General features: G+C 40.6%; 5 protein-coding genes across 9 annotated transcripts in view; 3 read left to right on the forward strand and 2 right to left on the reverse strand.

Annotated features, from left to right (window-relative positions):
* Window positions 1-393: 393 nt before the first annotated feature.
* On the forward strand, window positions 394-8,547 carry ren (renin). The gene is made up of 9 exons (XM_062542201.1): window positions 394-613; window positions 853-1,003; window positions 1,154-1,277; window positions 1,423-1,541; window positions 1,899-2,095; window positions 2,200-2,322; window positions 3,341-3,485; window positions 7,090-7,188; window positions 7,862-8,547. Exons 1-9 carry the CDS (start codon window positions 534-536, stop codon window positions 8,021-8,023), a joined length of 1,200 nt encoding a protein of 399 aa, XP_062398185.1. The 5' UTR covers window positions 394-533; the 3' UTR covers window positions 8,024-8,547.
* Window positions 8,548-20,293: 11,746 nt separating this feature from the next.
* csf1b (colony stimulating factor 1b (macrophage)) lies at window positions 20,294-31,963 on the forward strand. Of its 2 annotated transcripts, none has more exons than XM_062542202.1 (9): window positions 20,294-20,563; window positions 23,502-23,615; window positions 24,031-24,093; window positions 24,686-24,856; window positions 30,482-30,671; window positions 30,914-31,062; window positions 31,335-31,381; window positions 31,484-31,527; window positions 31,706-31,963. In XM_062542202.1, the coding sequence occupies exons 1-9, from the start codon at window positions 20,522-20,524 to the stop codon at window positions 31,726-31,728; spliced, it is 843 nt and encodes a 280-aa protein (XP_062398186.1). In that variant the 5' UTR covers window positions 20,294-20,521; the 3' UTR covers window positions 31,729-31,963. The 2 variants fall into 2 exon arrangements, with proteins under 2 accessions (XP_062398186.1, XP_062398187.1); XM_062542203.1 differs by lacking the exon at window positions 20,294-20,563 and adding an exon at window positions 20,593-20,732.
* A 6,539-nt stretch (window positions 31,964-38,502) lies between these two features.
* Window positions 38,503-45,729, forward strand: neu4 (sialidase 4). Of its 2 annotated transcripts, XM_062540952.1 has the most exons (5): window positions 38,701-38,744; window positions 39,641-39,740; window positions 39,956-40,164; window positions 42,098-42,353; window positions 43,150-45,729. In XM_062540952.1, exons 3-5 carry the CDS (start codon window positions 39,958-39,960, stop codon window positions 44,049-44,051), a joined length of 1,365 nt encoding a protein of 454 aa, XP_062396936.1. In that variant the 5' UTR covers window positions 38,701-38,744; window positions 39,641-39,740; window positions 39,956-39,957; the 3' UTR covers window positions 44,052-45,729. The 2 variants fall into 2 exon arrangements, with proteins under 2 accessions (XP_062396935.1, XP_062396936.1); XM_062540951.1 differs by having other exon boundaries at window positions 38,503-39,740.
* Window positions 45,730-52,644: 6,915 nt separating this feature from the next.
* On the reverse strand, window positions 52,645-69,475 carry LOC134087448 (RNA-binding protein 39-like). Of its 3 annotated transcripts, XM_062540946.1 has the most exons (17): window positions 69,066-69,471; window positions 66,814-66,892; window positions 65,075-65,124; window positions 64,570-64,752; window positions 62,771-62,836; window positions 62,558-62,611; window positions 62,076-62,193; window positions 60,379-60,531; window positions 60,071-60,208; window positions 59,551-59,616; window positions 59,198-59,402; window positions 58,844-58,930; window positions 56,655-56,687; window positions 55,972-56,083; window positions 54,534-54,639; window positions 54,002-54,080; window positions 52,645-53,561 (listed from the first exon to the last, which is right to left on the reverse strand). In XM_062540946.1, the coding sequence occupies exons 2-17, from the start codon at window positions 66,862-66,864 to the stop codon at window positions 53,461-53,463; spliced, it is 1,602 nt and encodes a 533-aa protein (XP_062396930.1). In that variant the 5' UTR covers window positions 66,865-66,892; window positions 69,066-69,471; the 3' UTR covers window positions 52,645-53,460. The 3 variants fall into 3 exon arrangements, with proteins under 3 accessions (XP_062396930.1, XP_062396933.1, XP_062396932.1); XM_062540949.1 differs by lacking the exon at window positions 62,771-62,836 and having other exon boundaries at window positions 69,066-69,475; XM_062540948.1 differs by lacking the exon at window positions 56,655-56,687 and having other exon boundaries at window positions 69,066-69,465.
* Window positions 69,476-71,626: 2,151 nt separating this feature from the next.
* rh50 (Rh50-like protein) overlaps window positions 71,627-71,805 on the reverse strand; it is a 1,667-nt gene continuing 1,488 nt past the window's right edge. Inside the window, exon 1 of the mRNA XM_062540950.1 lies at window positions 71,627-71,805. This exon is cut by the window's right edge and continues 1,488 nt beyond it. The gene's annotated coding sequence lies outside the window, so the exon portion shown is untranslated.

Here is a 71,805-nt window from a genome sequence, read left to right on the forward strand (position 1 = left end):
GTGTGCGTGTCCTCGCTTCAGCTTTGAAAAGAATGATTAAATCAATAGCATTTATAGAGAGAGCTCTGTCCTGTGGCTACTGGAACTATCTTTACATATCTGACATCCATTAGCTTTCCTGTTGATGTTTCCCAGACATGCAGCCGAGGACATCGCAAGGCGACGCATAGGCTGTGAAGACTACTGAGTTGGAAGTCCACGGCCCGCCTGCCCCATCTCCTCATTTTCCCCCTGCAGGTCAAAGATCAACCCACCCAGGGACCAGTTTATCAACCAGGGAGTAAGAGACAGGGGCCTGTGGGGGTGGAGGGTTCTTTTCTTCTTGGGAAGCACGACAGAGTCAGAGAGATTTCCTGGGACACTCTGAGAAAGGAGACATGGTATAAAAAGAGGAAAGAACTTCAAAGCCATCAGAAAACCCTGGAGTAAAGGGATTGGAGAGAGAGAAAAATCAAGGCTCTCATCTTGATCTTTGAAGGATTGTGGATATATTTCCCATTGGTGATTTGGAGATTGGACATCTGTTCTGACAGATGGCCCTGGGAATGGGAGTGCATGGCTGGGCTCTGCTTCTTCTTTCTGTTACCGCGGCATCCAAGCAGGCTTTACACAGGTACTCTGATACATTTGTGTCATTACAGTGCTGATATATGTGATGAAAGAGAACTGTACGCGTAAATCTATGTATTTCCATTTCATTATTCAATGCAGAGGTGTTTGTCAAGTGTGCCTTAGTGTGCATTTGTGACATGGTTAGCATTTGGTTAAAGAAAACATTAAGGATGCACTGGCAAGTGTATTTAATTTAAAACCTATCTTCCATATTTTGTGGATATACTGTTCCCTTGTTAGGATCTCTCTGAAGAAAATGCCCTCCATCAGAGAGACTTTACAGGACATGGGGGTCACCCCAGAAGAGATCTTTGCACAGCTGATCCAGAAGAGGGGTGACCCCACACCTAGCAATGGCACAGTCCCTACCCCGCTAACCAACTATCTGGATGTGAGACACTTCAACACATTAACAGACTCATTTGAGATGAACTGAGAGCTTTGCAGCATTCATTTTAGATTTAGTTCTAGACATTTGCCTCATCCTGTTCTTAATATCTTCTCCCATTTGTCTCTTTCTGTTGCTCTTCATATCTTTCAGACTCAGTACTTTGGGGAGATAAGTATAGGGTCTCCTGCTCAGATGTTCAATGTGGTGTTTGACACAGGCTCGGCCAATCTGTGGATTCCGTCAAATAACTGCTCCCCACTTTACACAGCTTGTGGTGAGTCTCCCCCCCCCCACATACACCTTTCAATGCTGGTGCAAATGGCATCCGCACACAAGCAACAATTTTGCATTACAGAGGCCTATTTTCACTCGCTGTCCAAAAGCAGGCAATGTTAAGGCATGTTTTCTTTATCTCTCAGATATTCATAACAGGTATGATGGATCTAAATCTCACACACATATACAGAATGGCACAGGTTTCTCTATCCAGTATGCCTCTGGGAATGTGCGAGGTTTCCTGAGCGAGGATGTGGTCGTGGTAAGACACCTTAATAACCAGTATGTTAATATGCTAATGAGATAGATTTGTTTATCTTTATTCTTTTTTTTTTTTGGGGGGGGGGGGTTATGCCCTTATTGATAGTGACAGTGGTGAGTGACAGGAAGCGAATGGGAGAGAGCGGGGATGGGATCCGGAAAGGACCAAGGGGCGGGAATCAAACCCGGGTCACCGGCGTGCGGTGCAGGTGCTCCAGCCAGTTGCGCCACAGCTGGGGCCATGGGATAGATTCATGACTAAAACAATATGCATTGGATAAAAGATGATCAACATGTTCAAAGGGAGGATACAACATATATGTCTTCTGTCTATGACTGTCATTGGTCCCATTTGTAGGTGGGGGGAATCCCAGTGGTGCAGGTGTTTGCGGAGGCCACGGCACTTCCAGCTATCCCATTTGTTTTTGCCAAGTTTGATGGCGTGCTGGGAATGGGCTACCCTGATGTGGCCATTGATGGCATTACACCAGTGTTTGACCGCATCATGTCCCAGCACATACTCAAAGAGGAGGTCTTCTCTGTGTACTACAGCAGGTTAGTCAAGCACGTCTCGTACGGTCAAGTCAGATTACACTATGAATTGTTTCTATACAATAAGCACTCTATGCTAATGTTTTTCTGTATAAAAATCCTGTCAGAGATCCAAAGCGAATGCCTGGTGGAGAGCTTGTTCTCGGTGGGACAGATCCTAGCTATTACACAGGGTCCTTCAGCTACCTTGATACCAAGGAGGAGGGGAAGTGGGAGGTCAGCATGAAAGGGTGAGTGCTAATTTCCTTTTTTCAGAACTATCGCCGTCATTCATATTGAACTCTCCTCAACAATGACATCCTTTACATCTTGCTCCAATCAAGTTAAAGTGGCTCTGTTCAGGGCATACTGCACACCACTTTACACTGCTCACCTCTGGTTCACTTATAAAAAGGCCAGCATGCAAAAGTTACAAGTTGCATATAATGATGCTTTAAGAATACTACTCAGGGTTCCCAGAGGAGGGAGTGCTAGCCAGATGTTTGTATCTGTAGGAGTAAGCACACTTCATGCACTTTTAAGAAACCTAATGTATAAGTTTTCACTACGCCTGGATGAGTCGCCCAACAATATCATGGTGGCACTCTCAAATCCACTTATGAGTAGCACAAGGTACACATCCAGACTGAGAGCGCACTGGAGAAAATGCCTGTATACATTTTAATAATTGTTTGTCTATAATGTATTATCATAGTTTTGTGTAGCTTTTTGACTGTCTTAAATCTGTCTTAATATGTATTTGTAATGTCTGTCTTGTGTAAATTTGGACATGTGTCTGGCAAATAAACTGAATTGAATTGAATTGAATGAGCTTTTACATGCACTTTAGTATTTCGGTTATGAGGCTTATCCCGATTTTGATCATATTCAGGATATGGTGTTTACATGAACACAGAGAAACCCGGTCATTAATATCCCTGTTTACATGATGAATAATAGTATTCCGGTTACCAACGCTAAAGTTCTATTAGCACTCCGTATCCCGGTAACTAATGTAATACGTGTTTTGCCTGAGAAACCGGCATAAGGTGTATACATGGAACAGTATCCCGGTTTCTCTGGGAGTACACCACCTAGCATAACCGGAATACTCGTAACCTGGATAAGGGCTTATCCGTGGTTCCGAAATCGGGGTATGATGTTTACATGTGCAAATACAAAACCGGGATACTTCAAAACCCCGATTGTAACCGGGATACTAAAGTGCATGTAAACGCAGTCAATATCTATCTCTCTCTTCCATTCTAGAGTGTCTGTGGGCACAGATGTGTTGTTCTGTAAGGAGGGATGCACAGCTGTGATTGACACCGGCACCTCCTACATCACAGGCCCCGCCTCATCAATCTCTGTTTTGTTGAAGACAATTGGTGCCACTGAACTGGCAGAGGGTGGGGTATGTAACATTAGTAAATATTGTATGTAGTAAGGAGTACACAAAAAAATAGAGGCAAAGATCCTTAATTACTGATAAGATAGAGCAACATAATGCATCTCTATGGAAGAAAAATTTGAACAGTTCCTGTCTGCTTAAAGAGGCGTGTCGCAAAGACGTCATAGTGGGATATCGATCTCTGTCAGATTGGCAAGCAGTTCAGTTCGAATGTTAACCGGTCTGCTTAAAAGGGGATTTAGCCCCCTCCCCTTTGCGAAGACAGAACGTGGAAATGATCGAACATTTGCGCCTCTCGCTCCGCTTTAACCCTCTCTGATAGAGCATCACCTAGATATGCACCGATATGGAATTTTAGGGCCGATAACGATAACCGATATTTATCGGCTTGTTGTGGCCGATACCGATACGATAACCGATATTACTGTTGGATATTCAAATATTCAAAAATAAATTCAAAATTCAAAAATAAAAATTAACATTTAATGCATAATTTAATTGCAGTAATTGTATACCACCAGTGATGTACATAACTAATAATAGTCCTCAGTGCCAGTGGTACAGCAGTCAACAACAGCAATAGCCTGGGCCTATGCGTGGCTCCTTTAAGTGAACATGACGTCATTGAGGTGCGAGTGCTTGAGTGGCAAGGGACAGTGCATGAATCGTTCTCATATGGAGTAAACACTCAATGCAGATATATGGCTAGAAGCTGTGAACAATCTAGCGACCAAATCAGATTTTCGTGGGAAACTTATGTATAGTTTAACCAGCGGTTAATTAAATAAAGCTGCAACTCCTCGGACTGTATCTTGTTGTAGGCTAATTGATTCCCAATGTGCCACCTCCAGCCGAACCGCAAAAAAAGACGGCCAAATTAGCGGAGTGCTGTCCAGTGAAAGTACCTTCTGTTGCGCACCACATGCAGTGCTGCAGCGGTAATATTACAAAACCCAACCGAACGAAATGCAAATATAACACTTATAACTACTTATCTACGGATTTGTTCCACCAAAAACTTTGTTTATCTCCCCGACTAGCGCGGCAGCAGACATAACACACCAGCAAAACAATTCCTGAGTAGGCTGAGTTTCGCTCTCTGCTCACTGTAGGTTAAAATGAAGATCGTTCAGGAGAGGATTTTGGGCTGCATTATAGATAGATTAAACGCAGATCTTGTTAGAATGGTGAAATATATCCACACAGCTGGTATTATTTTCAGGAAGAAGTAGCCAACCAAGCTCAAGTAGCATGCAGCCAGACGGGCCTTATGTAGTTGGGAAATTAGGGCTTTAAAAAATATCGGCGCAAATTATCGGCCGAAATTCTGTTATCGGACCGATAATAATATTTAAAAAATGTCACTTATCGGCCAATAATATATCGGCCGCCGATATATCGTGCATCTCTAGCATCACCCCTAGTCCACACTATGGAGGTGAGGAGATGTCCATGACCCTGGTTGCCATTGCCACTCTGTAATAGCTCAAAGATGCTCAAAATATTGAGACTTAAAGGGGGTGATTCTGATCCTATATATATATTATTATATATTATTATATATATATTTTTTAATCAGCCTCACTGAATTGCTCCTCTAGCTGTCTGCTCTGAGTGTTCAGTCGAACTCTTATGTAAATACACGGTCCTGTCTCAGCCAAGCCATTAACTATCCCAGGCGATCAACATGTTGCTCCAGGAGCACAGAAAAGAGGGGTGGAAACTAACCTAAATACTGTAATTACTATACCTTTAAAGGTACAGTCAGCAATTGTGCAAGAACGTTTATGCTTATATTTAAAATCATTAGCAGACACTCTTGTCCAAAACAACATGCATTACATTTTAACTAAGGACCTAACAAAACACACAGAGAGATAGTTCACCCCTCCTGTCAGTATTGCGAGAGAAATTCCCCGCAGAAATATCATGGAGATTATTTATGAGTAGGTTATTGAAATCTCCTTGAGAGCCATGTTTATACACCAGACCTCCTCAAATGGTCACATTTGGTCTCGTTTAATGCCAAAAACATGGGCCTTGCACTTGCTCTTGAAGGCGCAGTCAGCGACAGTACATTTTTTTGTTACATTCAGCAATCATCTCCTCACAACTTCTAGCTGCCTATTCTGAGAGCATAGTGTAAAACTAGAAAAGCACTCAGAGAGCGCAGACCTCCGCCTGTATTGTTCTTCCTAGGTTCTCATACATTTGAACCTAAACTATTCAGATTGCCACCACGTGGCCATACCATGCCATTACACCACTAAGCGAAACACATAAACGGCTCCGGAATCCCGACGGAATTACGGATCACTCCCAAAATGTAATCGTTTCTTTGTTGGGTCATGCCTGAAAATTTCAGCGAAATTCATCCACTACTTTTTGAGTTATCTTGCTAACAAACAGATAGACAGACAAACAAACAAACGCCGGTCCCCGATGAAAACATAACCTCCTTGGCGGAGGGAATAAGCTTTCTGTAGGCAGCTCAGGCTTTTTGGGGGACAGGCTGCCTCCACTCTCTTTGCTTCCAGTTTTGGGAGCCTGAGCTGCCTACATAGACCTTATTATTACCTCCGCCAAGGAGATTATGTTTTCACCTGGGGTTGTTGGTTCGTCTGTCTGTCTGTTTGTTTGTTTGTTTGTTTGTTCGCAAGATAACTAAAAACGCTATGGATGGATTTCGATGACATTTTCAGGGAAGGTCTGAAAGGAAGAAACAATTACATTTTTTTAATCGTTTTTGCTTTCCCAGTGTCTGCTTTCTTTTCCTCTTTCTCCCTCTCTCCACTTTCCATCTTCCTCTCTCCCTCTCTCTCCCACCCACTCAAAAGGTCTGCGCTCTTGGAGTGCTTTTCTAGATTTACACTGTACTCTCAGAATAGGCAGCTAGAAGTTGTGAGGAGATGATTGCTGAATGTAACAAAAAAATTTACTATCGCTGACTGCGCCTTCAAGAGCAAGTGCAAGGCTCATGGTTTTAAACGAGACCACATGTGACCATTTGAGGAGGTCTGGTGTATAAACATGGCTCTCAAGGAGATTTCAATAAACTACTCATAAATAATCTCCCATAATATTTCTGCATTATACAACATTACATTTCTGACCCCATAAATTATTATTTTCGCTTAGGGCTGTCAGTAAGTAAAAACATGTGATATCTACCTGGCAAAAAAAATGACAGCAGAACTTTTCACCAGTCACCCACACATGCCACGTACATTGACAACCTCTCTTTTCACAGCTAAAGAAACTCACAATTTTTGTCAGTGTCCATTGTGATTCCTTTTCATCGCCTCTTGCACAATCCCACAAGCGTGACACCAAATGCACAACGATGAGTTGGCTGGTGATGAAGACAAGGATGATTTATCTGGGGTAGCAAGACTCTTATTGAAAGCATTAAGAGAGAGACCTTTCTAAGAGAATTCACATATTTGAAGCTATTGGTGTCATACTGGACTTCCCACATCTGTCTGTGACGTGAGGCAGAGGGTCAGAGAGGACGTTCACGTACATACTGTAGTGCAAGTCTTTATATGTCTGAAGCTTGTGTGGATAACAACATACTGTAGACTAATTCCTATCTTTTCCCTGTTAGTACACAGTGAACTGTGATCTGGTCAAATCCCTACCCAGCGTGACCTTCCATCTCGGAGGTCAGGAATATCCACTCACAGAAGAGGACTACATTCTCTGGGTATTTGTCTTGCCAACTTTTCTGCCATTCAAATTAGGGCGGTAGTTTCCAGACTGCCTTAGCTGCGTGAATGAAATCACCGTGCAAGGCAGGATGGGAACACCCAGGCAAGGTCCAGGTTACTTTGTATAGACATTCTCTCAGTGTGGAATAACCTAAGAAACTAAATTGATTATTATCTATGGAAGTAAATAAGTAAGGGATAATGGATGACACGCCATTCGATTATACAAAGTTAATATGCGTTCTAGATGGTGAAACGGCCCGACGCGAAGTATATACTGTAGTACATATAGCTAGCATACATTCAAACATTCACAAGTTACAAGTGTTTACAAGCATTTATTCAGCTTCAACATCTGTTTTCACTTGGATGTTAGATTTTTCCAAACCCAACAGCATAGCATATCCCATATCCTACATGCTGCAAGAGTAATGTCCAAATTGGTAGCGATTTTAATATTGTGGTAAGCTGGATCTTGAGGATCTTGTCCCAGCTTGAGGCCAGTTTTTCATTGTCTTTTACGGAGGAAAATTCCAGAATTACAATTAAGAGAGCACTTAGCAAGTTGCATCACCTCTTCATACATTTTCCACTATTTGTAAAACATATTTGACATCATTCTATTTAACCAAATAACTCATATGCCCAAACTTTCCTCTCACCCTGTAGCAATCGCAGTATGGAGTGGACACCTGCACTGTCACGTTCAAAAGCCTTGACGTTCCACCCCCAACTGGCCCCATGTGGATCCTGGGGGCTAACTTCATTGCCCGCTACTACACTGAGTTTGATCGACATAACAATCGAATAGGCTTTGCTACAGCTGTGTGACAGACATGCCTGATATTTTTGCGTGTGACTTTTTGTGTCATTTGTCTTGCAGTTCTATGTCTCTCTTCCTTGAGTCTTTGCTATACTTATTGTGCCTAATGAGGCTCCGAAAACACAAGTAATAGCTTTTAAATCATATATTACTCACAATGTTAACACTGGATTGAAAGACTTTAGTTTGTTGATGTTAGAGCAGACAGTGAGGCAAAGGTGTCTATCCATAATTTACTGTCTCTTAAGCTAAGTTTGTCAGGGAAAAAAATACCCAGAAATGCTATACACCTACTGCCAACAAATTTAATATTGCAGTGCAGTGCAGTGACGTGTCTTGTTAAAGAATAAAACTTTTTGTTAGTGTTCATAAGGCTGTGAGCTTTTCCGTCATTCAAACAGACTAAATTCCTCTATTGATTGCACTAAAATGTCTGAATGGATGCTAATGTTGTTGTACACTTTTAATTTCAATTAGGTAATTTTGCCAGATGCAATGGTGTAATGAAAGAATAAAGTTGCCCAACACTCTGTATTCGCTATATCAAACATTTATTTTTGTCCACTGGAAATAAAGCGGGAGCAATGAAAATCCTGGCTAATCTACAGTATGTATACCGTCTACAATCACCATGCATATTCTACTGTCATCTACATGTAGACACAATATGAATGTCATTATCAGACATTTGTATTGTACAGATCTCTGACATAGCCCTGTCAATTCAAGATTAAAGAGAACTTTATCTTCCGCAAACTTTATTTTATGGTTATGCACAGACATACACACATACAAGTACTATGCATCCTAATAAAGTTCCCTTGGCCTTTGGAATTGAAATCCAGGTGCGGGATTTGTAATTACAACTGCAACCGCAAGGGGACAACATAAAACTGCCATAATAACATGCGGATTCGTCTCATGGTGGAAAAACACTTCGACATCACGCTGGTGACCCGCGGAGTAAAGAGACATGACGCTCGGCATCTCAGATTTTTAGAGCGTTTTTACCTCACAGCTTTTCTAACGCAACGTAACTCAGTCAGTCCAGCAGAGATGCCAGGACAGAGTTTTGGTCAATGGAGAGGGAGATAAATGCTTATTACCTGCTTTCAAAGAAACAGCAGTGTCTACTCAACTTCAGTTATCACGGATATTCTTCATAAGTCACAAAAACGAACGCAATGTTTTGGACAGTTTGCCATTAGCTTAACGGCCCAAAAGTAGGCTAGTTATTTTGAACATCTGACGTTAACTTTCTAAAGCATGCAGTTATACGCAAACTGAGATCACTGTCTGTTGCCCCCCACCTCCTTCTGCTACTCTACGTAAGCATCATCCAACCCCTTCTACTCTACTGTTCCCCGTTTCTTCACTATACTAAATGTCATCAGCAAAAAACAAACTCAGTGAAGTCTCACACTTAGCATCTAAGATAATACAGCTTCCCACCCCCAGCCTCACTGATGCAGATGACACAGCCACCACACGCCTTGCCCGCACCATGGCAAGCAGCCCTGACCATCCCCTGAACCGGTTTTTCACCCTACTCCCATCTGGCCGTAGATACAGAGCCCTGGACTGGAAAAAAGCGCACTTTAAGAAAACCTTTGTACCCTCTTAATAGCTTAACTTAATGTGCAGGCCAGTCAAGTTAATCCACACCAAACTCTGTCATCCATGTCTTTATGGACCTTGCTTTGTGCCCTGGTAAACAGTCATGTTAGAACAGGAAGGGGCCACCCACGAGCTGAGCTTGGCTTCTTAGTTCCAGGGAAAAGGAACTCTGAATGCTTCAGCATTAACCAAGAGATTTTGGACAATTCCATGCTCCCAACTTTAAGGAACAGTTTGGGGATGGCCATAATCTTTTTTGAAATCTTTAGATTCTATCATTTCATCATTTATTTGGAATGGAAAAAAACCTACATAGGCTGCGTAAGGCTTTTCTCCAAAGGCCAAAGGACCAGGGTGGCATGGCCCTACCCAATTTCAAATACTACTACTGGGCAGCTAACATACGATGTATGTTACACTGGTGGCGTTTTCATTTTAAGTCTGACTGTCTATCCTGGGTCTCCATGGAAAAGAGTGCCTGTAAGCATACCTCTCTGTCAAGATTTTTGGGTGCTGGCCTTCCTGGGATTGGTAGTAAGCCTACCAATAACCCAGTGGTGAATCATTCTCTTAGGGTGTGGGTTCAGTTCAGGAGGACGTTTGGCTTTCAGAAATCTTCTCTTTTAAGCCCCATAGCATTTAGTCACTACTTTGCACCATCATTGCAAGATAAGACTTTTCAAAACTTGCATGAATTATGGCTACATTGTTTTCAGGACCTGTTTTTAGAGAACACATTTGCCTCTTTTGGTCAGCTGTCAAAGCAGTTTGGCCTGCCTACAACACATTTTTTTTTAGATTTCTCCAGGTGAGGCATTATGATCCAGTTTCAAAAGGGTCTGTTTCAAGGTTATATAACTTAATATCAGGCCTGAACTCCCCACCTTTAGTCACAATCCGGGCAGCCTGGGAGCAAGACTTTAGACTTCTCAGACCATGTCTGGGAGTCTATTCTGAAACAGGTTCATGGATCTTTTACTGTATGTGTGCACGTCACTCTCTAATTCATTTGAAGGTAGTGCACCGTGTCCATCTGTCTAAAGTAAAACTTCCTAAATTATATCCAGATATTTCCCCAATATGTGACAAATGTAAGAGCACACATGGTTCCCTTATTCATATGTACTGGTCCTGCCCCACTCTAAAATATATTTGGCGTTGAGTCTTTGACACTCTTTTTGAAATTCTAGAAATTAGGATTGCACCAGATCCTCTTGTCTTGTGGCATTGTTTGGTGATGCCCCAGAAGAGCTTCAGCTGCCTGTAGCAAAAATCAGGGGTCAAAATTAACTTTTTGAAATGTGAATACTGTATCTACCAGCCAGAGACAGATGAACTGGTGAAATCCACCAGCCATTCAATAGGAAATACCTATTTTCTGTCTGAAATCTACCAACCAACTTCAAACATTTACCAGCATTTGAGCCCTGAGCAAAATGTAGGGCACCTGCCTTCACCTCTCTTCTAGCACGCCGCTCAATCTTAATGCATTGGAAGAGGGCTGCTCCACCCAAACACACTCAATGGGTTAAAGATGTTCTGTCTTGTCTTTCATTAGAGAAAATTTAGGTTTAGTCTCAGGGGAACAAAGAATACATTTTATAAAATCTGGGGCCCTTTTCTTGATAGCATTGCAAACTCTGACAGTATAGTCAAGGAATAGTGGCTTGTGCTGGAAGGTTGTCCTCTCTTTTTGAATATTGTGGCTTCTCTGATATTGCACTGAATACAAAATATGATTGTTTTTGGTCAGTTTTTATTATTATTATTACTATTACTATCATTATTATTATTATTATTATTATTGTAGTATTATCATTTATCTTGTTTTGTTTTCTTTTCTCCCTTGTCTGTATGAGAATGTGGGAGGGGTGGGGTGGGGATTTGTGGGCTGTGGGCTCAAAGATTGTGTTGAACTCTTAATGAATTGTATGTTTTGCATTGTGATGAAAAAGTAAAAAAAACTTATGAAAGAAATATAGAATCCAAGAAAAGTAAATAATAATCTGAATGATTTGAGAGCCAAGGTACAGTATTTATAATGTATTGTTTTAGCACACGTGGGTGGGTGTTTACATCTAGTGAACGAGCACATTAAAATGCTGAAGGATTTATATGTGTGTTAAAGTTAACTACAGAGTTGCACACTGTTGGGCAAAACAAGATGCTTAGTGTCACAAAAAGTGAACACAAAAAGAGAAAATGCTGTGGCTGACGCTCCACTGGATATCAATGCGCTGGGTGAAACAGCCTTCAATGGCAAATATTGTAGTCCTGTAGTCCAGTGTATTTCTTGTTACCATGGAGTAAGGCTGCACAGTATTAAATTCATTTGAGTCAATGAACACCAGCCTGGCTCCATGATTTCTCCAGGTGCATGCGGATATAGTGCAGCAGTCAGAACAGTGTCATCAACCCCTAATCCTATTAGTAAATTGGAGTGGGTCCGGACACACTTCTTCTGACTGCAGTTAAGTGAGAATGAGTCTTTCAAAACTCTTCTGCACTGATGTAAATGTTACTAGGGGAAAAAGTAATGGATGCAGGTACTGTAGGCTTGCCGTTTTTGGACACTGGACAAATGATGGAAGACTTCCAGAGGGCAAGGGCAGGCTGCTATGCTAATGAGCAGTTGAAAAGCTTGCATAAAGCCCCTGAGAGTTGCCTGGTCCTGGAGCAGGTCATAAAGAGGCGGCCTGACATGTTATCAGGCCCAGATGCTTTACTGGCATCTACTCTTTGGATATCTTCTCAAGGATACACATATTAGTTCCACGTCTGCCGCGCCGCACGTCTCTCTAAAGTTGGCTGATCTATTCCATGCCTTATTTACAGTACATTTGCACACAGACCAGCCCCACGTCTTTTCCCACTATGGCGCCGCCTATATCCCGATGAAGTGGCACCCCAAAGTTTTCCAGGAAGAGTTCAGCGTCAGGTACAGTATGTTGTGATCAAGCAGGTCTCTGTGATACAGATCAAGCTGGCCTCTCTATGCCCACTAATTTGCAGTTTGCTTGTAACTCACTTACACTTACAAGTCACTTACGAGTTTATTGTGCAACAAGTGGACATTCGCCAGCGAGGAGAGGATATCTATGTCTCCATCAAAATATATCAATCATATTAAATGGCAACCAGGGACAGTGACAGTTTCAACACATCTTCTTTCAATGTCCCAGATTTTATGGCATAATCTTTTGTTGTTGAGGACAATGTCACTTCTATCTTCATTTTTCCACTCACATGTTGGTTTGCATGTGTTCCTGTCTTCATGAGTGTTTTAGGAATGACTTGTGAAACTGAAAGATTTATAATGCCTCACAGTTGGACACATGATGATGACGCCGCCTCCCAGCAAGACTCCCAGTCTGTGCTTTCTTTTCCTTTCTCCCTCTCTCCCTCTCTCTATCCTCTTTCCCTCTCCCTCTCACCCACTCATTCACTCAGGCATGCAAACTGGTCAGGGGTGAAAAAGGTGAGACTCTTCTCCGACCCCCAGACCCCCCCACCCCGCAGAAAAAAAACATGGAAAAAAATCTTCCAAAGTGTGAGACCCGCTTTCTTTTCTGATGATTTCATAGGCCTAATGGACACAGGGACACTTCACCGATTAGCATTAAGCTTTGTATCTTTAGAAAACTAGTCATGTTTTGAATGGTCATGCATTATTCCCTCAGTTTGCCTTGAGATGGGAGAAATACTGATTTCAATGTTGGACTTCCTGTAAAAATCATCATTTTACATCATTGAAAGCAGGAAGTCCTATTCATGGGTTTCACTGAAATCCGTATTTCTCCCATCTCAAGGCAAACTGAGGGAATGATGCATGACCATTCAAAAACATGACTGGTTTTCTAAAGATACAAAGCTTAATGCTAATCGGTGAAGTGTCCCTTTAAACTATAAGTCTGAATATTTGTTGGTCCAAACCAGGTAATCAATAAACTTGCTTGAGACACACTATTTCAAACTAGGCATAATATTATTATATAAAATAGGGTAGATAGGCTTTATTTTTTCCATTTTTTTTAAAATGTTTTAATATGCAGCCTAGGCTACTTGTGGTTTATATTGTGCTAGTGTTTAACCAACCAATAAAGTTATGTGAACTGTCTTCATATTACATGTTAAACTGTAGGCTAAATGCAAATTTACGTTACGCATGGCTTACGAACTCGTAATGATCCGGATGTAACTGAAACTTGTCGCAAGTCACACACACTCAAACGGTTACGTGCGTTACGTGTGGTCTGAGGCAGTCGCAACTTTTTTTGGCTACGTTACTATAGCGAATCATTTGAGTTGCATATCTTTTGCGTAGGCTTTGCGTAAGGTCTATGCGCAGTGTGCTTAAAGACAGCATTAGCATGTCAATCAACTACGTCTCCAGACAAAACAAACCAGACCAGTTTATGAGCATTTAATTCAACAGTCACATTAGCCTTTGATATACTGATAAAGTCTGCCTATTTGCTTCACCTTTTGCCGATCTAGATGGTTCAAACTGCATGTATTCTTCATCAAAAGAACTCGTTAAGTCTACATTTTTGTCTAATTTCGCTGACTTTCATAACATTAGAAGAAAACAACCTATGCCCGTTGCTTCACTCAGCGTCTTTTTCTAATAGAAGTTGAAAGTTTCAACTAGCCCACCTGTGAAATCCCTCGGCATCTCTCCTCCATCTGTCCAGAATCACTATTCCACCTGAGACGCATCTATCTGCGCTCACAACAGGGAGGCTATATGGCGTGCGCGTTCTGTTCGTTGCGTCTTTGTCAACAATTAGCTTCCACTAATGTTTATTAAACGCATAAGGGCTACATTCACGCATCCCTTGCTGATCAGACACGTTTTAAATGCGGCTCTGGAAACACCTCAAGATGCGTTAGCTCAGTTGTAAACTCAGTTGTAAATTCAATTCACCTTGACCCCCCCCCCCCCTAAATATTTTCTCATCGGATCTGCACGAATCATGTAAGTCACCTATTTTTGATTCAAAACGGCGAAAGGTGAGGAGTTTGCATGCCTGTTCACTCACTCCTGTAGGTCGGAGGAGGTCCTGTTCTAATGTTAACTACTTCCGACCATACAACCAGTCAATTCCCAAAACAAATCATCAAACAACTGCTGTCATGACTTAACCCAAGTATAACTTTCTCTTTGATTATAAGTCGTGGTACAATGACCTTTGGAATATTTGCTGAATTATTCTTTAACAGCAGTGCAGAAATCATATGGATAAAATAATACAGCTAAATGTGTAGTTTAACATTAATTAAATTGTGATTCTCTGCAAGTTCTCAGTAATGAGGAGTGTACTAATTCAAACTTTGTTGTACTTCGGCATATTTTTGTAGGCAAAGCAGAGCTTCCATTTCAATCCCATACACAGCTTGAACGGCTGCCACATTTAACAATCATAGGGCTGATGCAAACAGATAGCTGCTGCCACTTCAAACTGTGGCAGTGGAGCAAACACATGGGCAAATCTCAAAAAGTCTGCAAAACATTTTCAGAAGTATGAAGACACAAATCAAACACATCTCTGTTGACCTTCGTTAGCGCCATTGCTATTCAGAGCCGAATGCTAAATGGCAAAAAGGATAATTAAATTTGACTTTGCGTCATGTGGTTTAATGGGAGTGTTCCTTGTGCCAAAAGCAATAGGGAGGTCTAGTTTATGCAGGCTTCGCTGGAGTTCCCTCCTTTCTGTTCTCAGTCTTCTATATACTGTATTGACGAGCTGCAGATGACTTAAAGGGCCCTCACTGGATGGAAATGAGGCATTCTGTAGTATTTCCCCACATGTCCTCACATACCTAAACTAAATTTGATCTGCTACATCTGCAAGGGGTCAAGCATATCCAGCTGTTCAGTTTCAATGTTCAATACGTTTTCATCTACTCTTCCCTTAGAATAAGCAGACTCCCGCTAGCCTTTAATCTTTAAAAATACAGAAATAATGATGTTACAACATCAGATGGAACGCACAATATCTCCACGGTCTCACGCAAAGACAGGAAGAAGATGCTTTGTGCTGTCTCATGGATTCTTCAAAAATGTCATTAGGTCAAAGGTCAATCCCAATCGCAAACAATAACTCACCGAGAGACACAGCTGGAGATAACCTCATAGGGGGCACAGCCACTCCAAATAGCAACAGGCTTCTGCTGATGCACACATATTTGCATCTCAAACTCTTACTTTCGGTTAAGAGACACAGAACAAGATAGTAACACAATAAAGTCAGCACATTCATCACCAGTTTATGTCAGGTTATTCTAAGGGACAAACAATGTCACGAAGATCAGTTCCGATGTCTGTGAATATCACAATACATCAGCTTTTAGGATTGCCTGGATGAGACCTTCGTGGTACATCCTCCCATTGTTTTCCCTCCTTCTAACTATCATCGACTGGAATACATTGGGGGGAATGACCACATATTTTGCTGTCATGCAAAAACTGTCCGGTTCCCAGAATGTCGCCACACTGTTCCAGTTTGTTGTGATACATGGCGTGACTCCATACTCCCTACTACATACTTTACTTAAAGGAGCTGATATCAAATACTTAACGTCTGAAACAGGTGCAAATGCAAACCCCCTCATACTTCTGACTTATCAATGTCTTGTCATTGATGTTCGTTCTGTTCTGTACCACATGGGGGGTGTATTGCTGCTCTCCCTGCCTTGGGCTCTCCATGTTTGAACATGGAAGGGCAGGGTGCCCCCAGAACAGAGCATGCCGCCAAAATGAATATCATGCAATAGTATAATGCTATCTTGGAGACATTGTGGTCCTGTCTGAACTGCGATTTGTTTGGGTTGCGCCTGGACCACTGTTCAGTTTGGCGATGCATGACGTCAACCCCTGCAAAAAGTTTGGGAACCACTGACTTGATACAAAACAATATACTGTAGGTCTGCTGTGGACTGCCACTCACGTGTTTTATTCATACGTTTGACTTCAATCAACTATCAATGAAGTAGGACCAGCCTACAAATAGCATATTCTCAAAGCATTCCATATCATAACCTGACCTGTGAAATTATGTTGAGAAAGTCATAGTCACACCTGTAATTTTCTCTCAATATTTAGGCTAACAGTGCTGCTTGGAAGTCTTTAAACCCCTTAAGCAGTTTGGAGTTTTCTGCTGCTTTACCACGATCACCAGTTTTTAGATATGAACTGTCAGACGTGTATCAAATCCATGGACTTGTTAAAGAGGAATAATGCAGGATTGGCGATTTCATCTCTGGTTTCGGTTTCGTTTTTCGGTTTCGCTCGTTTTATGCTTGCATATTTCTCTGCAGAGCTTCCCCGACAGCTTTAGCGTGTATATTTATACATATATAGGCTCAGTGTTGTGCCTGAACGCGTTCATTGAACGAAAGTTCATCAACTCGTTCATAATTTTGGTGAACGTGAACTGAACGAACTGTATTTCTGCCTGACGAACGACACTGTGAACGCGTTCATTCTGGTGTCTGTGAACGTCACGTTCACTCTTTTTTAATTTCGTTAGGTTCAGGCAAAACAACACACCGTTAATAGCACTAAACTGTTGCCCAACCATTGCGTGCGCTTCTTTGTCTATGCCAGATTCTATGTCTGAATTCATATTTCCGTATACTACCAGAATTTTTCCTGCTGTCGACCTATGTTTTCGTAATGTTGCCGCCACAGCTGCTAGGCCTGCAATCGTAAATCGCACTTGATGATCAAGTGAAGTATTACGTTTAGCTTTATAAAGCGCCCTATGTCAGTGAACAGTTCCATCTCTCACGCTGCAGATGCAGCAAGGTATCCTCCTCCCGGTGTAAAAACTACACTATTCTGAGCGCGGCCGCATTTCTGCCCAGCGAACCAAAGCCCAATTGATGGAAATTCTACTTTAGATGTGAACAAACGGAGACCGTAGCCTATACATTTCGCATGCTTCATGTCTGAATTTCCGCTAGCGTCAGAAATGCGGCAAGCAATTATAGCAGAATGTGCGTAAAACCTGTCTAAAATGGCTATTTCATGTTAAACAAATGAAATATTTGCTGGCTGTGGCAGCAATTTTGAAAGAGTATAGGTCGCAACATATTGAAACAATGAACTGAACTAGTTCATTTTTTGGAGCTGTGAACGTCGTTCATAATTTGGAATTATGAACTATGAACTGAACTAGTTCATTTTAAAATTTGTGAACGATGAACTGAACTAGTTCATGTAGAAAGTGAACTTTCCCAACACTGTAAAGGCTATATATAAATATATAAATTGCAAGCGTGGTTTTTCTTGTTCCTTTCGTGTTTCTGACTTCCAGATGTAAACAGCAAACGATCGTTTATCAGAAAGTTGCAAGGTTGTAATAGCGGAGAGGGACACTAGGGGCGGGAGGAAATGTGACTGTTTTCAATAAAACTGGTCAGTCAAGCAAAACAACGATTTCTAAGCGATTTTATGACTATGAAAAAGTTGCATAGGGTCTCTTTAAGAGGGAATTGGATAAGAAGTAAAAAACACATGGACAATGGAATTAATGTATTTACAAAAGAGAGTCAACCCCCAACTGCATTGGGAAAGTCAAGTAGGCAATTGATTAATATAAAACATACCGTATTTGAGAGCTGCAATAACGAATTAAGCATACTAATGAAACAGCCTTCCTTTGGAAAGGGGTTGAGCAACCATGATTGAAAGAGAGCGGAAATACATCAAACCACTGTAGTGCCAAGGCATACCCACAGGGATCAACAATGCCAAGAGGAAAGGAAATACACAAGGACAAAAGGAAGACAGCAGTGACAGCTCAATAGTCTTGGGAAAGCTACAAGACCCTCTCAGATCACTGAAGACATCACAGCTAGACTGCATGGGTGAACCCAGCCTGATCTGCTGGCGATTGGATTTCAACCTGTAGCTCAAGCTGGAAACCTCCACATTTTTCTGTCCTGCTTCCGTTACAAATCTGCGGAGACCAATCACAAACTGGCTTATCCACTTGGCACATCTGGATCGTTGGTCTGATTGGTTGAAGGACTATCCAAATGCATGGAGTCATCTGAACTATGCCTGTTGATTACGCCTCTTGTGCAGTAGAAAATGGCAGACTCCCCAGACTAATGTTCAATCTTAAAAGATTGAGCTTGGTCTGGTGATAGCCAGGCTATCACTGCAACATCTAATGGAAGTGAATGCCCATCAAAGGTATGACCAGGATGCACAAACAAATATAATAAATTGGGTAAAAATCAACCTACACATCACCTCTAGAAAGCTACAGACCTCGATGGCAGCATCTGGAATAAATCTACATGTGTCTACAATCAGACAAAACTGGAATAGACAAAACGTTTATGTGAATGTTGCTAGAAGAAAGCCTCTGCTTTCAAGAAAGAACAAATCTGCCCACTTCAACTTTCAGAGGCCTCCTGGAGGTCCATTATCTGGACAGGTGAGTCCAAAATAGAATTATCTGGTCACATCGAAATTGTCATGTTTGAGGAAAGCCAACACTATATACCAAAAAAAAAGACCCCCTCTCAACAGTGAAGCATGGCGGTGGAAATGTGGAAGTGTGGGGCTGCTTTTCTACCTCTGGACCTGGACGACTCCATATCTTCCAGTAAACCATGAAATCTCAGGCCTATCAAGAAATTCTTGATCTGAACCTCATGTCAGTCAAGGAGATGAAGCTAGGGAGGAAATAGATTTAACAACAGGACAATGACCCTATAAGCATTCAAGCAAAATTATCAGGAGGATAAAGAGGATTCATACTCTGGATTGGCCTAGTCAAAGTCCAGACCTCAATTCAATAGATACAGTATGTTTTGGCTAAATCTGAAGCAGGCAGTATGCATGGCAGTTGTCCCTCCAACCTCTCTCAACTGGAATCTGGTAAGGAGTAGGGAAACATCCACCATGTGAGACACTAGTTAATGGGTTTAGAGGACGTTTAGTTAAAGTGGGTGGTGCAAAAGGAGGTGCTACAAGATATTAACTACATGAGTTCACATACTTTTGCAAATGTCATATTTTGAGTTTGTCAGAGCATGTCTGAGGGTTCAAAAACTTTCAAGCAACACTATTAATTGCATAAACAAATGTAATATTGTAATATAGATTAAATGTGTAGAATAAAATAAACAAAGGAAAATCTGAAGAGTGAGTCCTGTCCTTCGCTTGTTTCTTTCAATTAGAATGAATAAAAGCCAAAGTAGAATATACTCTATTCTACTCTATTCGTCTTTTTTTTTATAGAAGGAACATCTGAATAGTTCAAGCAAAAGCCTCTAAATGGCAACTCCATCAAAAATGACATAACAATTGTGTGTGAAGGCTCTCCACACATAATATACGTTAATAAAGTAGTTTAGCTTTAAAACACGCTAAATACCACCCTGTTCCCGGTCTGAAATATTAATTTGTAGGTAAAAACCTGATAAAAAAATGCTTATTTAAAAGAAATGTGGTCAGATGGATTTAGAGGGCTTTGCATCTGAACTCTTCATCTGGTATTTTCTGAAGTCTAACGTTGTAAAATACCTCGAACGGTGCGTAAATCCCAGAACGAAGATGTGTGAATGGGAGTGAGAGGGAAGAGGCAGAGGAAAAACAGCAGCAGAGAGAAAGACAAGGGGCACACACACACAGAGGAGGTGAGAGAGGGCAGGAGGGAAAAACACAAGAGAGGAAACCTCTATCCAATCTATTTTAAAACAGCCGCAATGGACACTAAACCATCAGTGACAGCCTGCAAGTTCAGTTGAGACAAACTAGGAAATCTTACCTCTATTGGATAAAAAAAACTGAAAGAAGAAAAACCTTTACTTGGTCCGATGCATCCAGCTACAGACTTCAACCTTTGCTGAGTCTAGCAAGGAGCCTGATGACCACCACCAAGCTTTACCAAATTTTACACAACGCCCAGGTACGACGCTCATATAACTCTCATTCAAGGGTCAGCAAGTCAAACTATCAAGGAAGGATTTCTTTTCACATTTTTTTTGTTCTCAACCAAGGAGGTTTTCAAGTCTTCCATATTCCATTTATGGCCAGGATTGTCATTGTGTAGGCTGACACATTTGCTATCAGAGCAGGTAAGATAGTGCTATTTACTTAAATCCAGAAAATAGTCAACTTTTTGGACAAACTATAAGGTCTACAGGTCATACGATCACGCAGCACTTCACTGATCGTGACTGCTGGTGAAGGATTGAGCAAGGATTTCATCAATGGTTTATGCTTGCCGATTCATGCTCATGTACACATGTCTGAAAGTTAGTTAAGCTGTAACATATTGGCAAGTGCACCAAAGGGGTTGTCTGGTCTTAGAATCTCTCCTGGCAATCGTCAATCTTCCACCACAGGGAGAAGACGAAATTGGAAACAGCTAATTCCCAGACTGGAATCTAAACAACCCTCCAATATCCACTCTCAAACAAGCAAAGAGAGAAAACACAGACCATTTTCCATGTGATTCCGTTCGAAGGCCAGGTTATGGAAATTAAGTTAAAGCAAAATTTCACTGGCTTTGTTCTCAACATTATCTTTTAACATTATTTATCCTAAATCAACAAGTCTCTTAATTTATTTCTAACTTAAAAAGCTGGGATTTAAACTTGTCAGTGTATAGTGGTGTTTTGCATTTTAATCAACCATTTCATATGATTTCATTGAAGCAAACCAAAAGTGAACGTGTGATAACAGGCAAGCCATTGTGAAGATTAACACTTCCCTAACTAGTTCAAAACACGTTGTTTTACTTGCTTCACTAATCCATCCATATATATATTTTGCAACAGATGGTAAAATAAAACAGATGCAGATATTTAATTCCTCTATTGGTACCAGTAGTCTTTCACAATGGTGAAAACACCATATCATAGGTATTGCACATTTTGGTAATACATTCTGATTTGACAGACTTGCTCTGATCATTAAAGGAGAAATCCAGTGTTAAATGTTTTTTTAGATATACTGTATGACCCTATTCAGGCCTGAAGCATTCTGAACATTCTGAGCATTCGGTCTCATACTGCAAATTGCTCCTTTTAACATCTACAAGGCTAACAAGAGCTCCACGAACTTCAAAACAGTGTAATTAGGTTCTTATTAACATTTAAAACAAGGCATTGGCAACATTGTAAGTGTGTTGAAAAATTATCTAGAAGACAGTTGAGACACACAGTACCTGGAGCAACTTTTCTGGACAATGCAAATTTGAATTTAAGACTAGATAAGTCTATAGACGAATGCAAATCTGAATTTAAGACTAGATAAGTCTATAGACGAATGCAAATCTGAATTTAAGACTAGATAAGTCTATAGACGAATGCAAGTCTCATGTTGGTGATGAAAGGAGGACTGTGCGCGTGACCATTCAAAGAGGGTTGTGTGTCGTGCATGGGGAAAGAAGCTGAAATGGGGGAGTTCGCATCTGGAGTCCTTCTGTCTACAACACGAAATTCATGTTCAGCGATAGACTTATTGAGTCTTAAATTCAAAATGGCGTCACTTGGAAAACTAGTGAAACGTTTCTCTAGGTACCACATAAACTCTTCTAAATACACTTTCAGCACATATATACAGTGCCTCATCTTTTTTATCATCAATTTTTATTGAGCATAAAAAATGTCAGACATCAAAAGAAAACTATATACAGCACAGCAGGGAAAGTGAGCTCATAAGATCCAATAATAATAATGAGAAAAATAATAATAATAAAGTGACAAAAAATTATAATGTGGCAGTACATTTTCTTGCATCCTTTTTAAATCAAATTAACATACAGACACTTGCAAAACAGTGTTCAAAGAGATAATGGTGTGAGGTTTAGCTTTCAGTGCCTCATTTTTAATGTTAAGAACCTAATTACACTGTCAACGAGGTGTGGAGCTCTTGTTAGCCTCGTAGATGGGTTAACTCGTAGATGGGCTCTATATCTGTTAGGGATGTCACACATGAAACAATGCTGCAGAAACGCGAAAAAAATGACTTTGATATGAGTAGGCTATCATATGAGTTCCTGTTGATGATGACGTGTAGCCTAGTGCATGCATGATGGAAATAATTTGAAGGAATCTAGTAGCAGTCTTGTAAATAGTGACCCACAGTCTTTGCAAAATCCTAATCTGAGACTGACCTGTGACTAGACTGTGTATAAGCTCCATGAATTGTCTTTAGATGTGAGAGGGTCTGAGACTGTAGTCTTTCAAAAATCTTTTCCAAATCTTTGCAAAGTCTATCAATGTAAGGTAGGCTTAAATTGTGAAATTATTCTGTTGGATGAATAAAATATTATTTATTAAGGTTATTAGCATAAACCTAAAATAGCATTAAGAATTTATTGTGGTAATCTGCATGTTAGGTTGTGTCTGGAACAACAGATTATAACTGGCTGAGTAACTGAAAAATGAGAATATGAGATGATTAGCAACTGCTGTGTACTTATTCCACTCAGAATAATACAGCCTTTGCAGATCCATAGTTACATTCGTAACCTACGTTTCTCTCTATTGATCAGTCACACTGTGAAACACATTCGTCCCATTTTGTGCTTCCAACAACAACTATCCTGATATTGTCATGAAGTTAAAACAAGGCTGTCTCATTTCAATCTAGTCTTCAAATCAGATGTACAGTAGGTCCTACATCTGACAGGTTGAATGCATGTCTGCTTTCTAAATATTTGTAACAGTTTCACCTGGTTTCCAGATTCACATTAACAATAAAAACTATGTCCCATGAAAAGGATTAAAGTACCTTACATGTTTGCCCACTTTCTGGTGAGAAACTATACAACAGGGTACAATAGAACCCACTCACACACTGTAAGTCACTAGCAAAACTTTCCCTCTTGTGTTCAGGTGAAGACTTTGTGTGTGCTATTGCTGTTGTGTGTCAACTTTGCCATGGGGGACGTCCGTGGCCCATGCAGGCACTCCCTAACCAAAGACCATCTGCTTCATATCAAAAGTCTGGTAAGCACTGCCAAACACCAAGAAAACTTAGAAAGCTTAGAAAACCAATGTGCCAGCACACGACTTGGGTAAAAGAAATGGAAATGGACATGAGACGCAATCCATTTCTTGAAATCATTCAAAATTCTGAATATGAATTGTAGAGCTAAATCTCTTCCTATTTGTCTGTACTCTCGGGTGATCGGTACTCTCTGTGGAGCCATAGTCTGGTGTTTCTGATAAAAGACTAATCCTGGATTAAAGACTTGTTTACAGGCCATGCTTTCCAAAAAAAAAAGTGCTTTCAGTGAATAATTCTTTCAAAACAAAATGTAGTAAAACAGATGACATACTTCCCTGAAGAACCAACCATCAAAACAAAAAGTCTTCAGTCAAAAGGCCAGAGTCCTACTTCTCATTTCCTTTATCCGTACAGATCAACAACCAGCTGCAAAGTGGATGTTTCATTACCTACACATTCATTGAAAGGGGACGCTTGGTAAGTGAATGAGTTGGCATATAACGACATAATATACATCATGTTTTTATTTTCTATTTACTGCTTTGGTCTAGATCACAATCAAATTATTCAAATGTCTCTTTCAATCTCATAAAATGCCTTCATTACCTGAGTCCTATCTGATTTCTGTCTTAAGAATTATACAACACATATTAAAGGTGTTATACAATATGTAAGAACAACCATTGCAGTCAAAAATCAAAACATTCAAGAGCATTAAATCAGCTAATCTGGCATCTAAATGCTACTAGCTGTGTGACTGGAGGAGGGTGGCAAACCAGGTCAAAACACAAACTCAAAACATTAAGAGTACTGTATTTGCAGGCTGCAAATGAAATTTTGAATTACGAATATCCTGGCTGTACCATTGCTGTTAGTGAAGCCAGTATTTGAAAATAAGATGTTGCTTTAACCTCTGAAGGCATATTATGGCACAATATGGTAATATCATTATTTATTACAATAACATTTAGCACCTTTAAATACATTATCTCCTGACTCCATCACAAACTACTTATGTTGTTTGATTTGCTCCTATCCTACCTTTTCTTTTTGTCTCCCTGTCTGTCAGAGTAAAGTATGCTACGTCAAGGCAGCTCTGCCCTGGGCGCTAGAGCTGCTCAGTGCAAATTTCCACTATGTCTCAAGCTCAGAGAATGGGATGAATGTGCGTGCTCTCAAAGGATTAATCCTCAATATCTACTCCCAGCAATGTGCACCCACCATCAATGAGGAGGTAGAGGTGGGTGACTGCTTTTGAATTAAATTGAATGGATCACTTGTGTTTTAGCAGCTAGTGAAAGACAGACCTCCAGACTAACTTTGTGTTGGTTGCACTGGTGCGCCTAACTTTTTTTTTTTTTAGGTCCACCAGCACAACATTTGGGGTTACCCACATTTTTCATTGTATCCCTTCTAACGCCAAAAGGTCACTTTTTGAATCGCTCTCCTTTCATAAAATGTGAATCAGTTTTTTTAACTACAATAAGGCATAGAAAAAGCTTGTCTTTGTTTGAACACTATATACAGTATATATACACACAAATTAGCATAGTTGGCTTAACACAATGTTTCTTTAGCAATATCTTGGCTATCACTTTGTGGCTACCGCTAACAAAATAAATAAATACTTTGCCACACAGATAGAACTAACTTGACAGTTGCAGGTGTTGCATTGCAATGTTTTACTAGCTGAGTTTCACTTTCAATGAAATTCCATTGCAATAAGTGAACGGATTTGTTGCAGATTGATATGAAAGACGTGAATTAAAAGCACAAAACCCATTACCATTGACAGCGGTCATTATATACTTTGCAGCGGTCATTATAGATTTAACAAACCTCCGAACGTTGGGCAGGCCCATTCATGTGAATGGAACTTTCTGCAACACTCTGAAGAACTGCGCAATAATAATAATCAAACACTTTGTTAACATGAAAGTCAGTCAGTCTACATGCATTTTTGTGAGGTCACAGTGACTTTCACCCTTGAGTATGTGACATTTAGAATGGGACATACAAAGACCTACAGTACGTAGATGTATGTACACAGGTAATGGAAAACCCAAAAACATAATGCCAGAAGTTAGCATGCAGTTAGTTTTGGACACTGTTCTCTTGTAACACCACTTTGCATCTCCAGACTGTACGACACTGAATACAGTGCAGGTCAATAGCAGAGTGTTGGTGTGAGCGTACTGTACTAGACAAGTGCATTCAAGTCAACTCAGACTACAAAATTCAACACAATGCCCCATTAATATAAATGTTAAACTTTAAAGACAGTCAGCTATCTTCTGCCAGGCAGGATGCAAGTGTCTTTGCTGGTTTGTAACAGATGCATTTATAATTTTCTCGTGAAGAAAATTCATTTACACACATTCATTTTTCTGAAACCTGTTCCTCAAACAGCAAAACCCCCATAGAGAATCTCAAGAATAACAATCTAATTCTCTGTCTCTCACCCAGTACTCCATAGCATAAAACATGTCTGACAAACAGATCTTGAATACAAATTTCATCTGAATGCTTGCCAGGGCATAAGGGTTTGTTGTCAAGGGGACAAAGCAAACAATCTGTTGTGGCAGCTTTATTTTACCACAAGTGACATTTCTGACAGTACTCTATTGGAAGGTTTTGCAAACCTTGTTTTGTTTTCTCAAGTTATATTTTTTTCTGATTGCTAGCCACTATCTTTTAAAACAGCAAAACAACTCGCTGACAGACAGCTGCTGGTTTATGAGTATGTCACACTGTGCAAGACTGTTTCCTATTTCAGCATCGTTCCCAACCTTCTTATTTTGGGATCCACACTGGTAGTTTGACAAAATCATGCAAAAAAAACAAGCTAAAATAATGTGGCATAAACCCATAAATTCACTTTGCAGTACTGAAAAAAAAGTGTTTTATAACAGAGAATGTGCATTCCGTTCTGCAAATTTGGTGGATTTATTGGCTACACGTGTTAACGGTTTCATAGATCTTCGGAGAGAGGACTTCAAGAATGACTGTTAATGATTCAGAAAAACTATATGAAGTATACTGTAACAATGTAACTGCAAAAAAAGCTTTAACCTCACAAAACAGGTGTTTTAGATTTACCACACAAGTTTGTAGTTAGTGATTTAAAAGCTTTTACACATACACAAAGCTTTTCCATTTGACACAAGGGTTGGACTTTCAAAAGGAATTATTGTGTTTTGCCAATCTGTGGTTTGAGTGTGCTATTTTGTTAACAAAAGTAGACCAGAAAACTCACAAGCAGTTGTAAAACACTGACAGTGTATAGTGAAACAGTAGGCTGCTCCGGACATTGATTTCAACCGGGTTTCAAGGCAACTAAACACACACCATGAATAGCGATCCCCTTGGGCCATTGCACCCGGCACAACGTGGCATAGAGCATGACACTTATACATATTGTGCACCCACAGTTAATGATTCATTTTATCGCCATGCGCTCCATTTTTATGAAACTTTGCGCACCGGGGTGTGGCAATTAACAACATAAAGTGTGGCTTACGTTTATGTAACCCCTTGTCAGTCAATAATGAAAGTAAATAACTGTGTAGAAATGTTTTGTCGCTTTGGAGTTTCACTTTGCATATGCATTCAAATACTAGGCGAGCGCTAAATGCATGTAGGCTATACTCTGCTAGTCACATACAGGTTTTAGTAAAGCAGTCTACTCCTTATTCAAGAAAACTGGATTACTCGGGAATGGCTTATTATAGGCAGGGCTGTACGCTAAGCTTTTTCACTAGGAGCACAGGTGCTCCTAAATGAAAAAGTTTAGGAGCACAGAAAGAAATTTAGGAGCACTATGAAATTTCCTTGAAAACCTTCTTGCCTTAAGCAGGATACAGATCATTCACAGCAGTGGCAATCATAGTCTCTGCTCAAACCCTACACACACAGAAAATGGCTTGTCTTGTTTCTATTTCATATTTTGAATTCAGAACTTGTATACATTTTGTTATCAATTTATAGTATTTTAGGATCTGCATAATTACTTATAGCTTAAAATATTCAGTAAACTGAATACTTCATATTGATTACACTGTAATGATATAACAGGGGTGGTGTGTAGGTCTAATTGGGTGCCTGTCACTTTAAGATGTACGTGAACATAATTAGGTTTCATTCGGTTTTAGGAAAAGAGTCAAGCATAGTTCAAGGATACATCATGTTTTCATTAAATAACTTAAATGTTCAAAAAACGAACAAAGGTAAAGACAAATATTTCTGGTGTAATAGAAAAGATGAGTGTCCACTGTCCAGTAACGTTAACTTCTATGATTTAGGTAGCATGGCATGGCATCATGAGTTGTCACTTTTTCCTTGGTCATGTTTAATTGGCTGGGTGCTTAACTTAGTCTACTATGACTCGTCTTGGAGTTTGGTAGGCTATATCTGTTATGTCCAATGAGTGACAACCAGAGCTCAAAATAAAACGTTACGGTATTCTCCTGATAACGTTAGTGGAATTGAATTAATGTGAATGTAACCTCCATACAAAGACGCAGAGTGGCTATATGATGCGCACATTTGCAATGAAAATGTTCCGCCTTTTTAAAGCAGGTGTAGCCTACACCAAATCGTGGTTAAATCCATCATTTAGACAACAGAATCAGTCGGATTTCTCTCATAGAAGTCAACCAGGCCTATGTCAAATGCAGGCTGGGGTGAAGCTAACACGGTTTCCACACCGTGTTTATCAACCGTGATAGTAATAATATTTGAAATGAACACGGTAATTGTAGGCTATATAGTCAACATTCTTATCATGGTTTGCCAGTTCAACGGTAGGCTAATCGCTACAAAGTCACCAACTGATAACGAACAGATTGAAGAAAAAGAATGGTTTTGGAGTGACATTTCTTGCGTGTGTGAGAGACAGCGAGGTTGATGCTGAAAGCGTGAGTTTCCAGCCAGGAGCGTTAGAGTTGTCATGACATTTGTATACAGATGCGCGAAAATTGTACTAGCCTATACTTTGATTCACTTGGTGTGGATTTTTAGGAGCAAAATGCGAATAAAAGGGTTGAATTCAGTAGCCTACTCGCACCTGTGCTCCCATTTCATATTTTCAAGTAGCACAAATATATATTTCCTCGCATTTGCGACGAGGTGCTCGCAGTGTACAGCCCTGATTATAGGCTACGAATTAATTTCATATCCTCATATTTGGTAAGGTCTGTCATTTATTTTAATATGTGACCCTGTAAAGCGAAATCAGTCACTTTGCGCACGATGATATTTTGAGAAAAATCCACAATTAACAAACTTCCGGGTTAAAATGTTGAATTTCACGTCTGAACGTCACGTGTGAACCATTTATTACACCAACTAGCATAATAGCATCAGAAAGCTAAGATCGTGCTCTGTCAAGTGACATCAGTGAGACTAGAACTTTGTGAGCAATCCGACAGAGAAGAGGGGTGTGCATCATAAAATCTCTAAAACAGGGCGGACCAATGGGAATAGAGCAGAGCTCCCACAGGTGTTTCTTCCAGCTATTTCATTGTACACACTGGAGTGACAGCTTCACAGGGCGATCTTGGCTCATTGTTTGCATTTGTGACTTTTCTTTCTCTTTTTTCCTGTTATTTTAACTCATTATCATTTTCTTTCATTTTTGTGTTTTTATGTTCATTAATATTATTCCAAGGGCCATTTGTTGTTTTACTTTGAGATTTTACTGTTATTTTGTTTATTTAGGCTACTGATAAATATTTTTGTTATTATTATTGATATTTTTGAATTAATTATTTTTTATATGAAGCATTTTAGTGCAATGCTGTTTTAAATGTGCTATACAATAAATTGACTTGGCATAGTATTTTGACTGACATGATTTTGTTTTTTTATTTTCTAACAGATGCAAATGTGACAAGACGTTATGATACATTTGATAATGTTTGATCGCTGTTTTGCTATGGAGCATTTTTCACATAATGAATGCACACTCTAGAAAGTGAAAGTAGACCTACTGTCTGTACATTCCTCAAATGGAGAACGCATCCATGTTCCCTCGCGTATTATGGCCACTCTATGTAATCCTTCTATGTTTGTAAAATTCCTGACCTGTTCCTGATCACTAAACTTTTTGATGTAAGTTGATGTAGAAGCACCTTGCATAATTTGACTTGGTGATAAGTCCTGCTGTAAGAGAGAGAGAGAGAGAGAGAGAGAGAGAGAGAGAGAACGCACACCTGGAAAGTGTTTCTGTGCGTGTCTTGTGTCTCGGTATGGCGTTACGTTCAATTCGATTCAGACATTAACCTGTCTGGTGCCTCAATCCTCAAATTATGGTCGGGCTCTTATAGTGCCTTCATGCACATCGGACCTTCGGAAATTTCTGACCTCCCATAGCGGAAAAAATTACTACGCTAACGCTAAGGACTTTTTGCTCGGAGACTCGTGCGGAAGTTTTGTGCCCCGAGGTGTCCGACTTGACTTCATCTCCGGTCCTCCGAGGTTCCGAGCTGCATGAAGGCACTTTTAGTCTCGGCAAAGCACAGGCCTTTATTTTGTATGTGTTTTATTGTGAGACATATGTTTTGTTTGGAGTGTAGGCGATAATGGAAACGTCAGTGAGTAGCCATGCATATGTAATAAAATCCCGGCTATAATTTGGAGATACAGTATCTCTGTCACGAACACTGTTAGTGTCAGCGACATGAAAGAACACAAAATGCCTCAGCCTCTGATAAGCACAATATGAAGTGGACTACATAAAGACATGATGCAGTAATAACCTTATCTGATTTGACAACTTCAGATCCTTTATCTAAATTCTCCTTTTGATGTAAACAACGACTGCACTGATTCAACACTAATCTTGTTGTTGCTCTTGCGAATTCAGGAGGATCCAGTAACATTTGAACGGGAGTACCATGGCTCTCCCAAAGAGGCCTTGCTCATGGTGCAGGAGGTGCTGGTCCTCTACCTGGACATCATCACCCACAGCAGAACACCTGTGGACTGGAACTGCGAGACAGAGTATGCCCAGCAGGAACCTTTGCAGGCACCTGCTTACAGCCGGCCAAGCACAGGTACTTCACTGGCGTTGAAAGCTGGTTTGGACAAAAGTGTCAGCTGAAGTACTAAATGTTAAGGTGCCTGCACAGTCTGCAGTATCTACACAAACTGTAGCACTGCTACACAAGCCATTCACACTGCTAAGCAAACACTGATTTGCAACTGCTACCCAAACACTGAGTAACAAAGACGCGTGAAGAATAAATAAATAATATAATAATATAATATAATAATAAACAAATGAATTTCTTTTCAGAGGATCCTGCTACGGAAAAGCTGGAGAGAAACTTCAGGAATGAGACTAGCCAAGATCTACACAACTTCTACAAGCTTGGATTTATTGCCATGACAGCATGTTGTGGATTACTTCTACCTATCACAGTCTGCAGCTTCATAAAACACAAGGTATGTAGACAGTAAACTGTTATCATAATTATTAAAAAAGTTACCCTAACATTCAGACATGACCCTAACATTCAGATTCATTAGGGTCAGCCTTCTGAGTTATGCAGTTCCACTAACAAATCACAATTTAATTAATTTGATTAAAAGGTCTGTTTTATTCACTCGGAATTTTCAGCTAATTCATATTAGTTACATTTTCATTTAAGTAACACCAAATGTAGTAACTTACATGTTCAAGACTCTTTGCTTATGCCTCTGCTGATGCCCAACAGAAACTTCAAAATAATCTTCAAAGAATCCAGGTCATGGCACATGAAAGGTACTACTGATCTCTTTATTTCTACATTTCATCAAACTACTGAAAGCCTTATATACAACACTTTCCCTGATTTCACACCAAGACTCATTCTTGTAATTCAAGGTTCAACCCATATCAGCACAGCATTGAGTTGCAGGATTTATCAGGTGTGGAAATTACTTTAAAATATATGATTTGTGTACGTTTCTCCAACCAGTGTCTGCATCATTTTAAATGATTACTAAAAATAAACAATTCACACATGCAAAACACACACACAAAACACTCTTGTATTGTCTTGATATGCTGTTGATGCCAGATAAAGTTCCTGTTTTATTTCCAAAGGTTTGCCACGATTACATGCATGAGCTTCCAGCCAGGCCAAGCACATGGAGGAGAAGAAGTAGGAAGGAATTATTTTCTCGCTTTCTCACGGACTACTTTGAGGACTGACACACTTGCCAGAACTAAGACATAAATATGAGTCTTTCTACTTTGAGAGTATATTTTTACAAGGAAGATATTACTTATCATAAATGCATATATATATGTGTGTGTGTGTGTGTGTGTGTGTGTGTGTGTGTGTGTGTGTGTGTGTGTGTGTGTGTGTGTGCGCGTGTGTGTGCACGTGCGTGTGTGTATGTGTATATATATATATATATATTCTCTATTGTTTTTCCGACAAATTTTCTGCCAAAGAAATAAAGATAATATGGATTTAACACTCTTGACAGATATTTGGACTGAAACCATTCTGAAAAGTAGGACCCAGATTTATGAAAACATGAAAACAATTAACCCCATATCGTAGCCAGTCTGCTCCGTGAAGCTAAAAAGACTTACTGCAAATACTACAGACATGCTGGAATTGTTCTACGGCTCATATGCTTCAAACATGCTCTCACTTAACGAGACACATCTTTCTAAGGACCTACCTAACATCTTTAATCGCTCCTAATTCTTATTGCCAAGGAAAACAATAACAGCTGTATAGGCAGATTTACCTTTCGTCACCATTCTCTCTGCCTCATAGAACTGTCAACACTCACGCTTCCAGGGCAAGACACAATCTCCTGAAGATAGTTAAAGGCTAGGCCATGAGATGTTTTTAAACCACTATCAATATGTTGTAGGGCACATAGAGCACTGAGGGCCAGATGTACTAAGACAGCGCTAATAGCGAGTTTTTGTATGCGCAGAATGCGAACGCTGTGCTTTACTATATTGCGTGGAATTTACTAAGCTGTCACTTCATTACGTTAACAGCGTTCATCACCGCCCGTCCCCGCCCCCTGTACAACGGCAATAGCGTGTGCAGAGCTGAACCACAAGTGCAGTTGCTGCAACATTAAAAAGAATCAAAGTTTAGTACATGATACAAAGACTGAGATATCAACGAGCAGCGACAGACAGAGCAGGCTTAGTAGTTCTACTAATCCACTTAAAAAAATACTTGAACTATTTACTGCACGTAGACTAGGGATATGACTTAATACCTAGTCTAACAGATTGGGAAGTGTGGGCTATGTCTATGTATGAGAAAATGCGATTTTAGAGAGGCAAACAAAAGTTAAGGTTGCTTTTGACAAAGTGCAACGAAGAAAACTGATGCTCTGAATATTAATTCAGCTAATAGACGCAAAACCGCAATTTGAATTGCTCCTGCTTTTAGAAGGCGGAAGTTTTTCAACGCAAAATAGACGTGCGTTGTTTTCATACATATGGCGGAATACTTAAAGGAGCCGTATGTAGGATTTTGGCCAAAACGAGTACTGCAATTACTTTCAAAATACTGTAGAGCGGTGAATCGCCTCCCCCTCCCCTTTGAGTCACGGTTGCCAGCTAGCTGCAGCAGGAACGTAGACTGCTAGCTTTCAATGGCAAGTTTTCCTCAGCATAATGACAGAGAAACGAACTCACTCTGATAATGCATTGCTAACGTTAGCAATGACTATAGCTGCTTTTATTTCCCAAACAATTCCTTAGCCTACCTTTTCAATTCAATGACCCACCTCCTCCATATGGTCAACATAACGTTACTTTGCACGAACTTGCATAATTTGTTCAACTGTCATGAATAGGCTATTTAAAATGTCCATTTACAGTAGCCTACAAGTAAGTTAGCCAAACTGATGAATCTTTACCTGTCCAGGAGCAAATTAACAACACTGACGTCTGTCTTCAAATTCTTCTCCGTTTTCAGCTGTCTCAATCTCCTAAATCCTTGTTTTATTTAGACGTATTTCGGATTCATAACAAGGTCTTTTAGGTTCCATAACGGTAGACATATTTTATCCAACACTTTGTAGCTGCAGCTGTCTATGGTGGTAACTAGCATAGCTGGCAACCCGGATGGTGAAATATAACTGACTTCGTGATTCGTAGATAAGTGTAGGGCGGCGCATCAAACCAAAACACAACATAACAACATCAACATCAGTTGAGGGCTGCAACTTCACTTTTAAATGAAAATATCTTGGCCGGACTACCGTTGTCAGTGATATAAGTATTTGAAATTAGCATGATTTCTAAATGTCTAGTGACATATCAGGGCCATTTTATGATTAATTGAAATACATTTCCTACATACGGCTCCTTTAATCAATCGTTATTAGCACTTCTCCTCCCCTGTGCTTGCGTGATACACCCACTTTTTAGCTGATACTCCCATGAATGCATATGCATGACCGGGAAAAGCGCAAGTAGCCGTTTTCAGCTCTCACGACAGGCAATCTGCATTTTTCCATCAGTGCGACCTGTTTGTACATACCATCCCCATGTTTTTATGCGCATGTTACGCCTGAAATGAGCGCAAAAATGTTCATACGTACATCTGGCCGTCTATGTCCTGCCAGAACATCCTACAATTGGTTTTATTTGGTTATTTGGTCAGTAGATAGATCTTTTTTTAATACTTTACAGAGTATTTCTTCTCAGACAAAACAAAAATCTTGCCTCAGCATAAGCTATTAATTTAAAAAGCACCACGACAGCATTAAATACTGAACCCTCTTTTTCCTTTATGTGTTAGGAAATAATAACACATTTAGACAGATGGGAAGACCTATAAATATATCTTTACATATATGTATCAAGATATGTTTATATAATCTTCTGAGGCTGGAAATGCAGGGTCAGATAAGTTGCATTATTTACTCAGCGCAGGCCAACTGATATCATGTGGCTTTCTGTAAGCTTTCTTTACATAAAACACAACTCAGGGTCATTTCAAGCAGAAATGGACTACATAATGGGCCTACCGGGCCCAAGCCCCCGGACTCCCTAGCACTGATCAGTTAACAACTTTCTGTAGTGTTTGTTCCAGTGGTTCATAATCCATCCATCCGTTAAGTAGGGGTTGTATGGTGGGGTGGGAGGCTTAGGGGAAACATTGCCGACAGTGACTTGGTGGTCAGCTGAATTTGCTTTTAATTTCCTGGTATTTATAGACAGGAAATATATATTTTTTCATGTTTCCTGCATGTTTAAAGCTCTCAAAAAATATATATTTCTTTAATAAATCAACGAGAAGAACATTCTTGTTCAGTTGTGAAAAGTGAGTTTAACATACAATCTGTCGTTAAAATTATAATATAACTGATTTGGATTAATGTAACATGAAATTAATGTTGATAAGATTCAAATGAATCATGAACCATTTTGATGATGATCAGATGAAGTCAGTGTAAATAAAAAAGAAATCTTTAAAGTCAGACTTTAATCTTTTGTGAAACAGCCCATTTCCTTTTTTTCCATTTAGCAGACACTATCCAATGTGACATGGAACTAAAGAAGCAGCGTGTTAAAATTGTACAGAACAGAACAAACATCAATGACAAGACATTGATAAGTCAAAACAAAAGTATGAGGGGGTTAAGGGGAGGAGGTGGGTGGCAAAATTGCAGAAAAAGCCACTGGCAGCAAATTGGTAAAGGTAGTTTAAATAAGCACTCTGAATGATATCCTCCAATGAAAGCAGGGCCTTTAATCAGCTGGTAATCAGCTGAGCTGTTAGATTGACAGTCAGCTGGGCCATCCAGGGAAGCGAGACTCCGTGACCTGCCTGAACTAACGCTGTGCTCCATTTGAATGCTTGCATATAGCCAAAGCAAGTAAGACCCTCTCTGAAGGTGAGTTTCTGAAAGAATGCATAGTATTCTATGTCCGGAGATCACAAACAAATTAAAAAATCTCAGTCTGTCACGCAGAACAGTGACTTGCCGTGTACAGCCAATTGAAGATGACTTGGCCGATGGGTTGAACAAAAAAGAGTTTTTCATTCGTTAGCTCTGGATGAGAGTAATGATGTAAAAGACACTGCTCAGCTCTATATCTTTATCAGAGGTATGAACAGCAATTTTGAAATCACAGAAGAATTTCTGGCCATGGAGTCCATCAAGGGCACAAGACGAGGAGTGAACTTATGACCAGGGGTCTGAGGTCATCGAGAGTGTGGGAGATTGGGTCAATTTTGGAGCTGGTTGGGAAAAGCCAATGATTTCCCTGAGCTGCGCGACGCAGACTGGCTATGTGACATATTGCGTTCGCTGTGGATGTGTTGGCTCACATGAATGAGTTGAACATAAAGGTACAAGGAAATAATCAATTAGTGCATGACATGAACTCCAATGTGAAAGTTTTCAAAGCCAAATTGATGAATTACACACATTTTCCCACATGCCGATGCTCAAAGAAACCACACAGCATGCAAATAAATACGGCAAATCACCGGGCGGCCTTTCAAGCAGAATTTTGCCATTGATTTTTCTGATTTTGAGAAAACCGAGAAGCTACTTCAGCTGGTGTCATACCCAAGGGGGCAGCGAACGTTCTGAGAGTGTAGACAGCATGGCGGCCGCCATGCTAACGAGAAGACCGTGGCTAGCTGGCCATTCCATTGAATCCTATGGGGCGTAAGCGCCACTTTCACATCAAATTACGTTAGAGCTGAGGCGTTTTAAGCCTTTATATGAACATTTTCTATTGTCGGGGTACATGCTACATTGTGAAATTGACATAATAATCTCGTAACTGTCTTATCGGCTGAGTAATTAACGTTTTTCCGAAGTCAATGCTAAAGTGTTAAAGGCGCATGCGTCCAGCGAGAGTAAAGCGTCGCCATAGGTCAGACTCGGTCAGACTACGTGCCTACGTCACATGTACGACAACTGAGCCTGCGCAGGAGACCTATGACGGAATAAGAAGACCTTAAAAAAACCGTTGAAATTTGCTTCCTCGGTCTCTGCTGCCGTCTACGTGATAGCTCTGTCCATATCTTTTACTGTCTATGGTCATACCCGCTGTCACTGGACTATGAAACACAGCATCAGAGGAGGCGCTCCTAAATTAAAACATGTGGGCACAGCAATTTTACCATGTTCTAAGTCGCTTCGGTTAAAAGCGTCAGACAAATGTAATGTAATTTAATGCAATGTAATGTATTAATACAGGTTTAGCTTGTGTGTAGCCTCCTGTTCATTGATGGGCTGTTAGGTCTTGGTCTTTAGGCCAATGTTGGACTGCCCCCTTTTCTCATGATTGTTCAGTGTTCAGTGATGGAGGTTGTGGCGAACACCAACCGCTAATATTATAATACTAAACGAATAACTATACACAGTAGTTCATTAGCACTGCATGTAATGTCATTATGATTATGTAAATTTAATTTTGCCTCATAACGTCTGCCCCGCCAGCCTCTCTGATGTCCAAGGACAAGGCATTGTTGGATTTGAGGGTCAAAGTATTTTTCATAGTGGCAGATTTATGGGTTTACGTGCGGCTCTGTGGACACATATTGCACCTTGTGTAAGGTGGCCTATATAGTCCTCGAGTCCTGATCAACCTTTTTTTTTATGGAAGACTTTGCTTGTGACATGCTAGCTTGAACACTAGCTGGCTACTGATACAGCTAGCAGTTGGCACTAAACGCTCGTTAGCAGGTAACTTGTTTGGTTACAACCCTATGGTTACAACACAGTGCATATGGCTAGTGCATGAACTGTATAGCCTACAAAAATATTTTGAATACCAAAATTATGCATAAACTTGCATAGTAGGCTACGTTCGGCTATGTTTGTTGCATGAGGTTGAGCTTTTCTTCCTTCATGCATTATAATGTATTGTAGGTTACAGGGCACATTGTGAAAAGATCAGAAAAGATCAGTGCACTCACAGAGAGGATGTGGAACAACCCATGTCCAGTGTGGCGCCTCACGCGAACGGTCCATCTTGAAAAAGGGAACTTTCGGCTAAGAAGGTAACTCTTCAGCTATTTCCCACAGCAGCATGTTTTTTCAAATGAAAAGCTACTTAATTCATGGCCGTGCTTGGTTTCAAATATACAGGAATACTGTATATTACAAGTATATGTCTTCTACGGTCACTGCAAATTGTTAAACTACTCTTTCTTTCTCTATTGTCTTAACATTCATAACGGCAATCTCACAGACAGAAAGGAGTTCACCAGCCGGCAGCCGCCATTTTGTTATAGCGCCCCCACCCCACCCCACACACAGGAAAGAGCAAATTAATGCTATCAAACAACCCAGCAAAAATATAATAGAGTAATAGGCCTAGTAAAGGTAATAATGTGGAATCATTTTTCTTGAAAGATGTTTATTCAGCTGTTTTATGTCTTAGAAACACAGCTGTTACAGACAAATATTGAGGCACCTGTGATTTACCTTTTTTGTAAAGATAAAACAGCTGAATGGACATCCTCCAGTGATTCCTTGCCATGTTAGGTTTAATTGATTGATATTATTTATTATTTAACTAAAGAATAGCAACAGAGTGACTCATAAACAGGCTACTAAAATATGATTATATTGCTATTTGCTTGAGGGATGGAGACAAAAGAGGGAAGTAAAATATTAGGGTGCTGCAGTTGTGACGTTTCAGTGGTGTGAGGTTTCTGCTCTGCCATCCTTGCAGCAGTGGAAACAGACTGGCTTCGGTTGGTTGGAGGCTAGCCTACCCGAGCCCATGTTCCTCACTCCAAATGAAACTTGTCAACTCTCCCTCTGTCCCCAAAACACACACACACACACACACACACACACACACACACACACACACACACACACACACACACACACACACACACACAGTGGTTCTACAGCAGTAATTAGTGCTCACACAATGGCTGCTGATCGCTGATTCATCGGCTGCTATAGTTCTGATGAGTCTGGCCCATTTATGGGTCACTGCACACGCTGTCAACCTGACTCTGAAAAGGCAGGGCCGGCCAAAGCATGCCCCTAATGTACACACACACACACACACACACACAGTTACGCACACATGTTCACACGGTCTCACCCACATTCATACGCTTGACACAAATGTTTGCAGAGGCTTGCATCCTGTTCACGGTTAAGAGTCTGTAAGTACCAACTTTATTATTTCCCTTCTTGAAAGTGTGTTTGTCCTCTTTTACTAATGTGTAAATGACAGGATCATGATGAATTTGAAATATTTGGCAAACAAAAACCTATTGGGCTTCGGTTGGCAAAAATAGCCTGTCAGAATAAAAGCTCCTGTTGTCGAGCTCTTGGCACTTATAGCTGCTGAGCAGACGCAGAGTTGTTTGAGCACAGAGGAGGTATAAGCAGCTGATTAAAAACAACAATCATGAGGAGACCACCAGGGAATTACAGGGACAGTTACTTGTTGAAAATATGGGTATTTCGGTTTATTGTAGTCTGGGAAAAGGACAATGGACATTTGCGTAGAATGTGGAAGCTATATATATATGGAATAGTTAGTCATGTTGTCATTAGTCTGTTAAAGAATTGCTTGTTATTAAGTAATTTAACTAAGTGCATTCATCATTTGTAAGTTGCTTTGGATAAAAGTGTCTGCTAAATCATATAGTCATAACCATCATGATTGCGTTTATACAGCATACTTACGATAACAGCGAAGCAAACCAAATGTAGGGAACTAAGGCTGTAGAAAACTAAATGGATGGCAGTAGTCCAAAAGAGAACCAGAGGGAGTTATGGACAATGCTGAGGGAGGCAGATGATGAGGATGTGGCTATGAAAAGGGCTGGCTCATTCACTATTCATTAGACCTAACCAAGAGGCCTGTTAGCAGAACACCGTCACTGGAATGGGAAATATTCTGTTGTGGGAGTTCTGTTTGTGTTTGGAACTGTCCTTCCAACTGTCCATAGGAATATTGGTTGAAAACACACACACACACACACACAATTTTTTTATTGCCTCTCCCATTGTGTCCCGGAGTCAACTCTGAAACTATTGATTGTTCTGACAGAGAGACACCAGATACGAACACTGAGAAGCATCTGGTCATATCCAGAGTTTGCATCCTAGGAGTATTTCACAATCTTTCCTTCTGTCACAACTTTCCAATAGTAAGTATAAATTCCTAGAGTACATTTGATGAATTTGAAGCTTTTAACGACACTGTATGTGAGAGATATTATGCTCTCTCTCGAATGCAAAAATCTGCTCTAACTATAAAGGCTTGTCTATTGTTATACGTTGTTTCACATGTTTCCGCTTGCATGTTTTAAGTTTTATGAGGGCTGTATTTGTGACATACCTCTCATTTTGTGAATCTTTGCAGACATGAGGGGATCCCAGATGTATTTTCCTGCACGCACCGTGCTGTTCCGGAAAGAGGCCAGTGGAGTGACGTACCGAGTACCTGCGCTGATTTACCTCCCAAACGCCGCATCCTTCCTGGCCTTCTGTGAGGAGAGGCTGAGCCCTGCAGACGCTCAGGCCAACCTGCTGGTCATGCGCAAGGGCAAGTTCTACAGGAATTACGTGGAGGTATAAGAACTGACGACATTTTGTCCTCGACAATTACTGCAGCAGCACAGTATTTCAGTTGAAAAAAGAAGGAGAAAATTTTGGTCTGGTGTAGGTTTGTTTGTTTTTCTAGTCACGTCTGCTAAATACCAGACATAAACAAACACTATTAACAAAAAGTAAGATATCTGGCTTTGGGGTGAGATTTAATGTTTCAGTACAGAAAGTATTGAAGCATTGATTGAACTGTTGGACATGCACATTCAAAAGTTTCGAGAAGGTCACATTAACTTCACCTGTAAAGGTTATAGTTGGATTTTAGGTTCATCCTGAAATGTCACCCGAAAGCCGAGTATCCCTGACTTTGTGAGTGTATAGTCAGTATTTCCTCTTAACAGCAGCAGTAAAATATGAAACTTTATTACAGTGCATGAAAATGCACTGTACTGTTCTTCCAAAACTTCTTCTTCTTCTTCTTCTTCTTATTCCGCTGATCAAATTCATTTTTTCTATTCAGCTTGAACCGTTTAACTTAGAAACTTCATTCAAACGTCGCAACGTAGGTCTTAAATAGGGGAATGCTGCTAAGTATTTTTCAACTTTGCAACTTTTATACTTTTTAAACTATAAATTAAAAACTATTACAAATTTCCCCATAGACTTAACATTGGCCTCTATGACATCACAATCGGATCATTAAGCAATTAGAATCTTATGCCAGGTGGCCAGCCCCACCTGCAGCAGCCCTCTCTCTCTCAGGCTTTAAGCATACAATCTCTCTGTGAAGACTACATATCCTGTTAACTGTTTCCTCTTTCCACAACTGTTTCAAAATAAAAGTCCTCACTGCAATAATACACTATTAAATCATTTAACCATTGAAACTACTCAACTATTTAACTGTTCAACCATTCCAACTGTCAGTTATCATCAACTATGCCTCCAGTCAACTACATGAGACCTCCATGCACCTAGCAACCAACATAGCAACCATCAAAATTAAGCGTTTATGACCGTTTCCATAGCAACCAACCTGATTTTACTACAGTAACTTCTTTATTCCTGATAGTGGCAGCCATGGATACCCCATCAACAAATGTTTCAAAATAAAAGTCCTCAGTACCAAGTTAGCTAGTTAGCATGGTTAGCATAGTTAACATTATTAGCATAGTTAGCATTTTTAGCATAACTGCTAAAAATGATTAGCTACGTTAGCTAATCAACCTGGTTAGCATTGTTAGCATAGTTAACATTATTAGCATTGTTAGCATTTTTAGCATAACTGCTAAAAATGATTAGCTAAGTTAGCTAATCAACGTGGTTAGCATTGTTAGCATTGTTAGCATAGTTAGCATTTTTAGCATTACTGCTAGAAATCATTAGCCAAGTAAACCAATCAACCTGGTTATCATTGTTAGCATAGTTAACATTTTAGAATACCTGTTAGAAATCATTAGTTAAGTTAGAACAGGAATGTTTAAGCTTTAAAATGTCTACCTAAACACTATCAACTCTGTTTAAACTATGCAACCACCATGTTTACCCTAGCTACACCTTAGTAGCCATATCTACATTATCTATCTATAATTTTTTTTGCATTTTCATGCACTGGTAATTCCTTGGAATTGCATTTCTAGTTATTTGTTATTATCAATCATGCTGCATGAAACTGTGTAGATGATGAATTATCCTTCAAAATCTCTCTTACCCGTAATTTCCAGGCTATTAGCCGTGGCTCATACATTGATTTTGCTAAATTTCTTCAGCTATGAGGTTAATACAGGGGTCAGTTAATATGGTGTCAATATGGTTTTGTTTCTTTTAACTTGCATATAACTTGCATAAAACCGGCGGCTTATACACAATGCGGCTTATATGCGGGAAATTACTCTACTTGTTAGACCTGATTCTTTCATCTGTGGTATTTATACCCCACCACCCCCACCCCAATTAGTGGGACGACATGCGCGTGCTGGCCACGGCACATCTGCAGGGTCATAGGTCAATGAACCCGTGCCCCGTGTACGACGAGTTCACCGGCACCCTCTTCCTCTTCTTCATCGCGGTGCTGGGACACACATCGGAGGCCTACCAGCTGGTGACGGGGAAGAACGTGACACGCCTCTGCTACGTCTCCAGCAACGATCACGGCGACACCTGGAGCCCTGTCACAGACCTCACCAAGAGAGTGATAGGAGACACTATTAAAGGTGACTATACTGCACGGCATTTTAAGAAGTTGTCTGGTTTTAGACAGTCATTGCAGAAAGATTCTGGGGAGTGTTCACCTTTGGCGCTGATCAAAGTACTGCATTTGCCCCTCACTGCAGGTTATTCCATTTGAGCTGAAGAATTAAATTGTTCCCATCTGTTGGTCACACATTAAACTGACAATTTCCTATTGCTGCATATTTTGGGGACGTTTTGCCTTTATTGGACAATGAAGAGACCGACAGGAAGCTAGTGGGAGAGAGAGATGGGGTGGGATTAGGAAATTACCTACGTCATACTCAAACCTGGGTCCCCGTCTTGTTAAGCAAGAAAGATATTGGTACAGTTTTGCCTGCTTCTAAAACGAACCCATCAATCAGTTTTAATCATCCCTTTTCTTAGACTTCAGTTACAGATCTATGGCCAAAAGTAATCATGGATCATGAGTCATGACCCACAACTGTCACCTATCAGCAATTACTTACTAACTCAAGCTGCAAAGATCTTAGAGCGGAGCAAGATGGCCCTGTTACATCATGGGCATGAAGTACATCGAATCAGAGTGTACGCCATTCTGATAAGCCAATTCTGATAAGCCAATTCAGACAGATTCCATGAGCCCACATTAGCACAGTAGGTTAAGGCAATCATGCTTGACACATGCAGCCAAAAACATTCAACCTGTCCTGCTTTGCAATCATAGAACATCCAGGAAAACTTTCTTATAATAACACTCACTTACTGTACTGACGTCCGTATACGGTCTCTGGTTCTATCCTGTCTGTTTCTATCCAGAGTGGGCCACCTTCGCTCTGGGTCCGGGCCATGGAATCCAGCTGAAGTCGGGCCGCCTGCTGGTCCCAGCGTACGCGTACCATATCGACTGCAAAGAGTGCCTGGGCAGGGTGTGTCTGACCACACCCCACTCCTTCTGCTTCCACAGTGACACGCACGGGCGCGTGTGGCGCTTCGGAGAGGCGGTCCCCGGGCCGGAGAGCGTGGAGTGCCAGATGGTGTCCGTGGACGAGGAGGACGGCTCCAACATCCTGTACTGCAACGCCAGGAGCCCGCTCGGGTGCCGGGTGCAGTCTCTCAGCCTGGACGACGGCGCCGTGTTTCAGGACGGTCAGCTGGTCCAGAAGCTGGTGGAGCCACGCAACGGCTGCCACGGCAGCATCATGGGCTTTCCCGCCCCTCTGGAGCTCCTGCAGGAGGCCAGACGCTCGCGTCTGCGACACTGGACGTCGGAGCTCCGCGTCTCCTCTGACCCCGTCGCTGCTGCTGCCTTAGTCTCAAAGCGTGGCCAGAACTTCCTCACTCCCACCTGGGTGGTGTATTCTCACCCCACCTGGCCCAACGCACGCCGGGACCTGGGAGTGTACTTGAGCCTCTTTCCCCGCGATCCAGACAGTTGGTCAGGGCCTTGGGTTATCTACGAGGGCCCAAGCGCCTACTCAGACTTGGCCTACCTGGAGCAGCCCTCTGCCGGAGCTCCCCCAGTCACAGCCTTTGCCTGTCTGTTTGAGAACGGCACAAGGACACCTTATGATGAGATCTCCTTCAGCATCTTCACACTCTACGAGCTCATTGACAACCTACCCCCAAATAAATGCCAACTCACAGATCCAAGCTCCAAGCTACAAAAAACTAGCAAGAGAAAGCGATGGAGGTCCTGCAGCCTTTGTTGCATATCTTGAACTACAGTTAACCATTGTATATTTTTTTGCGGAAAGCTTTTTTAACTGTTAGTTTATGATTATATTGGTGTGTAAAATAACTACTAGACATGCACTTGGGTAGTGCCTTAAGTGTTTGTAGGCACAGTAACTTAAAGTATAGCCACACAATTTTAAGAATGGTCTGAATCTTCAGATAAAACAGTATGATGATGACCTTGACCCAATTAAGAGAATAGTATTGGTAATCAGAGTTTAAAATTAATTTAAAATATTAAATATTTACTCTCACTATAGAGTGGCTAAGCTACGATGCTTTATTCAAACATTTGCCCAACTGTCCTGCAAATCGATAGTCATGAACTAAAGAGAACTTCAGCTACTGTAAGATCTCCACTGAAAATGTCTAGTCTAGTACGAAGTAGGCTACAATCCTTGCCTGGGTAATGGGCCCCACTCTCTTAAATCCCTATTTACTTTACTATCTCACACTATATGTATATTTAACTACAGTATGTGATATATTTGGTACATGTACAGGTGCCTTCAGATTTTTCTGGTTGAGTGTCCATTTCGTAATAACTCACACCCTTTTGTGCTTGATTCTTCATGTCTCCATAAATGTTTCAGAATTATTTTCTATCATTCTACTTCATAATGAATGTTTTAAATTCAAACTATGAATTTAACTACAGCTTCTCACTGTCGATTTAACTGTGGTTTTGTATGAATGACTAGGAAGAGAATATCTCTGAAAATCTGGAAAACAGTCCTTGTAATACAATTCTCAGCTGGGGGGCAATGTTAAAGCATTTGGGAAAATTAGACGCAATAGAGTTGAGATCAACAAATAACTGCGGTAGATTTAGCATGAAGATTAAATACAGAAAACAACGGTTGGACAACTTTCAATGAGTGCTCTGTTTAGTTTTACTCTAAACAAGGGATACAAGCCAGGAAAAAGGCCACAAATAGAATCAGGCACTTTCAACTTCCAGAAGCAGTCACTTCCAAAATAATATAGAAACTTTATATGAATGGATATTGTACATTACAGTAATATACACTACAGTACATTACAGCACCAACATGCCATTTGTAGACCACATCCTGCTGGTAACACCTTCCTGTCTGGCAGCTCTTGTGTGTATGCTGTATGTAAATGTATCAAGCCTGGCGCCCACCGGACACGGCGTTCTGAGGTCTGGGCTTGACGCGCAGGATTTTACAATAGTTTTCTATCGCTGTGCGGCTGCTGCGCGGCATACATTTCTAGTGGGCTTTGCTCCATTGAAAACAATGGAGTTCTACTGTAATTTGTTTATTGTCGCGGCGTGCCATGCCGGCCTTCATAGCCAAGTCCTCAAATTCTATATAGATGTCAAACTGCATAGATCCCCGACCACCAAACTTAAGCTCCTCCTGCTCCTTCTACGGAAGGATAATCTTTAGTGCAGGGAGAGCCAAAATGTTTTATGTATGTATGTACGGTGACCTTGAGTGCCAAGAAAGGCGCCTTTAAATAAAATGTATTATTATTATTATTATTATTATTATTATTATTAACACATACAGTACCCTCCAATTATTGGCCCCTCTGCCAAACAGGTATAAAAATAATCGGTTGGTGATTATGGTAATCTCACAATGAAAACAACATCTTGAAGGGAAGCACATGTATTTTGAGAAAAAAAGGAAACTCTTACTGTGCGTTCAGACCAAAACCGTCAAAAGCGTCAAAGTCGCTGGTGAAGCTCATAGCCCGACGCTCAACCCAGTTCAGCGCCGAAAGCGTCAAAGCCATGACGTGAAACATTTGGACAAACCACAAGCAGCAATCCTGCGAGTTTGACATTCTGATTAGTTGACGCCGAACCGTGTCATAGCTAATTAGCATAAAGTTAACTGAGGCTCAACTTCATTTTGACGCCCGTGAAGCTCATGAAGCCACGCTCACGCCCAGAACGCTTTTGACGCCGGTAACGCCGACTCTTCATAGAAAATGAATGATTTCCGGCGCTCTTGCCGCTTTTGACGGTCTTGGTGTGAACGCACAGTTAGATAAAAATAAATATTTGTAACAAAAACACGCCATTCACGATTAATGACAGCCCTGCTTGTAATATTTTCATAAGCCTCCCTTGAAACAGCTACCCCATAATGTTGGAGAATACAAAGCAAGGGATTTAAGACCAATTGTCTCTACAAAATCTCCCCAGATCATCCAGATTCCTAGGCCAACACTTGTGTATTCTCCTCTTTGACTCACCCCACTGTTTTTCTATGGAGTTTAGATCAGGAATCTGAGATGGCATGGCCGAAGCTTGATTGTGTTCAGTAAACCCTTCCCCCCCCCCCCCCCTTTTTTTTCATTGACCTGATGAATGATCCAATCATGAACCCACTTTTAGTGTCTTACAGAGATTTCCTTGTTCAGGTTTTTCTGGCGTTCATGATACCATGCACCTTAGTTTCCCAAGGCCTTTGGGAATAAAAATAGACCCACAATAACACAGCCCCATATTCACCATATTTCTCATTAGGCATGGGGTTCTTTTCAGTATAGTTATTCTTTTATAAACACCTAAAGTGTTTCTTGCCAAAAGCATCTGACAATAGACCATACTCCCAGACAGTCACTGTATCTTTCAGCTTGCCATTTACATTTAAGTGACTGGACAGGCTTTGTACCTGGGTTTTTTGCCTATATGTTACCATCCTCCATACTGTGTGTGGTGGCAAGATAACCATGGATCTTTGCCCAAGCATGTTTTAGATAGTTTGAATCATTGTTTTAACAGTAAATATGAGCATTTCCACAAAGGACCTAGTTTATGTAGCCATTGCCTGACTTGCAAATATCAACACTTTCTTTTTATTTCAATCAAGTGTATTCTTTTGTCTTTCCAATGTTGAAAATTGACTACAGGATTTAGTCTGTGTGTCACTTTATTTTACCTTCTGAAAGTTGATGCTCTGATTAACTTTAAGAAGTTGTAATTAGATAGGAAAATGCCTCTGTTTCATTTTGTATATAAGATTTTTTATTGGGGTGCCAATAATTGTGAGCAATGTGTTTTTGTTAAAAAAAATATATATTTATTTATGAGATGTTCCTTTTTCTCAAAATAAAATGTCTTCCCTTGAAGTGTAGATTGTTCCTCTTTGTTTTCATTGTGAGATCACAATTTGCCTGAAGATTTTTTTAATACCCGTTTTTAGTCAACCAAAGGTGCCAATCATTCTGGAGGGTACTGTATGTACAGTGCCAGTTTTGGCAGAAACACAGGATGCTTTTTATATATAACCGTAAAACATCTGAGTTCTAATGCTGTAAATCAGGTATGGGGGGGGGGGGGGGGGGGGGTTGTTTCCCTCCCCTCAGAACCAAGACTGCTCTATAGGTCCACAGGGAGAAATTCAACCAAATTTGTGAGGCATTTTCCTGGCAAGCTCCAAAGGGAGTAGCACACCCATATTAAAGAGGACAGGCCCATTTCCCACTATGCCATTTTCAGGCTCCTTCTCTCAACACATTATGGTTTTTTTTTTTTACCACAAACAACTCTTAAGGAGAACATTATTCACAGTAAATTATGACTGATATCGATAATACTGTGGTGAATGTGGAACTCTGGAAAGTTTGGACATCTGTCAGCAGGATTGTGCAACACACTACCTGTGGGCTCCACAATATCCGCACAGCTTGATGGAAGAAGTCAGCAAGGCCAAGAATTTCTCATTTTTATTAACATTGCGAGATGGACATTTGGCTTTATCTCTCTGGGAGCCCTTCTAGTTCAATTATATGTAGTCTTGATGATGGTGAAGGCCATGGAATTTGACTATTTTATCCTCATTTGTTTTATATAGTGTTCTGATTCAGCACCATAGATGATCTGACCCCGTTTCATACTTGTACTCTCAACAATAATGGTCTCGGTTTCATGAACAGTACTCATCATGTGATCTCCAATCATGTAACCCCTCTGTCCTATAGGCTGGTTTCAGTGAAGCTGCGTGGCCTATCAGTACATGGTTTTGGTTCTGGGCATCAGTTGTGTGGTGTCTGTAGGTCAATTTTAGTTGCAAACAGTGCGCACATCCAAATAAAGAATAGAATAGAATAGAATATATACAGGTGCAGGAGCCAAAAAGTTAAGATCCAAAAAAAAAGAGTAAAAGGTCCGCACACTTGCTCTCACTTAATTTACTTTATTAAAGACAGACAGGTACCTCACCTTAGCTCACCCACACCTTTTTTGGTTACCACAGATGGTTGGGGTAAACATAACGTGCATCATAGCTCGTCTTGAGTATCTTGCGGACACAACTCTGGATTTCCAGGGTATATAAAGGCTTCCTGGTTTGTGGACATTATTTTTACACTGTTCCACTTCACTGTGTTACTTCTAAGTAATAACAAATGAGTTATTTGTTACACACTCACAACTCAAGCACCAAATATTTGGCCTTTTGCTTTCATCCTCATCTTGCCTACTGGTCACTTGCCAAGCAAAATGAGAGTTCTATCAGAGACATTCTAATGAGAAGACACAGCACTCAAAGAATCCTCCTCACACTTCCTTGATTGTCAATCCCATAGGATCCTATTGGCTTCTAAATTTGGAAGAGATTTGAGAAAACTCTGCTTTCTCCTTAGCATGTAAACAGTGGTAAACAGCAGATGTTCCTTCATTTGTTTGAAATATTTGATTGGCCATCTGTTTGCTCAATGTGTTTGTGACACCCTTCTCCAGCTGTTTTCATCATCGGTGTGAGCGGAATTATACTCAAAAATAAAGAAGGGAAAATATTCGTTTTTCAGAATACCCTGCTGTAAATGTGGCCTGAGACAACTGGTTGCAAATTGGTTGCAACAATTTGAAGTTTAGTTTTATGGTTAGTTTACAGTTCATTCAGGTCAATGCAACATGTAACTCAATTTTCCCATTATGTTTCAAATATCAGTTAAAAACATTCTGCAGCTTTCCTCTCAACCACTAAACTGTTGAGAGTAAGCTTCATGTAGGTCTCTGTTGTAAGGACAATAGCGGTTATAAGAAAACAGACCAGACATGCCACATCAGGCATAGCGAGGCACAGTATTCTGAGCGAGCTTGTCCTTGCTGTCCTTCAGATATGTTGGAAGAATATTGCATCATAGTCTCAGAGGTCGGCAGTGGCTCAGGAGGTAGAGGAGTCGCCCAGTAACTGGAATGTTGCTGGTCCAATCCCAACTCCTCCTGACCCTGTCGAAGTATCCTTGAGCAAGACACCTAACCCCAGTGCTCCCGATGAGCAGGTTGGCGCCTTGCATGGCAGCCTCCGCCATCGGCGTGCATGTCAATGGGTGAATGTGAGGCATGATATGTAAAGTGCTTTGGGTGCTCGCAGAAGCCGTTAAAAGCGCTATATAAATGCAGTCCATAGTCTCAGAGGTGGAGCCCCACACCCAGTAAGAAAGCCAGCTGATTGTAGTGGTAGATGATTTGTTGAAAATATGCTGGCTTTTTAGCTGCTACAAGTCATGCTTTGGCAGCCTTTTGGTGTTTTCAGCTGGTTCTGTGAGGTGATTTCAGTTTCCAAAACGTTACAGAAATCCTCTCCAACCCCTCGGCCTCAGCACGGATCTCATAGTATCTTGGCATATTGACATGGAAGGAACATAACCCCCAGTCTTCCCAGCCAAACCAACTATACATCACAACAAAGAGTTGTTCACTGAGCTCCATTGGCAACTGCATTAAATTAAAGTCACTCATGTTTGCCTACAAAGTGTCAGCTGGGGTCTGCCCCCACAATGCTCTCATGAAGGCTTGTTATCCCTCGGAGGAACGTAATCTGGTACTGATACCCCTACACACATGGCAATCCAGACAGTCTCATTTGTTAGAACGAGCCTAGAGCACATGTCACAACAGGGGTGTCCCTCTCCATCCTCTAGATTCTAGAAGCTCTTGAAGACCCAACCAAAGATTGTATAGTTACGATTTCAATGTGGGAATGTTAGAAAGACGTGTGCCTTGAAGAATAATGGGTTTGTTACTTGCATTGCTAAATGTAGGGCTAAGGGAATGGTCATAATCCGAGATAATGTTTATTTCTCCCATAGAAATACATTGACACCGGACCTCCCGTTTGCCTCCTAAAGGGGAGTGGCAGTTGCGAACCCTACGTCACAATGACACCAGAATTTATCCTCATATGAATCGTCTCGCTTTATAAACCGTCTCTGACCCAACTCTTCTGACAGTGCCTCCTCTCCCAACCCAACTGACCCTAAATCCAACAATACCAAACATGTACATCCTTTCCTCCACTCCCTTCTCCTTCTAATATTTTCTTTGATAGCTCTTTGACTATTAGAACTTGAACTTCTGTACTCTCATCCTCTGGTAGTCTTCTAGTGCTTGTAAAGTGATTGTTACCCTGAAGTCTCCTTGCAATGTAGCTAAGTGTTAATCCCCAAAAAAGTGTCTGCTAAATTAATATATGTCTTGTAAAAGTAAAACAAACAAGTCTCCTTTGTTTACAAAACACAGCTCTCAAATAAACTGATTGAACTCTCGACAAGTGATTACGCCCAGATGAAAATGTTTCTTCAACATCCAACTACTTGATGACAGGTTGTTTGACTGTTTTTTGCTCATCTTTATTTCCAAACTAATCCCAAAGAATCTGAGACAAGATGTGTCTGGCTGAGCAAATCCCTGTCACAATCACACACTGTGCCAGTATGAACTTCATCACATTAAATAACCTCAGTTACATTACATAATATCAAAACTATGTTTGTATACTTCCAAAATCCTAAAAGGAGGTGCAGTGGCTATGAACTGGGCTAGAAGTTGAGGTTGATTTCCAGCTGCCACCATTCTGTCCTTAAACTAGTCTCTGCAATCGATCAAACTTTTTAAAATGAAAGTTTCAAGACAGTCTGATGAATTGCATGCTTTTGAGGCTAAATAAGATGAACCAAGATATCGAAAGCACAACATTTATCCAGAGTTCTAAATAGGCCTATTTATGATTTTTTTTTTTTGCTGAATTACGTGACATCATTGTTGTTACCATAACAAACTCTACAACATTCAGAGTGAAGTCATGTTTCCTGGGCCCATTGATATAATACAATATGCTGCTCTGCCCATGCAGTTGAAATGAAATTCCTAGCAAAACGTTGATGGTACGCAAGTTCTGAGTGAAAACAACTAATGAACTAATCTCATTGGCTCATTGCCATCATCACTGCTGCAAAGACTTTTTGCAATGACAATTTTAACAGTGTCACTGACACTGACTAAGTCTTCAGACTGAAACTTCTATCTTCAAATCACTACTCAACACTCCCCCTACTCCTTCCAGCATTACTTCTGATACCTTTTCCTCATTTTTCACGGAGAAGTGCCGGAAATCAGCTGCCAATTCTCTGACCAACTCGTTGACGTGGACACCACCAAAACTGTGACGTGTAGTGGGGACTCTGTCTCAGCAGGACACAACTTAAGTCTACCTTACACTGACAAGATTTGGGAAAGATTATTGAAAGATTGTAGTCTTTTGAGTAAAGCTTGTTCTCTGCACGCTGCATTTAACCCAATTTCACCAAATTAGTGATCACACACAGAACACAGTGAGCACACTGTGAGGTGAATCGCACGCTAACCCAGAGCAGTGAGCTGCCTGCCCAACCAGCGGCACTCAGGGAGCAGTGAGGGGTTAGGTGCCTTGCTCTCAAGGGCACTTCAGCCGTGGACTGGTCGGGGATCGAATCAGCAACCATCTGGTTCTTAACTGGTCTGGCTTTGGGACTCTCAATTTTGTTCATAAAGTTGCGACCCATATATTAATTTAGTGTTCAAGCCAATGGATATGGTGAGCTACATGGTAACAAACAAAGTGCCTGTAGACCTAATTGTCTGGAACATGTGGATGTTTGGCATTACATTTACGTTTACCACTAATATGATGTCTGACATGACCTGTCACATAAACATTGTCCATGGTAATGACTGACATTGAATAAAGACTGTTAAAATAAAGGTACAATATTAGATCTGATAAGGTAGCATTTGAATTTAAGCTCCGCGACCCACCCAGAATGGTTCCGCGACCCATTTTTGGTTTCCGACCCACCAGTTAAGAAACACTGCTTTAGAACACTCCAAAATGGACTGCTTCTGTGGATATAGTTAGAGGGATGGTCACTCATAGCCTGTGCTCAACTGCCTAGATCGCATTTCAGGAAACACAATAGTTCACTTTTGTTTCCAAATCAGCAACGAGTGGATGATGCTGTAGATTCAAGACCGAAAGGGGATGTGGTAAACATTAGTAGCAATATCTGCAAACATCAAAACTTGCAGTCGGAATAATGTGTACATTTATTGACCAATGATGATTCGCATAGATTCTCTACTACCAATGCTGATTTTTTTTTTTTTTTGTCAGTTTGTAAAATCTAGGTGAAGATAAAAGTAATCCCTGATCAATGTGAGATTGAAATCATTGGTGTAATATAACCAAAGTTAGCACCATATCTACACCTGTCAAACAGAAATTATTTTGGAGAGATGTCTAAATCTGAAATAAATCACACATGTACAAGAGATAAAAAATGTTGCTTCATCAAGTTGTTGTTTAATCAAGACATTCTTTAGAAAAACAAAATTCTTGATTACAAAAAGTTACAAATGTGGACTCCGATAATCCACCCTCATTCTGTTTATCTGTGGCGGGGGAACGAAGGGGCCGGGGGGGGGGGGGGGAGAAACCAAATATTCTCTCATTTATTTTTTGACCTTCTGATCCAACTGCAACAAACAAAAACTGTGAGCTGCAAAATCTACGAAGACTAAAACGATGTGTGTCTATGTACAAGATGATCACAGGACACTCACTCGGAGCCAACTGCAGATTTAGTCCTGACTCCTGACATGACAAAATGCAGAGGTTTTTAATTTTCCAATTACACACAAGTGCACTACTGGAAAGCATACCAAAAAACAAAACAGAAAAACAAACCACAAAGCCCTGCTTCTCATAAAGAACTGCTGCAGCCTTCAAAATCATCTCTCTTTCCCCCATCCCCAGAGAACCACCCCACCAAACACTCCAGTCATGAAAGGGATACTGTGGGCACTGATATCAGGCTAAATAAAAACTTCATAAAACCAGTTCGTCACAGCTCATTAGCCGTCGGCAAAAGTCTCTTCCCCAGATTCTCTGACAACTACACTAACTCAGTCCCACCGTACGTGTGTGTGTGTGTGTGTGTGTGTGTGTGTGTGGTTTGGGGGCGGAGGGTGGGGGGTGGGGGGTCATACTTTTGAGAGAGACGCAGAGGCCGCAAAGGAAGCCTCCTCTGAGCGGAACGTTATGTACATGTTTTAGAGTGGCACGAATCAGACACGGCAGAGACTGGGCATCACCGGCGTGAGGGCATCAGGAGCTGTGTGGCCGTCACAGAGTCCGGGAACAAGTTGTGGTACGTGGGCAGGGGCACATAGGCAGCCGTGATCATTTTACCTGAGGGTGACAAAGCCACAGACAACACAGCACTTTTAGCGGCCTTCGGCGATTATTTCATTTCATTTCAAACCTTTATTTATACTCGTAGGGCATTGAGGTTTCCCTCATTTACAATGACGACGAGTTTACAAGAAAAGGTTGTGCATTACTAAAAAATAAAAACAATAGAAGGGACATATAAACACATTTAATTTTTTTTAAATATATAATTTCATATATATATATATAGATATATATATATATATATATATATACACACATAAAATGAGTAAAACAAATATATAAAACAAATAGAATAAGTAAAAGAAGTAACTAAACTAAAAAACTAAAAACAGTTACAATTATATTATATTATATATTATTAATTATACACATTAGAACAGCACGAAGTTAGTCAAAACTTGGAGAAGAGTTAGCAACCGAGAGTAATGTCTAACCTGCAAACCAGCGTCCATGGAGGGCGTTGACTGCTGCCATTGCGGTAGGAATAGTTGGACATTTGACATACACGTTGCCCTAAGGGTGAGAGGGATCCAACAGATTTCAGCAGACTGATACATTTAACTCACAACTCACAACATTAGAAGGGTCATCAAAACACCAAGGAGTAAGCCAGCATAGCACACTTGAGCCCTAATGTCCACGTTATTTAACCACACACAATAAAAGAAACACAGCACAAGTTCACTCTAACTGGGAGCAACAAAAAAGAACTGAGAGCAGGCAACACACACACAAAATGTATTAAGATTTCGTTTCCTTCAAATAAAAGAGGAAGGGCTGGGACTGCAAGAATTGAAGTGCTTTTCAAGCGTGAACATTATTGATAATGTAGCTACCAAACCATACACTTTTCAGGACCCCACCCAAGCCAACATCATTAGAGCAAGTCAACAAACCAGTTATTTTACTAGTTCTGTTCTCACAATCACAATACAGCATTGCATTACATATATTGTGTGGACTCACCTGAGGAGAGTTCTTGTCCACATATATGTGGACTATTCCTCCATGTTTGTTGCACTCTTCAATGACATCATCCTGGATCTCTTTATCCCAGCCAGGTTCATTTTCACTATAGAGAGATAACGTTTTTTTTTTTTTAAAGAGTTCATCCAGAATGTCAACCCACATGGAACTTGGCAAGTAAATTACTCTGAAATTGGAGCTCCCCTCTACTTTACAATAGCAGTTCAATGCAAGGAACCTGGGCAGGGGATGCCAGCAATTGTCATCTCAATTCTAGCACAGTCTGTGATAACTTGTAAGCCCTGTTTTAGGCCAAAGATTTACCAGCATTACCCACTGCGTTAACTCAATCACACTCAATGGGCACAACCCGGGTTGCTAACAGCCAGGGTGGTCAAAATGAGTCTCAATTGTCCACTAAAACGTATTTGTCTTTGAGTGAGAACATTTTTTTTTTTTTTTTTTTAAAGTGCCTCACTCTTATTCAGTCAATATGCCTACATGCCTTCAGTCACTTTGCTAGATTGTTAAAATGTTGTGGGCTAGTAAAGCTTTGTAATAGTTTCTTCGAATGCTTAGAACTTGAAGTAAAACAACAAAACCCCTTTTTATTGAAAACTCAGCCACAAAACAGGCCTTGTGTAATTTACACAACACACCAGTGCTTTGAAGAATTCAGGCTGAAATAGATTACCAACCGCTGTTGATAAAGACAATGGAATAGTTCAGTGCAAATGGCTTTACTCAACCTTTTACAATACATTAGTTTCCTAATGCATCATTAATCAAACTCATCTTAGTCTTTAGCATTTTGTTTTGTCTGCTGCAAGATTGCTAACTTTAATAATGTTACATCATGAACCAACATTGTTACAACGGTTTCTACTTGCACCACTGTCAGTTTTAACACAAAATACATTCGCTTATTTGTTAAATTCCAATCAAACTACAAGCAATCATGTAGCCTCTGCGGCTGCGCTACTCTCATCTTCATCTGTTGAGCTGGCACTGTGTAGTGTATTCTGCAGCCAGTGAGATTATATATTTACGCATCAATCCAAGGTTGTAATCCAGGTCTAATTTGGACGGCCACGTCCAGTTGATCTAACTTGAATCGACTAAATTGACTTAACATGGATGTAACCTTGGTCAAACATCCCTGGTCTACAGTGCTATTCGTGCACCATCAGAATTACAATAACTGAAAAATGCTACTAAATATGTCAATGCACAGTACTAATAAAAGTGAAAAGGGAAAAGAAATAAGGTACTTAAAGTCCTTAAGTAAACATGGCAACTGGGTAAAATTATGACTGGTTGCAGCCATTTTGGATTTCTTCAGGGCATACTTTTTTTTATCACTAATAAACATGACATCTGTGTCACAAAGGGGATATCGCCAGAAAGTACTGATGCCCTGAGAGAAAGAGTCACTCACGATTGTGGGCTGAACATGTTGGAGAGCTGAAGGCAGTGCGTAGCCAGAGGCTGGGTGGGCAGGTTCATGGCCTGGTTCATACTGGGCAAGTTCATCGTTGGGGCTCCAGCAGCTACAATGGAAGAAACACAGCACAAGTTCATTCCAACTGGGAGCAACAAAAAAGAACTGAGAGCAGGCAAAACACACACACACACACACACAACTCAGGTCTCTGTATGGCACTTAGTGATCTTGTTAAGGTCTGTTTACGATTCCACTTCTCAGTTTAACACAATCCGTAAAACAATGATACTCTTTTAAAATGGACATGAGGCTGGTTTGAGTTATCATCTCTCTGTGGTCTGAATGTACCACTTAAAAGATGCATTTGCTACGGAAAAGTGGAACAATAAATTATGATAGAAGAGAGGAGAGAAATTATGACAGAGAGGAGGCGCTTGTCCAACACTACTATAACAAACCAAAAAATTACTTTTCACTCCAAAAAATAAAAACATTGATGCCATACCACAAAATGCCAATGAATCACTAGAATATTAATGAGACCAGACGTTTTAAGAGGAATTCATATCCTTGTGGACTCTGCCGTGATATTGAAAGAAGCATATGAAGGCATAAAAGGATATCATATGTCTTGTTTTCGTTTCCTTTTTTAAATTAGACGGGTAAATCAAATTCACCTTCTGGGGGTTGAATCAACATGGCTTGTAAATCTAAGGGTCAGAAGAAGAGAGGTTACAGCATGTGCACAATCAGCACAGAAGAAGAAGAAGAAAAAGAAGAAGAAGATGATGATGATCAGACACTGGGTGGTGAGTGAGTGAGTGAGAGGATGACCAAACACATGCACAAAAGCACAGACCAATGGAACAGCTCATCTCAAATGCAAACTGTAGTTTCTGTTATCTCTCAATTAGAGGACAAGATGGGTGGATGGGAAGCTACTGTCAGAATGACTGATGTCTAGACTTCCTGTTTACTTAGACAATGAATGGACAGATACCAGCCGCCTCTCTATTAGTCTCTGGTCTTTAACAAAAGATGGGGTGTGTCTGCAGTCTCAATTCTATTTATTCCCTCAAAACCTGACTGATGCAGTAACTTTATCTATGGCTTTCCAAAAATAGTAGTAAAGTATGGGTCATTTGTCATTTCGATTTGCCATCCGTTTACCAAGTTGCACACATGGACATGTGCATTGAGTGTTACGGTACTTCAACTTGCTCTGAAGTTTTTACTTTTAGATAAGCCATGGACCACATCATATCGTTGCTGTCCAATAAAAACATTATTTGTGTCCACTTCTGATGATTTTGGCTTTTTACTATAAAGAGTGTTCACCTTCTCCTTTGTCTACAGTACAGCTTTGGGTTTCTAAATGACTGAAAATATGTTTAACCGCGCCATCTATTCAACATGTACCCTCTATTAGTAGCAGTATTCAGCATTGTTCATAGTAACTTTACTAAACTACAGAAGCATGCAAACGTTGCTGCCAGGTTTCCAGAGATTACGGACTTAACTATGCAATTTTGAGAGCTACAACATTGTCTGAAACCTCTGCAATGCTAAATAAACAAGTATTAGACAATGGTTAAAGAAGTAGGCATGCAGCGATTTCTTTACTCCAGATACGTTAACGTCATGAAGGGAGATGTTTTTTTTCAGGCTGGTATAAAAAACAAAAGTCCGTCTTATGACACAAGCAAGTGAATGACTATACACAGACACTGTCCCGATTTTGATGACCAAGTCTTATTATATTGAAACATATTTTTGTTTTTCATTTCCTAAAAAGTAACGGTTTTGGACATACGTATTATTCATCAAGACAGCAATGATGTGTGTATGAACCCTCTTAAAATGAAGGGCCAAAGCCAACTTAGAGCTTAGAGTTTGGACAACTAGTTGAAAACAAATGCATGGACAACTGATTAACTAGAAAATGACACTGAATATTTGGCCATTTAGTTGGGGCGTTTTTCCAGGAACCAGCACATGAATATAGAGGCGCTCACTCCAGCCAGCTGTCCTTAACATTAGGCTGGAAGGCTTTTGTCGTTTTATCTAACCCATCAGAATAGTTGCATGACATCTTCAATATGAAACCGCAAACACATGGTTTTGTTTTCACCAAGTGCAGCCCATAATACTGTGCTTGCCAAAGGGGAAATGATGGTGATTTTATTGAGAATATAAACACCCATACAAACCAATATATCTAGCTTATACCATTTCACATCCTGTCAGCTATTTCCTCTGTCAGACAGATGTACTTCAATCCATGTTCATAAAGACACACCTGAAACCACTTGTGGAAATATCAAAACCTTTGTTCAGAACCTTGCCAACCTATTCAGGCGTCCATTCATCTGGCTAGACTGTCTGGGATAAATAAACTGAAATAAATAACCCTGTCCCTCATGTCTCAGCATCACTCTCAACACCTCTGTGGGATGAACAGATGTTCCCATCAGAATAATATTTCTACACTCTCAACTATTTCCCTGATATAATGAAAATATAATAATAATAATAATAATAATAATAAGTTAACTCAAATTCCTGACTAAAATAACAGGGCTATCACAAAACTTCCAGTGTCTCGATTGCCATGTGGAATAGGAAGTGAATATCCTGCTTCTCTGTGACAGAACAGTGTGCACATGCATGAGGAATGACATGATATGGATTAAGCAACAGTAACTATCTGGGGGGGGGGGGGGGGGGGGGGAGTATTCTGTAGACAGTTGCCAACACAGACATCATCATGCAGTGAGGCAGAGTGAAAGCAAAAGTGGAAGCAAATGGATCTGAGAAATGATGGGGGGGTTGGGTTAGATGTGTAGATTTCGATGTGTAGACTGACCTGTTACAGCTGCAAGGTTGCCAAAAGGGATGGATCCGCTCATCTGAAGAGCTTGCTGAGCAGCTGGAGGGATCTGGAGGCCTGTGCCTGAACACACACACACACACACACACACATCTGCTTACCAAGCCGATCATGCATCTCTCACAGATCTTCCTGTGTGGTTCTGAAATAGGCAGCTTGCCCTTCAAAATTCATTCCATATTTTAGTTTACTTCAGAGACAGTATCATGTCACTTGAAAGAGTCCAGTTACTTTATTTCTCCCAAATGCCGTTGCACCGGCATTCCTCTTCTTTTCATACACAGTGCGGCTTGTATGCGGGACATTACTGTAACAATCGTTTCTCCCTACCTTCTGCAAGGCGGGCCATGAGCTGCAAGCGGCCTGTGGTTCCCAGATCGATGCCAGTGCGTTCCAGCTCATCGTTGTCCAGGAACGAGCTGGCCGTGGACGCGTCCGTCCTCTCGGTCACGTGACCAACCTTCATTGGCCGGCCAGCCAGCTCAAAGCCGTTCAGTTGATCTAGAGCCTTCTTGGCGCACTCGGCATCTGCAAACTGAATTGACGCACAAACGGAAAAACAAAAACCAAGCAAGATGTAAACACTAGTGCACAAAGTTCCACAGTGCCGAATGGTCTGTTTCGAAATCTGACCGTAAGGTCACAGTCAAGGACAAGGCTTTGAGAATGCTTAGGGAACGTACAGAGATGAATCCGTATCCTTTGGAGCGTCCAGTCTCACTGTCCATCATGAGTTGAATACTCTCAATCTGAAAAGGATCAGACACAATAGCATTAAACAAGCAAATTCCTGTGTAGTTTGAAGTGGGACAGAGACACAGGCCATTTGGGACAGGCAACTAAGGGATATTGCCAGTCTCTGTCTCTTGTTAGGACTATGGAAGAATAGGAAAATACTAGTCTGACTGTGAAAGTATTTTCAGTGAGTCACTGACTAGAATACTGAAAAACACATTTAGGATACCAATGCTTCAACAGTGAATCACTGCATTGTTGCCAGGGTGTGATACATCAGCTAATATGACATAACACATCAATAAAGCTCACAGAAAGCAGAGTGATCATACATTATAGCCAAACTATGATGTGACATACAAAAAAGTTGGGCTGTGCAATTAATCAAAAGAATCAATTGAATCTATCACTATGACTTCCAATGACTATAAAAAAACACATGATTGAAACATAATGATTGGTGCATACCCTGCCAAAAGGCTCGAAGATCCCTCTCAGCATGTCTTCTGTGATGTTGAAGTGGAGTGATCCCACATACAGGCGCATGGGCCCAGCACTGCCCTTCTGGAGGTTATTGGCTGCAGCAGCTGCCCTGTTTTTCTCTGCCTACTCACAAAACAAGACGGCCCATTGTCATCGTCAGGTCATTTCCAGATATCATGCACAAATCCAGAGGGCTTATATACTAATATAGCCCCACATTCAAACATACAATATAATGTAAAGGCACATTAAACTGCTGTTGCCTCATGCCTAATATGACGCCCAAAGCCCACCTGAGAGGCCTGCACGATGATTGGCACTCCAAGTAGCCTCTGGCCCGTCAGTCCTATAGCCAGCGGCACAGAGGTGGCCTCCAAAAATTCGACATAGGCAATGCCCTTTGACCTGCGGGAGTTTCTGTCTGAGATCATCCTCACGTCTCTCACCTGTGAGGAACATTTTAAGACAAATAAATATTATACTACAATATAGTATAATAAAAATGTCATTAAAGACAAGACAGGAGAAAGCAAAAGGGTATAGACCCTTGTTTGAAAACTAGGGCTTTTGGTCAAAAGGAGCCGACACAAGTCGCCTCCTTCTGGTTACAGCAATGCATTGCAGACGCACTAAAAAGGCATTCTACGATGGATGGAGAATAACAACTTAATATCCTTTTCATTGTTATGAAACAATTAAATTCCATTGCTCTAACTATTTTCTCATGTTTTACTGATAGAGAGCAGCAAAAGGGGGATAAGACATAAGCACTGCATCTACTAAATGACAGTTTTATGACATTTACCCATAATGTGCTTTGCATTAAAAGATTAAGATGTAAGAAAACATTTTGAAACTATTAAAACTGCTTGTCAAAATACCATCATTCTGGCTCTTTCACCACAGGTGTCTTAGAGGACCAAATAAATACCAGAGCCCTTCATAAATGAGACTCATTATTTGGAGGCTGCGGACTGGTCTGCTCCGCTTCTAAACTTCTAAGGGAAACTCTGGACACGGGTTATAAGACCACCTAGAGAGATTAATGTGGCCTTGTCCTCTTAACCGTATACACTGTAATTAGCGTTAAGTTGTGCTTTTTTTTATTATTATTACTTGACTTTACCAGTGAGCTGTCCTGTGTGGGGAGCCAGCAGTTTACTTGACGCAAACCGCCCAAAATAATGTCAGTTCACACCTCTACAACTACATTTAAGATATTATCGTAGGCCGTATATATCGCACACCCCAACTTACACTTGTGGTGGTAACGTTCCTTGCTAATCGAGGGTGAATCGAGTGTCCAGACCTATTCTTCCTATCAATAATCCATTTGGTGTGAGCCAGGATAGGAGTAGAGTAGGATTGGGCGTGTTCTAGCTCTAGCGAGGAGTGTGCATCTATATGCATCACTATAGGCAGGGCTGATAGAGAGGAAATGATCTGTGCCTGAAATGATCAAATACATTCAAAGACAATATAGAGAGAATAGCCTTTCTGGACATTGTACATGGCCGAGCTCAAGCCTGAATTCAGTCACCATGCCTGAACTCTGTCAGACCTATATAGGTCAATGTAGGCATATAACGATCATCCTATCCATGTTTTGAGGTCCAAGAAGGGTGTAAAGAACTCTAATGTTTTGATGTACAAACATCTTCATCAGTCAATGTTTTGCACCATCTAAATAAATACTAAAGAAGAATATATGAGCTGCACCGGCATCCCTCTCCCTCTCACACATCATCTGTCCTGGCCTGGCTGCGCCAGATCGACGCTAAACTGCAGAAGCGCGGAGAACCTTCCTTTGTCTAAGGGTCTAAAGAACTCAGGACCTAATAACCATTGTAAAAAGGAACCTGGCAAAACCTGTTGCCAGGCTACAAGAAAGAATGAAAGATGAACAACAACAAAGGGCTGTGGAAAAGTGGTGTAGGGTGGGAACAAATGGAACAAACGGAGACATGGAATGGCATGGTTAGTGGCCTACTTTGCCAACAGCCGAAAAGAAGTCTTCCAAGTCTCTGGGACGTATGCGTGCTGCCAACTGCATGCAGAAAACAGTGCGTGCATCTCTCTCCTCAGGCGTCAGGTTGTCTATTGGTTGCCTGTGGAAAAACAACCCAAGTTCAAAAGCCGATAACAGGATTCAGCTAATCTAAACAAGACAACCATACATGTAGGCATAAAAAGTGTTGTATAATAGTTCCATATAGTTAATTACATAGCAAAATATTTATATATGATAAATAATAGAATAATGTCTTATGTCTGTGGATACATCTGCTTTAATAACATCACTTCTTTGTCTCTTGAAAAATAGAAGAAATTGGAAGTCAGTCGAATACAAATGTCACAGGTGTTAAAAACAATAACAATAAAAAAAAGAATAGCAATATGGTGGTAATATTGCTAAAACACTGTGATAGTATCATACTGCCAATACATCTTACCAACAAACACAAAACAAACCTGATGGGACTTTTGTCTTTCTTGAAGGGACTTTTGCTTCGCGAGCGTCGTCGGCTGAAAAAGAGATGCAGTGTAAAAATACATGATCAGGTTTTACTAAAGGTACATGTGTATGTGTGTGTGTGTGTGTGTGTGTGCACTTGTGTTCATTATTAGCAAGACATTATTAGCAAGACAAACACCCACACGAGTGAGGAATAGGATCATAAAAACCTTTGTTTGGTGGCATGTGGTGGGACGATCTTCCCTCCAGGACCACCGTTAAATTTCGCCCCAAAGCTGTGGTATAAAACAAGGGTTTTTTTGGGAAGCATACACCAGTCAGCAACAACCCAACTACTGTAGCACAACAGCAGAGAGCTGGGTCTGAGGGGCTATCCTACCAGCTGACATGTGTCAACATGAGTCTGAAATTATGCTGCATTTCAGTTTAGTTCATAACTCATATTCCCAGTCGTATTTCACAGTTACAAGCAGGAGGTTGCAATTGGAATGTCCTGAACATCCAATTCCTACTTGTCACCTCGATCAAACCCCCCAAGTACTCAATTGTCAGTTTTCAAGATCGCTGTGCTTATTAACAGTAAATGAGAGCTGAAGATGCTCACTTGTCCTATTTTTGTCTCATTAAATCAGGCATAGGAAGTATAAAGCAGGCTATATCTGTTGCTGTGATGTTACGTTGCATAGATAAATATATAGCTAGGTGTCGCCTTGTCCGCTGAAGCCTATGGGGTGGAATAAGTCTAGGTAGCCTCCATGTTTGTCCTGTCAACACTTACCAGCTATGGAATGGAGTGCAATGATGAGCTGTCATTTTAAGATATAACGCCTTAGAAACAAGCATTGCTCAACCGATTACTAACTGGTATTGCTATAGCTGAGAGCCATCACTTACAACGGACAATCACTAACAAACAGTAGCATCTTGTTTTCAGGTCTTGTTAAAACTTGAACGCATCCAAATCGTTTCATTACTCAATCTGATGCAATTCCCAGTTACTCGGAGTTACCGCATCCAAATAGTTTCATTACTCGATCTGATGCAATTTCCAGTTACTCAGTGTTAGAAACTACATGATGCCTGGAACGTTGCATTAGTCTCAGACTGCTTTTGAAGCAGCAGAAAAAAGGACAAAACTGGAGAAATAGCACCACGCAGAGTCAGAACTGTAGTACAGCACAAGCTATTGACTTTGGTGGGTTAATCATGACTTTATATCATTGACAACACATACAAATTATAGCTGTTTTGTAAGATAACCAGCTACAGCTCTCAAGTCATTTAACCTCAAGAGGTACATATGGCCTCAGGCATAATTCTTGAATTTCCCCTTGGGGATCAATCAAGTATCTATCTATCTATCTATCTATCTATCTATCTAATGCTTTCAGCCCCTAAGCAATATTATTTTGTCTGAAAGGGCTTCAATTCATTCAGTTTTACCACCTCACAAGTTTCAATGCAACAATTGGTAAGTGTTGTGTAGCATGCATTGCATATCCATTTAGTTGGACGGGCAAATGTCCCCAAACGTTGCACACACTATAGCAAACATTACTAAACATTCAGAGGAACCAAGGAATGAGCAACCAGCTTTGAAGAGTGAACTATGATAGTGTGACTGACCGCTTACAATGACAGTCCTGTTTGGGTAACCTGGGTGCATACTGAAACTAATATCCGTGGAAATCACTGTCCTCACATGAGACTATAGTGGCCCATTTTAGAGCATATTCCTGCAGAGACCAGAGAGCTAAGAGTTGTAAGGGCAGCACCAAAGGACTACTGACATGAAAGACCGATACGCTGCATAGGAAGCCAAGTCATTCTAACCTACTTTCACTTCCTTCTATTTGAACGATCAAAAGACTCACTAACAGTATGCTTGTGCTTCTTCTGAAACCTTCCAGATTAATGTCAAAGGAAATATTGACAAAGCACATAATCGTGTGTGTGTGTGAGTGTGTGTCTGAGGGAGTGTGGGCTGCAGGTGAGAGTTCACACGTACAAGGGGCTCTTGCGTCCGCGGTAGCGGCCCGCGCGCTCTCTGCTGCGTGAACGCCGCTTGTCCCTGCTGCGCGAGCGCCGGCGGTCTCGGCTGCGGCTCCTCTTCTTCTTGCGCTCTTTTGGGCTCTTGCTCCGGCGACGCTCCGGACTGGCGCTCCGGCTCCTGCTGCGGCTCCTGTGCTTCCTACACACACACACACACACACACACACACACACACACACACACACACACACACACACACACACACACACACACACACACACACACACACACACACACACACACACACACACACACACACACACACACACACACACACACACACACACACACACACACACACACACACACACACACACACACACACACACACACACACACAATCTGAGCGCAGGACTTGACACTTGGCCAACAGGAATGTAATATGTCCCTCAAAATTGAACACTGAACAAAACCATACATTATTCAAAACATATTGAAATATTTGTGAGCCTCTTTCTTACTTCTTGCTGCGCTCCTCGTGGCCATTTGCACTAGAGGATTTGTGGTCATCCTAAGCGGGGTTGATAGAAGAACATCATGAGGACGCAGAGGAAACAGAGCATGTCGTCAGGGGAACAGGGAGGGGAAGAGAAAATACAGAATATGATCATTTAATGAGTTTACTCTTACAGAAAAAGGAGACTTCTCTCTCAGGACTACTTACTACAGGCGGGATTGGCCATAAAATACCCGTTTCTCCCACCCAAACCAACTCTTTTATCAATGGGTTTTTATGTATTTATTTATTTATTTATTTATTTTAGTAGCAATAAATCAAATCTGTCTCCAAACAGAAAATACACTGATTCTACAATGGAGTTTCCCATTCGAAGGCATGCTATATAGTGAGCCATGATGTCCAGTGAAGGATCCTCTTGTTTGATGAGTACCAATACCCCTCTAATGTTATGCCTATAGCCCGCTGTAGCCATGCTAAAAGAGTTCCTGTGGATGCTGAGAATCCATGAGATCTTCACCCATTTTCGCTGTTGGACTGTTAGAGCTCGAGGGCACCTCTGTCACATCTCGCCCTGAAGCAAACAGGGATTCACACTGCTTTAGTAATATCGACTCCCAAACAGAAACCGAATCAAAGAAAACTGAATTTTTCAAAAACCAAACCAAAATATAGGCTAAATGGAAAAGAAGACCACCAGTCAAAACCTCAAGTAGAGAAAAGATCAGAAAAGGAAAATAAAGTAGATAAATCCTATAGCTTCATCTCATGTCTCTTTTCGTACCAGTCGCATGGAGTGATCCACTCTTAGCTAGGTTTTTTGTACTTGTGTTTCACTTGGAAAGAGTACAGACAGAAACACTTTTCTGATGGAGATAAGTTGTGTTTATGATGCCATATGAGTTCTGATGAAGTTTCTAGCTTACAGGATAATTTAAGAAGGATATCAACTTTTTGAAATGTTACTGGTATTAAAGGCATGCAAAAAAGATGTTGATTTTACGAATTGAAAATCATAGCAACAGACTTTGGTAAAGAGACAGTATTCATATTTAAATGGTACTAAATCTGTGGCATGTGTAAAAGATGGAATGTTGTCAAAAGCACTACCAACCCGCCCAATACAAGTCACCACCAGGAGCCAAATTTGGCACAGTGAGAAATTAACAAGTGACAAGTGATAAACATTAACATTTTTAAAAATGTTTTTAAAAAACAAAACAGCTAGCGTGGCCTCATGATGTTCAAGCCATGCCGACAGAAAATCTGAATACTGTCTCTGTGGCATGTCAGGTTAAATGCGCTGTGACATCCATGGGCATTCATTCACCTTGTTGCGACCGAATAGGTGATTGGATGTTCTAAGATGAGGTTCTGTTTTTTTACCTAGGGGATCACAGTACATCAATACATTGCGCAATTACTACCTTACTTTTTTTCACAGTTCACACTGGAATCAAAGGTGAATTCAGGGGAGTAGAGGTGAGATATCATTAGGCAAGTCTACAAAGAGAGATAGATGGGCATTTATTCACGTTTCTGGATATTTTGTCTGAAGTATCACACCACACACACACACACACCAAAACTCTCATAGTGACAGATACACACACACAGATTCATACTTTAAACAGTGAAATTAAAATAGCTATGAGCAGCCTAGTGAATATTAGACTCTGTCACATGATGTGCAGTAGTGCATTAGCACCATCTTTCCAACGAGACCCTGAGCAAAGCACTCACCTTCTTGTAAGGAGCTTCCAACATGGCTTCAATATCAAAGTCGTCTGCCATTGTGTCCTGACCTGAGAGACAGTAGAACCTACAAAAGAGGAGGATTATTGTGAATATCTTGACATCCACATTTATCGATAGAACTGGGATAACTTCTTGAATGGTAAAGGATTTGCTTCAACAGAAACTGAGTTGAAAACTGAGTTTTATTTTCGATCGTTAAAGAGACCCTATGCAACTTTTTCATAGTCATAAAATCGCTAAGAAATTGTTGCTTTGCTTGACTGACCAGTTTACTCGAAAACAGTAATATTTCCTCCCACCCTCAGTGTCCCTATCCGCTATTGCAACCTTGCAGTTTCTGCAGGAGGCGATCGCTCCTTGTTTACATCTGGAAGTCTGAGACGCGTAAGGAACAAGAAGAACCACGGTTGCAATTTATAAGTACATATATAGCCTATATATGTATAAATATACACGCTAAAGCTGTAGGGGAAGCTCTGAAGAGAAATATGCAAGCATAAAACGAGCGAAAGCGAAAACCGAAACTGAAACCCGGAGATGAAATCGCCAATCCTACATAGTTTCTATTTAACAAGTTTAGCAGCATACTAGGTATTCATGGGTTTCATCCAGGGTTTCATCCAGTCCCTATATACAGGTGTATCAAATCAAGCACCTAGATTATGAACTGCATGGTGCTTGATTAGTACACCTGGGGAAAGGGACCTGATTAAACCCATGAATACAATGCAGTTACATGGCTCCAGAGCATGTGTGTTTTTTTTTTGCTTGCACTTGTTAACAGTGCGGTCATTTAACAGGTGAACTAGTGTGTCGCACGTGCCACACTCTGAAATGGCAGTGTTGTGAAAGGGAGGCAAAATATGCAATAGCTAGGGGCCTGGAAGACACCTGATGAAGCTAGTGCACTGCAATAATAAGGTGTGGTGGTTGCACTTAAATTTGACAATGTGCTGGTGCAAACATTATATGCACCAGTACAACCTATGCAAAAAGTTAGTCAGGCTTTTTAGAAGACTGGACCTCAACTCATTTCATTAGAGGAGAAATGTGTCTGGATGGAGCCTTCAATTTCATTCAAAGATACATTGTAAAAAGAACAAATAACGTAAAAAGAATGAAATAAAAATGATCACACTTTATACACCAATGAGCCCCACACCCTGACATATTATGTCTGGCAGTAACACAGGCATTAGCATAATGTGTAAGTCTGATAGACTGAAAATGCAGAGGGGAAGGGATGACAGAGGGGGGTTACATAGTTATAGGCAGTTATAGAGCGAATATATCTCGTTTGCAAAACTACAGAGAACATGGTTCTTACCATGTTATCAATAATTCAGGAGTTAAAGACCATTATGTAACAGCCTGCTTTAGTAATCATTTTGAAGGCAAATCCAGACTTCCCATGAGTTATAATCATAGCAACATTACTTGTAACAATGAAAACAAATGCTATTTAATTCCAAAGCAACGTAACCTTTATTAACCTTGTTGATTGTTGTTGCACTGTGAATCTGATCTGAAGCTTCTGTGAAAGTGAACTTTCAATGCAATCCACGTTATAGCATCTGAAAGTAATATTAGAAGCTAACTGGTTGCAGCTAACCAGCTAACAGCTCCCGGTCTGCTAAGAGCACATAGCGTGGGAACAATCAGCTTTTTCCCTATTGGTGTAAATGCTTGGCGTGTTGGCGTTAATTAGACTGCTAATTTTGCTAGCTAGTACTACTAGGGACTTCACACTATTATTACCTGGAGCTGAATATACTGCTCAGTAGTAAAATGCTGAGAGAATACAAATTGTTGACACAGATGTTAAACGTGGTTGGCATAACTTCGCCAAGGAGACCCTTTGCTGCTCACGAAACACTGATTTACATACAGGGCCAGTATCAGCAGTCTCGAGGTCCCTGACTTGATAATTGGTTGACTCAAAAAGAATGGAAGTCGAATATTTTTGTCTTTCATGTCATGCTTGGTTATCAGGTTATTTTGGCTTTGACACGAACGACGTGAATCTACAGTTACGTTAATCGTGTCAGCTAAGGTTAGCTAGCTTACAAGTCGTAGCTAGCGGCATAACGTTAGCTGGAAAGCTAACTTCAGCCACAAGCCGCAGCGTGGGTAATATTGCTGCAATCACAAGTAGCAAGCATACCTTATTGAAATCGTAATAATACTGACGTAATTTACAAACGAAGTTATAGAGACAGAAATATACAAAAGCTTACCTTTTCAATTACTCCCCTAAGTATCGTTGACTTCCTCAAGGTATCTGGCTAGCTAGCTCGACAAGCTAATATTTACTAGCTGCGTAGTTAGCAAGGCCAGGCCTGGCCTGACAGGACAAGTTTCGAACTGCTCGTCTCCTCACCCTCACAGAGTTCACTTATAAACTCGACACGCTTCAATGCACCGTGGTTGCTTGTTAAGTAAATGAACCAACAATCCTTATTGAGGTAACGTTAGCGAAATATTTCAGGATATATTCTGAACCGAAGTGTCTGTTGATGGCCGTAACTTCTGTTTCTCAGTCGACTTCCTGGGTAACTCGCCAGCGAACCAGCTTGAGAGAAGGCTGCCGTTGACTGACGACAGAGAAGGCAGAAGGGGTTTCACGAAGGACGGTGCAGGGGCTAGTGTTGGTTTTGCAGTCTTGTTTCGTTGGCTACCTGTCGGCCACCTGCACGTCCAGCTGTTGAAGGAGTTTTTTTTACTGTTTCCTTATAATAATATTACATAACAAGTGATGCTGATTAGACGATACAGTTTGATTGGTTGTTTTGCATTAACATGAGTCGTTTTCCATATCTAGTCTATAATGATTTTGTTCTGTGATTTGAAAGACATGTAGCCTAGGCCTAGTTGAACTCTCAACTGAAAAGCACTATGATTTCCCTTCACTGTTGACTTGTTGGTCAATGTAGTGTGTGTTAGCATGATTTTGATGGTCTCTGTCTGTCCACATTTGATATCCATGGCATTTGATATCCATGGCTAGTCCTCTACAAACACCATTTTGGACTAGGGACACCAGATCAGCTCATTTGCAGTAGCCTACAACACATACAAAGACTGTATTGGGCCACTAGGCTACATTTTCTTCAAATGTAGGCTACTCCAAACAACTCTGTTTATAACTTTTTGCTTTGACAGGCTAAATCAGCCAAATGGACCTTTTGTCCACAGTGATCTCTGAAGAGAGATGTCAACAATTGAACATACTATCTTAATCCAGCTAATAAAGGGTAGGCTAAGTGCTTATGAAATCTGCAACATATTTGCTGTTCATAGGGTTATAAAACAATCTCCCACAGGAAGGTCTGACATTAGTCAATGTGAAAAAACAGATGGGAAACAATGAGAAGCTCATTGCAAGTTCTCATAGCCTACAGGCTATTAATTCGTAAGCATGATACTGAATATGCCCTGCTTTTTGTGTTTATGATACAGCATCTGCGGTTGATGATGATGAATGATGATAATTCTCTGAAGATTAACTTCTGAGTTTGTAGGTGTAGACTGTGTTGACCTATAATACAACTTTTATAATATAAACAGATAACTGACTTTGATAATACCATGTAGTGGATAGTATGCCTCATATTCAGGCATTTTAGACAAGACCTTCCAAAGTAAATTGTGAAGCATGTGCATTGTGCATGCATTCATAACAAGATTCACAACCTAGTCCACCTAACAAAATTAAATTCATGTAAACAAAATGCAAAACCAAATAAAAGTAGCAAGAAAGTGCTAAAAATTGCAGAAATACGATTTATAGGGAGATTTATGCATAATACATAAGGAGATCAGTACTTTTAATGGCTTTTAATGTGTAGCCTCTTTTTACCAACGCTACCTCAGTTATCATCTTCGTTGTGGGACACGCACATTACAATTACTGTATGGAAATATTACGAAAATAAGCCTTATGCATCATATGCAGGATTTAAAAGTCAAACACATGAAACCACTTATTTATCCTGTTACACAAGCAGTTGTGACTAACACAGTAATACCACATATTTTGTAAATTATTGAGAAGTATTGATTCTGATCAAATTCACAAGAAAACATGCAAAGCACAACAGTCACAAAAAATATAAAATTATCAAACCTTTAATGATTTAGATACTAATATTGAAGTAACTGTTAAGTAGAACAATAACATTCTTCAATGTCAACATTCAACATTCTTCAAACGTTAACATAATTTGCTTGCATTAAAACTGCAGTTGGATGATTTGCTTTGTTTTTAAACATACTCACTGAACAGTATGCGACAGAACATAAAGCGCTTCTGCCTCCACTTAGAGCCTGTTATTTGTTTTGCAAAAATCCACCGCTCCTGGTTCTTCTGGTCAAATAAGTGCAGGGCTGTATTATCATTGGCAGAAATGACTGTCAGTCACAACAAGCACAAACTCAATGGGAGGGTGCTCGATGCTAGTGGGGGAGGGGCATGTTGTATACATTCAAAATGTTGCCTAAATCCTCTCAATCTGCCAGATTTGCTAACTACAGCTTTAGTTTTCGTCCGTAATATGAACAGAGTGCCTTTCAGATTTGTAATCATGCCATCATTGAGTCAAGCATAACGTTTTTATAGTGTTAGCATTAGATTTGCCCATAGTCAACAGATCAGTAGCCCATAGGTCATTTGTTGTTGTCTTTTTGCGTAGGGCATTCATGTCTTGTTCATGTATTTCTTTTTTATTTGCAAATTGCTGAACTGCAGTTGCCCCTGTACTTGCCCTGAATGGATTTGTTTAAAGAGACCCTATGCAACTTTCTGCAGGAGACGATCGCTCCTTGTTTACATCTGGAAGTCTGAGACGAAGAACCACGCTTGCAATTTATATATTTAAATATAGCCTATACATGTATAAATATACACGCTAAAGCTGTCGGGGAAGCTCTGCAGAGAAAATGCAAGCATAAAACGAGCGAAAACGAAAAACGAAACCG

This window comes from Sardina pilchardus, chromosome 7 (assembly GCF_963854185.1).
Source record: "Sardina pilchardus chromosome 7, fSarPil1.1, whole genome shotgun sequence".
In the NCBI taxonomy this organism is placed as follows: Eukaryota; Metazoa; Chordata; class Actinopteri; order Clupeiformes; family Clupeidae; genus Sardina; species Sardina pilchardus.

Excerpts from the sequence above, each read along its gene's own strand:
- ren (XM_062542201.1), top strand. The coding sequence starts at position 534 with ATGGCCCTGGGAATGGGAGTGCATGGCTGGGCTCTGCTTCTTCTTTCT. Across the intron at positions 1,278-1,422 it reads CCCACTTTACACAGCTTGTG|ATATTCATAACAGGTATGAT; the intron begins GTGAGTCTCCCC and ends TTTATCTCTCAG. Across the intron at positions 2,323-3,340 it reads TGGGAGGTCAGCATGAAAGG|AGTGTCTGTGGGCACAGATG; the intron begins GTGAGTGCTAAT and ends CTTCCATTCTAG.
- csf1b (XM_062542202.1), top strand. The coding sequence starts at position 20,522 with ATGACCACCACCAAGCTTTACCAAATTTTACACAACGCCCAG. Across the intron at positions 30,672-30,913 it reads TTACAGCCGGCCAAGCACAG|AGGATCCTGCTACGGAAAAG; the intron begins GTACTTCACTGG and ends ATTTCTTTTCAG. Across the intron at positions 31,382-31,483 it reads CAGGTCATGGCACATGAAAG|GTTCAACCCATATCAGCACA; the intron begins GTACTACTGATC and ends TTGTAATTCAAG.
- neu4 (XM_062540951.1), top strand. The coding sequence starts at position 39,958 with ATGAGGGGATCCCAGATGTATTTTCCTGCACGCACCGTGCTGTTCCGG. Across the intron at positions 40,165-42,097 it reads TCTACAGGAATTACGTGGAG|TGGGACGACATGCGCGTGCT; the intron begins GTATAAGAACTG and ends CACCCCAATTAG. Across the intron at positions 42,354-43,149 it reads GATAGGAGACACTATTAAAG|AGTGGGCCACCTTCGCTCTG; the intron begins GTGACTATACTG and ends GTTTCTATCCAG.
- LOC134087448 (XM_062540946.1), bottom strand. The coding sequence starts at position 66,864 with ATGGCAGACGACTTTGATATTGAAGCCATGTTGGAAGCTCCTTACAAG. Across the intron at positions 65,125-66,813 it reads TGGAAGCTCCTTACAAGAAG|GATGACCACAAATCCTCTAG; the intron begins GTGAGTGCTTTG and ends AACCCCGCTTAG. Across the intron at positions 54,081-54,533 it reads TGGACAAGAACTCTCCTCAG|GGCAACGTGTATGTCAAATG; the intron begins GTGAGTCCACAC and ends TCTCACCCTTAG.